Source organism: Microcaecilia unicolor, chromosome 3 (assembly GCF_901765095.1).
Source record: "Microcaecilia unicolor chromosome 3, aMicUni1.1, whole genome shotgun sequence".
In the NCBI taxonomy this organism is placed as follows: domain Eukaryota; kingdom Metazoa; phylum Chordata; class Amphibia; order Gymnophiona; family Siphonopidae; genus Microcaecilia; species Microcaecilia unicolor.
Window position 1 is genome coordinate 217,992,717 of NC_044033.1, and position 53,936 is coordinate 218,046,652.

The 53,936-nt window shown below is 42.4% G+C and overlaps 1 protein-coding gene across 1 annotated transcript; it reads right to left on the reverse strand.

The window, feature by feature from the left end:
- Positions 1-20,756: 20,756 nt before the first annotated feature.
- Positions 20,757-53,241, reverse strand: LOC115464365 (vomeronasal type-2 receptor 26-like). The gene is made up of 6 exons (XM_030194752.1): positions 53,030-53,241; positions 48,111-48,402; positions 45,488-46,270; positions 33,244-33,471; positions 26,185-26,311; positions 20,757-21,655 (listed from the first exon to the last, which is right to left on the reverse strand). The coding sequence occupies exons 1-6, from the start codon at positions 53,239-53,241 to the stop codon at positions 20,757-20,759; spliced, it is 2,541 nt and encodes an 846-aa protein (XP_030050612.1).
- Between the last annotated feature and the right edge of the window lie 695 nt (positions 53,242-53,936).

The window sequence follows — 53,936 nt, forward strand, 5'->3', positions numbered from 1 at the left end:
CAAGGTAAAGTTTGCCTTTTTGCGGATGACACCAAGATTTCCAACAGAGTGGACACCCCGGAGGGTGTGGAAAACATGAAAAAAGATCTGAAGAAGCTAGAAGAATGGTCTAACGTTTGGCAATTAAAATTCAATGCGAAGAAATGCAAAGTGATACACTTAGGGAGTAGAAATCCAAGGGAGACGTATGTGTTAGGCGGGGAGAGTCTGATAGGCACGGACGGGGAGAGGGATCTTGGGGTGATAGTATCTGAGGACCTGAAGGCGACGAAACAGTGCGACAAGGTGGTGGCCGTAGCTAGAAGATTGCTAGGCTGTATAGAGAGAGGAGTGACCAGCAGAAGAAAGGAGGTTTTAATGCCCCTGTATAAGACGTTGGTGAGGCCCCACCTGGAGTATTGTGTTCAGTTTTGGAGGCCGTATCTTGCGAAGGATGTTAAAAAAATGGAAGCGGTGCAAAGAAAAGCTACGAGGATGGTATGGGATTTACGTTCCAAGATGTATGAAGAGAGGCTTGCTGACCTGAACATGTACACCCTGGAGGAAAGGAGGAACAGGGGTGATATGATACAGACGTTCAAATATTTGAAAGGTATTAATCCGCAAACGAATCTTTTCCGGAGATGGGAAGGCGGTAGAACGAGAGGACATGAAATGAGATTGAAGGGGGGCAGACTCAGGAAAGATGTCAGGAAGTATTTTTTCACGGAGAGGGTGGTGGACGCTTGGAATGCCCTCCCGCGGGAGGTGGTGGAGATGAAAACGGTAACGGAGTTCAAACATGCGTGGGATATGCATAGAGGAATCCTGTGCAGAAGGAATGGATCCTCAGAAGCTTAGCTGAAATTGGGTGGCGGAGCAGTTGGGGGGAAGAGGGGGTGGTGGTTGGGAGGCGAGGATAGGGGAGGGCAGACTTATACGGTCTGTACCAGAGCCGCTGATGGGAGGCGGGACTGGTGGTTGGGAGGCGGGAAATACTGCTGGGCAGACTTATATGGTCTGTGCCCTGAAAAGGACAGGTACAAATTCAAGGTAAGGTATACACATATGAGTTTGTCTTGGGCAGACTAGATGGACCATGCAGGTCTTTTTCTGCCGTCATCTACTGTGTTACTATGTTACTATGTATTTCCTCCAATTCCAAAATATTCTAGAATGTTTAATAGAATACCATGGTTAACCTTGTCAAACGTGCTGGACATGTCGAATTGTAAAAGAAGAACATTATTACCAGTTGCAATAATTTGTTTGAATTTGGTCATGAGTGTTGTAAGAACTGTTTCGGTGCTGTGATTATTATGGAATCCAGATTGGGATGGGTGTAATACTGAGAAATTGCTCAAGTAGTTGGTAAGTTGTTTAGGTACCAGACTTTCCATTAACTTGACTACCAGAGGGATGGATGCCACTGGTCGGTAATTAGTTATATCATTTAGTTTTTTCTTCTGGTCTTTGGGAATTGGTGTGAGTAGGATATTGCCTTTATCCGTAGGAAAGGATCCATGTTGAAGCATATGATATAGGTAGGAGGTGAGATCTGCTATGAAACGCTGGGGGCAGATTTTATTAAATAGTTGGGGCATGCATCCAGTTTGCAGTGGGATTTGGTGAGTTTGTTGATCACTTGAGCGACAGTATCTTCCGTTAGTGAATAAGAATGTGTCCATATTCAGTCTGCTGGATATTCATTGATTGTTGGGTCAAAGCAGTCAATGAATTTTACATAGTCGGAGGAGTTAGTTGGTAAGGTGGATCTTAGTTTGACGATTTTCTCATTAAAGTAAGTAGCTAGATCATCTGCTGATGGGGTATCCATATTAGTTAAGGTGACTGATGTGGTGTCTAAAAGATTATGTACAAATTGTGTAAATCTGCCAACTCCAGATTTCGTGCCTTCTGTCTCGCTGCACCCTACGCCTGGAATAAACTTCCTGAGCCCCTACGTCTTGCCCCATCCTTGGCCACCTTTAAATCTAGACTGAAAGCCCACCTCTTTAACATTGCTTTTGACTTGTAACCACTCGCCTCCACCTACCCTCCTCTCTTCCTCCTGTTCACATTATTTAATTTGATTTGCTTACTTTATTTATTTTTTGTCTATTAGATTGTAAGCTCTTTGAGCAGGGACTGTCTTTCTTCTATGTTTGTGCAGCGCTGCGTATGCCTTGTAGCGCTATAGAAATGCTAAATAGTAGTAGTAGTAGTAGTGTAAATCTTTATAGTTTTGTCCTATTTTGGAATTATAATATGGCCTTTTAGATTGTCTGATGGTATATTTATATTTTCTTAACATTAGTTTCCATGCAGTGAATGTTTGTTCATCTTTCTTTTTATTCCATGCGTGTTCAAGTCTCCTTGTCTGGGTTTTTAGCTTTTTCAGGTCGTCGTTAAACCAAGGGAGTGAGTTATTTCTTCGCGATGTTCTTGTTTGTATTGGTTCTATTGTATCAAGTATGCTCTTGCATCTCATGTCCCAGTTTAAAAGGTATTGATTGGAATCTAGTTTTTCTTCCTCCATTGCATGGATATCTTTAGTTTAAAATGATCTGACCAAGGTACTTGTGTCCAAATTATATCTGTTATTGTAAGGATTTGATCAGGGGAGAATTTGTATGTGATGAGGTCAAGCGCATGACCTTTGATATGGGTTGTTTGAGTATTTCTCCAATTGAAATCCCAGAGTTGGAAAAATTCTTTGCATTTTTGTGTGTTCTTTGCATTGTAGTCTTCTAGGTGCAAGTTTATGTCTCCTAGTATGAGCAGATTAGAATTAGATAAGCAAGCATTTGAGATGAAATCCATAAAATGTTGTTGACATTCTTGCTAGTTTCCTGGAGGTCTATAAAACAGAATAATGTTTAGATGGTCGAGTAATGTAAGATGGTTGATATTAAGTGAGGCAATTTCGAGATGAGTCATGGATTCTGCTATAGTTGTTACTATGAAGTGGGGTTTATATATTAGTGCAATGCCTCCTCCTCTCTTTCCAATTCTAGGCCAGTGGGTTATTTTTATTTATTTATTTATGACATTTATATCCCACAATATTCCCGCCCATGAGCAGGCTCAACGTGATGTACAATAATTAATAAGCAAACAACAGTACAAAGTACAGTGGACAAGGTCACAGGAGAGCGAGAGAAACCTGGAGGGCAAAGATCTTTTAATATTGGGTCATTTTGGAAATGAATCCAGGTTTCATTAATAATTAAAAAATCCAGGTTATCATCAATGATCCAATCTGATAATATTGTTGACTTGTTAACAGCTGATCTAGTGTTTGTGTATCCAATTTGGATTTTTTGAAACAGATCAGATAAGTTAGGGATTATGTTGATTTTTAGTTGTCTATTGACTTGTTGTAGAGGTTTACTATGATCATTATTTCCTTTGTTTTGATGTTGTTCAGGTGAGGTGATGATTCCATTGTTTTGGTTGTTATTATTATTATGGCGGTGAGTATTGTATTTGGATGGTCGGTAAGGCATGGAAATTGTAGGAATACTGTTAGTTTCTGGTAGGGGGGTGGAAAGCATGTGGTGAATTAGGGTGAGTGAGTAGATGATGAAGAATAGATTTGTAATATTCATCTTGATATTATTTCTTGTGAATATTGGGTCCATTATAATTCAAACAGTAATATTGCACAAAAATGGGCGATTGAGAAAAAAAAAATTTCAAAGAGTAGAGGTTAATATTTGTTGAACTTTAATGTTAATGAAGACAAATTAGTAGCGAAGAATGATTTAACGAGGAGGATTATTTCATAATTGATCTTCAGGATATTGACTCACTCACATTCACTTAATACTGCAGTACCATTAAATACAGTGGGGGAAATAAGTATTTGATCCCTTGCTGATTTTGTAAGTTTGCCCACTGACAAAGACATGAGCAGCCCATAATTGAAGGGTAGGTTATTGGTAACAGTGAGAGATAGCACATCACAAATTAAATCCGGAAAATCACATTGTGGAAAGTATATGAATTTATTTGCATTCTGCAGAGGGAAATAAGTATTTAATCCCTCTGGCAAACAAGACCTAATACTTGGTGGCAAAACCCTTGTTGGCAAGCACAGCGGTCAGACGTCTTCTGTAGTTGATGATGAGGTTTGCACACATGTCAGGAGGAATTTTGGTCCACTCCTCTTTGCAGATCATCTCTAAATCATTAAGAGTTCTGGGCTGTCGCTTGGCAACTCGCATCTTCAGCTCCCTCCATAAGTTTTCAATGGGATTAAGGTCTGGTGACTGGCTAGGCCACTCCATGACCCTAATGTGCTTCTTCCTGAGCCACTCCTTTGTTGCCTTGGCTGTATGTTTTGGGTCATTGTCGTGCTGGAAGACCCAGCCACGACCCATTTTTAAGGCCCTGGCGGAGGGAAGGAGGTTGTCACTCAGAATTGTACGGTACATGGCCCCATCCATTCTCCCATTGATGCGGTGAAGTAGTCCTGTGCCCTTAGCAGAGAAACACCCCCAAAACATAACATTTCCACCTCCATGCTTGACAGTGGGGACGGTGTTCTTTGGGTCATAGGCAGCATTTCTCTTCCTCCAAACACGGCGAGTTGAGTTCATGCCAAAGAGCTCAATTTTTGTCTCATCTGACCACAGCACCTTCTCCCAATCACTCTCGGCATCATCCAGGTGTTCACTGGCAAACTTCAGACGGGCCGTCACATGTGCCTTCCAGAGCAGGGGGACCTTGCGGGCACTGCAGGATTGCAATCCGTTATGTCGTAATGTGTTACCAATGGTTTTCGTGGTGACAGTGGTCCCAGCTGCCTTGAGATCATTGACAAGTTCCCCCCTTGTAGTTGTAGGCTGATTTCTAACCTTCCTCATGATCAAGGATACCCCACGAGGTGAGATTTTGCGTGGAGCCCCAGATCTTTGTCGATTGACAGTCATTTTGTACTTCTTCCATTTTCTTACTATGGCACCAACAGTTGTCTCCTTCTCGCCCAGCGTCTTACTGATGGTTTTGTAGCCCATTCCAGCCTTGTGCAGGTGTATGATCTTGTCCCTGACATCCTTAGACAGCTCCTTGCTCTTGGCCATTTTGTAGAGGTTAGAGTCTGACTGATTCACTGAGTCTGTGGACAGGTGTCTTTCATACAGGTGACCATTGCCGACAGCTGTCTGTCATGCAGGTAACGAGTTGATTTGGAGCATCTACCTGGTCTGTAGGGGCCAGATCTCTTACTGGTTGGTGGGGGATCAAATACTTATTTCCCTCTGCAGAATGCAAATAAATTCATATACTTTCCACAATGTGATTTTCCGGATTTAATTTGTGATGTGCTATCTCTCACTGTTACCAATAACCTACCCTTCAATTATGGGCTGCTCATGTCTTTGTCAGTGGGCAAACTTACAAAATCAGCAAGGGATCAAATACTTATTTCCCCCACTGTAGGTGCAATGGGGTGTTGTATTCGACACAGTCGTAGAAATAGTTGTTCAGATTAGACAGTATCTAATAATACCGATAGTTTTCTTGTAGAGGGTCTATAATAGTGACACTACTAAGCCTTTAACAGTAATTATAAAAGCAGTATATTGACTGCCTAAAATTTCATCAACTAAATGTAGTTGTCTGCAGTTAAAACAACAATTTTTTTTAGATGTACACAATCAGCAGTGTTATGAAATCCAATAAATTGACTGCCTAGAAAGTACTTCAGCTAAACACAGTTGTCTGCAGTTAAAGCAAATGACAATTTTTAGATATATATAATCAGCAGTCTTTAAGTTTAACTGTGAGATGATTGCCTAGAAGTTACATCAGCTAAGTGTAGATGTCTGTAATTAAAGCAAATAATAATTTTGGATGTACACAATCGGCAGTATTTAAGTTTGGCTTTAAGATGAAAACAGTGCTGTATAGTACCAAATTAGTACTTCTGATGGTAATACTGCTGGTAATACGATTGAAATAAAGTGTAATTAAGCTGTGTTATTATCTAAGATGGCTGCTACGAGGCTGTAATGATGTAGTTAAGAACAGTGACATGTAGAAAGCATAACATCATTATAGTGGAATATAACAGGAATCCATGATAATGATAATGGCAATAGAAAACAAAATAGATGTTTAGATGTAGTTTACGTTGGTGCTAAATTTTACAGTATAAAATGACAAGGAGTTTATATTGGTTAAGGAACGCGTGAATGTGTTATCTGGCACGAGTCGTTCAGGCTACGGATTGCACGCTCTAGGTATCGTTACCGTAGCTGGTCCGAGCCTGCTCCGCTTAACAAACCTTTGCTGCTCCGCAGCCTCGCTCTTCAGTGCTCCCTCAGCTGTTCTTACTCATTTCGGTGCTCCCGGCTCCTTTCTCAGTTCGCCGCACGCTGCAAGAGTCGCCGCCGGTCGAGCCACACTGTTCAGCTGTTTTAAATCTTTACTACTCCGCAGCCTTGCTCTTCGGTGCTCCCTCAGCTGTTCTTCTTCGGTTCGGTATTCCTGTCTCCCTTCCCAGTTCACCGCACACCCCAAAAGTTGCCGTCGGTCGACCACACTGTTCAGTTGTATTACCTCACACCTCGATCGCGTGCACGGCACCTGCCTCTCATCCAGCCATCAAGCTTTCCTCTCGGTGCTAAGTGGAGGCTGCCGACAATCTGGATGCAAGTGGGATTCAGGACTGGTAGGCCAGTATTGTAATCCTGGGGTCAAAGTCAAGCAGTCAGCGTTGTGCTTCGAGGACGGGAGAAGCTACGGTCAGATCATAGCGACTCACATGACCCGTCCAAAAGAGGATGTCCTTGTGATGGTTTCACTCCGCCGTTCTGCCTGGCGAGTTCGTCGTCCTGGGCAACAACAGTTGTAAGTGGGTTTCAGGATTGGCAGGACTGTATTGTAATCCTGGGGTCAAAGTCAGCGGTCAGCATTGTGCTTCGAGGACGGGGGAAGCTACAGTCAGACCATAGCAGCCCACACGGCCCGTCCAAGGAGGATGCCCTAGTGGTGGTTCCATTCCGCCGTTCTGCTTGGACATAATCTTTGATGTCATTGGTATCTGAGTAGGTGCTTGTTTAGCAAACATAATGAGTGGTAAGGTGGCTGCCTTGACCGTTGTTGCTAAAATGTGTTCTTCCAGAGTAGGTATAGATACTTGCAACCATTAATAGGTGTGAGGAAAGCTCTAGATTCAGACAGTATCTACCAAGGATGTGCATATGGGACCAATTGTGATAAGGCTTGAGGTCTCCCTGTTCATGCCATCCCCTTCAATTCCCTCATTATCTACATGGCCACCAATCTCCTCCCCCAATAGAAGGTTGACTATCAGGCTTATTTTCGAAAGAGAAGGGCGCCCATCTTCCAACACAAATCGGGAGATGGGCGTCCTTCTCTCAGGGTCACCCAAATCGGCATAATCGAAAGCCGATTTTGGGCGCCCACAACTGCTTTCCATCACAGGGATGACCAAAGTTCTTGGGGATGTGTTGGAGGCGTAGTGAAGGCGGGACTGGGACATGCTTGACAGATGGGTGTCCTCGGCCGATAATGGAAAAAAGAAAGGCGTCCCTGACGAACACTTGGCCGACTTTACTTGGTCCATATTTTTTCACAACCAAGCCTCAAAAAGATGCCTGAACTGACCAGATGACCAACGGATGGAATCGGGGATGACCTCCCCTTACTCCCCCAGTAGTCACCAACCATCTCCCACCCTCAAAAAAACTAAAATTTATTTTTGCCAGCCTCTATTCCAGCCTCAAAGTCATACCCAGCTCCCTGACAGCAGTATGCAGGTCCGTGGAGCAGTTTAAGTGGGGGCACTGCACTTCAGCCAGGCGGACCCAGGCCCATCCCCCCCTACCTGTTACACTTGTGGTGGTAAATGGGAGCCCTTCAAAACCCACCTGAAATCCACTGTAACCACATGTAGGTGCCCCCCTTCACCCCTTAGGGCTATGTTAGTGTTGTACAGTAGTGGGGAGTGGGTTTTGGGGGGGGGGGCTCAGCACCCAAGCTAAGGGAGCTATGCACCTGGGAGCAATTTCTGAAGTCCACTTCAGTGCCCCCTAGGTGCCCGGTTGGTGTCCTGGCATGTGAGGGGTACCAGTGCACTACGAATGTTGGCTCCTCCCACAACCAAATGGCTTGGATTTGGTCGTTTCTGAGATGGGCGTCCTCGGTTTCCATGATCGCCGAAAACCGGGAACGGCCATCTCTAAGGACAACCATCTCTAAGGTCGACCTAAATGCTGAGATTTGGGCATCCCCGACCGTATTATCGAAACGAAAGATGGATGCCCATCTTATTTCGATAATACGGGTTTCCCTGCCCCTTCACAGAGACATCCTGGGAGGACGCCCTCAGGAAAACTTGGGCGCCCCGTTCGATTATGCCCCTCAATATCAACTTTATTGGTATGGATTATCGCAGATTGACATTTCACTAATTTTGTCTTATGTAGCCAGTCTTAGAGGTATGCTTTGGTCTGTTAACTGTGGTAAGGTGCACTAGATTGGTATTATATGTGATGCTGAGTCACATATTATATGTGATGCTCTAATTGCCTCCTTCTCATGTTTGATCTATTCTTACTGTACACCGCCTTGAGTGAATTCATTCAAAAAGGCGGTAAATAAATCCTAATAAATAAATAAATAAAATAATGCAGATCCAACAATGTATTTATGAGAGACAGAATTAAAAATGATAAAGTCCAAGAGAACTGGGACTGCCATGATCTGAACACCTGCAATGAGGTGGACCATCCAGGGTCACCCTGACTGCTGTACAAAGAGAGCTTTTGGTCTGAAGAATACACCTTGTTCCTTGGCAGGTGAGCAACAGTGCTGCTGTACATGAGTGTGCACTCTGCCTGCTAAATGTCATTGGATAATTGATACATTGGCTGAATGTTGTGCAGGCTGTTGTAGGAAGGGTTGATGGTTTTCCTTGGCATTGCAACTTACATGTCCCCACAACTCACCAGGTGATGACATTACAGATGTGCATATAGGCATAATTGCAGTAGAGTTTCAGACCTCCCTGAAGGTTGTTATAGTGTATTCTTTTACTGATGCTTTTCAGGGTTTGTATGGCTATGAGAAACCTGTTTTGTGGCAGAACCAGTGTAACATATAGTAACATAGTAGATGACGGCAGAAAAAGACCTTCATGGTCCATACAGTCTGCCCAACAAGATAAACTCATATGTACTACTTTTTGTGTATACCTTACCTTGATTTGTACCTGTCCTTTTCAGGGCTCAGACCATGTAAGTCTGCCCAGCACTATCCCCGCCTCCCAACCACCAGCCCCGCCTCCCACCACCGGCTCTGCCACCCAATCTCGGCTAAGCTCATTAGGATCCATTCCTTCTGAACAGGATTCCTTTATGTTTATCCCACGCGTGCTTGAATTCTATTACCGTTTTAATTTCCACCACCTCCTGCAGGAGGGCATTCCAAACATCCACTACTCTCCCCGTGAAAAAATACTTCCTGACATTTTTCTTCAGTCTGCCCCCCTTCACTCTCATTTCATGTCTTCTCATTCTACCTCCTTCGCATCTCCGGAAAAAGTTCGTTTGCAGATTAATACTTTTCAAATATTTGAACGTCTGTATCATATCACCCCTGTTTCTCCTTTCTTCCAGAGTATACATGTTCAGGTCATCAAGCCTCTCCTCATACGTCTTGTAACGCAAATCCCTTACCATTCTCGTAGCTTTTCTTTGCACCGCTTCAATTCTTTTTACATCCTTCGCAAGGTATGGCCTCCAAAACTGAACACAATACTCTAGGTGGGGCCTCACCAATGACTTATACAGGGGCATCAACACCCCCTTTCTTCTGCTGACTTAGTATTGATTGTATTGACAAAAGTTCACTGATGTTGTCTTCTATAGCCAGTCTGAGATGTATGCAATGTGCCTTGGTCTTCTCTTTGTGGCAAGATGCACTAGATAGCTATTAGCTGTGATGCTTGGAGGGGCATAATCGAACAGCACCGGCGAAATAGATCGCCGGCGATCTATTTTGGCGGCGACGCAACAGCTGGCTGTAACCGTATTATCGAAAAAGATGGCCAGCCATCTTTTCTTTCGATAATACGGTTTGGCCCGGCCAAATGCCAGAGTTCGCCGGGTTTGAGATTGTCGGTTTTGTTTTTCAGCGATAATGGAAAAAAATGCCGGCCATCTCAAACCTGGCGAAATCCAAGGCATTTGGTCATGGGAGGAGCCAGCATTTGTAGTACACTGGTCCCCCTGACATGCCAAGACACCAACCGGGCACCATAGGGAGCACTTCCAAAACTTTTTTAAAAATACACAAATAGCTCCCAGGTGCATAGCTCCCTTACCTTGGGTGCTGAGCCCCCCCAAATCCCCCCAAACCTACTCCACACAACTCTAAACCATTACCATAGCCCTTATAGGTGAAGGGGGGCACCTACATGTGGGTACAGTGGGTTTTGGGGGGTTGGAGGGCTCAATAGCACCACAAGTGTAACAGGTAGGGGGGGGGGATGGACCTGGGTCTGCCTGCCTGAAGTGCACTTCACCCATTAAAAACTGCTCCAGGGACTTGCATACTGCTGTCAGGGAGCTGGGTATGACATTTGAGGCTGGCATACAGGTTGGCAAAAAAGGTTTTTATTTTTATTTTTTTAGTGTGGGAGCGGGTTGGTGACCACTGGGGGAGTACAGGGAGGTAATCCCCCATTCCCTCCGGTGGTCATCTGGTGAGTTGGGGCACCTTTTGAGGCTTGGTCATGAAAATAAAAGGACTAAGTAAACTCAGCAAAATACTGATTAACACCGTTTTTTTTTTTTATTCCATTATCCGCGAAAGCCGGCCATCTGGTAGCCACGCCCATGCCCGCCTATGTTCCGCCTTCACTACACCGCCGACATGCCCCCTTGAACATTTTTGCTGACTCGGCGATGGTGTCAAAAAAGCAGCTTTCGATTATACCGATTTTGCCACTTTTGAGAGATCGCCGGCCATCTCCCGATTTATGTCGGAAGTGTAGATAATACCTGAAGCTGTAAATAGCTGACATGATGGAAAGCTCATCATGAGAGCAAACAGCTAGAGGGCAGCATGACCTATGGGTCACGGGAAAAATGTGAGAACAAAGAAGTAAAGTTGTGCAGGTTAGTGGGTGGAACAGGAGAAGCTCGGAAGGAATGTAGATGACCATTGCAGCACTAAACATTGATTGTAAGCTGAGTGAAAATATTGCTGACATGATGATATGCCAACCATGATGTATATAAGTGATCCTGTAAAGGCAGAAAGCTAAGCAAATGTGGATTTACCATTGCAGCTTGTGAGTATGTTGATTTTGCTTCCTGTATAATGTTCTTATACAGCCTCTGTCCAAGGGAGGACAGTTGAAAAAAATAAACGTTTTTTTTATTCTTTCTTGCTGAATATTGTGAATGTGATTTGTATAACCTAAGAGAATAAGGAGGTTTTAAACAATTGGCGACTGCGGCAGGACAGCGCATCCTGGCCGCGTGTCATTTTGGTTAATGATAGAAAGGTATGTGTCTTTCTTTCTTATAAACTTCAGAAGTGGCCAATCTGAGGCGAGTAAGTACAAGAGAGTGAACACTGGAAACGAGACTGTAAGTATATAATCTGAAGCAAAACTTTTCTGTTGTTATAATACTGGCGCTTGTGCTTTACCTGCTTCTTGCTATAGTTTCGTTTATTGTTTACTTTGCTCTACTCTTTTGGTTGGGCTTTACCATCATGAAGCGTTTCTATTCTAAAACCCCTAAACTCCCAACTACACCCGTACAAGCCCCTTCACCTACCGAACCAACACCTTACGTTCTGTACATAGATAGTCGCAAAAACTGTTCCCCCCTTGTCCATGTTAGGGAAACTTTCCCTTTTGATTCAAAGCTTATTGCAGAAACCTGTGCAAAATGGGCCAAATATGCGGTTAAAGATCCTTTCCTTGCCTGGCCTGTTACTGGCTCTTTTAAGAAGTCAGATCTCATGTCTTTATTAAACTTTTTACAGCAGTTACTGTTGCAGGAATTACAATCTGTTATGAATATCACACACCGCAAGGTGGCTGTGTATCGTCCCACTTCCAATGGTCTGGCTGAGCGTTATAATGGCATTTTAAAAACAAAATTGAGGGTGCTGTTACATGCTCTGCATGCCTCGGCCCCGGATCATAAGTATAATTGGTATGATATTTTGTCATTAGCCCTTATGTCACTGCGAAGCAGCCCGCTGAAGCGTTTAAAAATTTCCCCCTTCCAGTTGCAAACTGGTAGGCAGATGAGACCACCTGTTGTGTCACCACAGGTTACTCCTCATACATATTGGCGTCAATTGCAACCGCTAATGTCCTTGGCTGAAGGCACCGTCTTGACTTCTACAAAGCAAGGCACTGTTGCTCCAAATGACAAGTCTCCTTCTGTTTCTTTTCAGATTGGACAACTGGTACTCCGGAAGAACTTCACTCACAAAACGTGGAAGGATCCGGTTTACATTGGACCGTTCACTATTAAGGAATTAACCGCTGCTGCAGCCCGACTCATGGACCACACAACATGGGTACATTTGGCAGACCTCCGCCCCTGTCCATCACCATCCTCCTCCTGAGCACAGTCCTAGTTTTCTTATTGCCCGGACACACCTCTGCTAACACCTACATTGAGCGCATTCAAATGGCAGCTAAGACATTGAACTTGACTGACTGTATTATATGTACTCCTGTGATGTCATCTTTTTCTTCTGTTCCCGCTACAATCTTTGGACATACTATGATACATTTGAGTGGTCATCACATCTGATTTTCCAATAATACATGTCGCAGAGATGATGGACAAGTTCTCTGGCGAAATGAAACTTTTGATCTATATCATTTTAATGCTACCTCATCAACAGCCAGAGGTCCGTGAATACTCCCTCAGCAGTGCCCTCTGCAAGCACTGATGATGAAGCATTACAACTAGCTTTAGATTATATTAATTCCACATATCCTCTCACAAAGAAACGTTTAGATGCATTATCAGCTACTGCATGGATACCTTTTGCAGCACCTGCTGTCTCTGCGGAATTAGGTATGTCAATAAGACGCTTACAATCATTATTACATGTTGTGACTCACGAATTGAATATTGCTGTATCCACAATGCAGGACCAAATAGATGAAATTGCACGATATGCTATGCACACAAGAATGGCGGGCAATTTTATGTTAGCTCAATCAGGAGGAGTGTGTAGTATTGTTAATGATAGTTCATGTTGTGCTGTTATAAGAAATCAATCTGTGATAGTTAAAAATGCAATGACACGCATTCTTTCCTTGGCAAAACTTAACGCTGAAGATTATAAAGGGTTTATTGATAGCTCATGGTGGGACACTATTAGTTCTTGGTTTTCATCATTAGCCCCCTGGGTACGAGGAATTCTCACATTTTTCTTTACAGTCATGGTCCTGCTGCTTTTGCTGTTATGCTGCACCCCATGTCTGCTGGCTTTATGCCGAAAGTGGTGTCAGCAAACTGTAAACTTGACTGTCCCGGTTCATGTGTCCGAACGTCCAAAACATCATGACTATGAACCCTTGAGGAGACATGTCAATAAACAATATGAAAGTTTAACTCCCTTGCGCCGAGTACAGATTACAGCCGTACAAGAAGTTTCTGAGGTTTGATAGAAAATGTTGATCACCGCCAAGACGGCCTGACAAGCTTGCTTAAAGTACAGCTTGCAGTCTAACAGTAGTGACAACTATATCCTTAAGAACTTCAATTGTGAACCTTGTGTCAAGGTTCAAGGGAGGATTTGTAGATAATACCTGAAGCTGTAAATAGCTGACATGATGGAAAGCTCATCATGAGAGCAAACAGCTAGAGGGCAGCATGACCTATGGGTCACGGGAAAAATGTGAGAACAAAGAAGTAAAGTTGTGCAGGTGAGTGGGTGGAACAGGAGAAGCTCGGAAGGAATGTAGATGACCATTGCAGCACTAAACATTGATTGTAAGCTGAGTGAAAATATTGCTGACATGATGATATGCCAACCATGATGTATATAAGTGATCCTGTAAAGGCAGAAAGCTAAGCAAATGTGGATTTACCATTGCAGCTTGTGAGTATGTTGATTTTGCTTCCTGTATAATGTTCTTATACAGCCTCTGTCCAAGGGAGGACAGTGAAAAAAATAAAAGTTTTTTTTATTCTTTCTTGCTGAATATTGTGAATGTGATTTGTATAACCTAAGAGAATAAGGAGGTTTTAAACAGAAGATGCCCGGCGATCACTTTCGAAAATAAGCCTGTTGGTCATTAATGCCAACTCAAAGACTCATTTGCGAGAGGGAGGATTCAATCTTCATCCCTCCTGACCCTTCACAACTACCTCATTCGATCACTATACAACTTTGTATTTGTTCTCAACCGACTTGGCAAACACCTTGACAGTACTTTGTAAGCCACATTGAGCCTGCAAATAGGTGGGAAAATGTGGGGTACAAATGTAACAAATAAATAAAAGACAAGGTCTAAGAGAACAGGGGCTGCCCCATTTGAGAACATCATGAAAGCAAGTGGATAGTCCTGAGACACATTGTTGCTGGGCAAAAAGAGCTTTTGGCAGGTGAGCAAAATTGGTGCCATTTAGGAATTTGAATCCTGCTCTATATCATTAGATAAGTAATACATTGGCTGGATATTGTTCATTTATAGTTATACATTTTATATTGATGGTTGAAAATATGATCACCCCTCCCTTACAAAGTTCATTAGATGCATGAAATTATTGTTCTAGTGTGTTTTTGTGACATGTTTTTGTCTACCATACCGAAGATTATTTTAAGTGCAATTAAAATAATGAAATAACAAAAAATGAGCAATAGACAAAAATTGAGGTGGTGATGAAATCTGTATCACATAGCAATAAATTCAAGTGGATCCCACTCTATCTTCTGCATCTCTACTCCAAGTCATTTCATTGGTGGTGTGATGCAAGGATTGGCTCTTGGTTTGGCTCTCTTTATCATTTTTTGTGAGTGATATTGAGGAAGTGTTAAATATAGTAACATAGTAAATGACAACAGGTAAAGACCTGAATGGTCTAGCTAACCTTCCCAACAGTCACTCTTATCAATTAATTCATTCTGGGACATAAACCATAGAAGTCACTTGGCACTGTCCTTACGTTCCAACTACTGGAAGTTCCATCGAAGGACACTCCAGCCTATCCGAATCCATCCTGACATTTGCAGCACACAGACCCTAAAAGTCTGCTTAGCAAATGTCTGGTAAGGTTTACCTCTTTGTGAATGATACCAAAATATACAATAGGATAGATATCCTGGTGGGATAGATAATGTGGGGGTTAGACTCCTGCCTACAAACCGAGCTTGGCTGACAACCTTTTATAATCCACATTTTGGACAAGACTTCAATTCAGCATAAAATTTAGTCTGTATTGGCCAAAGTCTGCACATCAGCACAGAAACTGCTTGTGGTCCACATAGCTAATTCTAGGATTGCTGAAGCCATAACATCATCTGCATTCAACTCAATGGCTGGCTAATTGAAAGTAACTGGCTAGACCCATGTCAGTCTGGCTTCAGGCTTGAGTACGGAGCAAAGAGAGTTATTGTGTCTCTTCTTGATGATCTGCATGAAAACTGTGACTGGGGATCTGCCTTGATACCAGAGTTGCTGGATTTCTCAGCAGCCTTCGAAACTCGGGATCATAATATCATGCTTTTAAGACTGGCAGAAACAAGAATCAGTGGTAAAGTACTCATGTGGTTCAAATCCTATTTGTCAGACAGACAACAATCAATTCTGTTCAGCAACAGCACATCATTAACTTGGGCTCTAAACTGTGGGGTGCCACAGGGATCCATATTGTCTCCCATTTTATTTAATATTTACTTCAAGTCTCTGACTGATCTGCTTCAGTCAATAGACACAAAATTCTACATCTGTGCAGATGATGTGCAACTACTCATACCCATTGAACCAGATCTACCCACAGCTGTGAGTAAACTGTCTGCCTGCCTAACTGCAACTCAGGAATGGGCAAACAATGAGCTCTGTCTGAACTCAAGCAAAAAAGAGATTCTTTGGGTATCTGTCACAAGAGAACAAGTACCTGACTTCAAAATACCTTTTTGGAAATATGAACTACCCCTAAAATCACAGGTCAGGAATCTCAAAATACTGCTAGACTCATCACTCACTTTGATCCCGCAAATTCAAGCAACCTTGAAAAATTGTCTCTATTCTATTACCTATGGCAGCTACAAAATCTCTCTCCATATGTTGAAAAGACAAATCTGACCAAAGTGGTCCATGCCATGATAACATCACGACTAGACTACTGTAATGTCCTATACACTGGTCAAACCAAAAAGAGTTTGCATCAGCTCCAACTAATTCAGGATTCTGCAGCACGACTGCTAGAAGGCTGCAAGAAACATGACCACATCACATCTTTCCTGCAAAAACTACACTGGCTAACAGTACTTTTCAGGGCTAAATTTAAAATTCTGTTTGGTTTTCAAGGCCCTCAGACACCTTTGAAACCTCTAATAGAGAGTTGTACATGACAGAAATTTCACCCTTCTCCATCTGTCCACACTAATCCATCTCCGCGCATCCCCACTGGAATCACCTCCATTCCCTCCCGTTCCTACAAGTAATCGCCTCCATCCTCACCCATCCCCGTACTAAAATAATATGACGTGATAAAATAACCCAACTTAACAGTAGCCCATGTTGAGGACTTCTCCTCTCAGTGCATATGAAGATTTCAATGCTGTCTACCATACTCCTTAATTTATTAGTTCTATTATAATTGCTGAGCTAACTTAGAAAAACAAGGAAATGATAGGAGGCAAGCTGGCCTGGCACTACACTTCCACGAAACTCTACTGGACTGTATCCCCATGGGATCTCCACATACATGGAAGGAATGCCTGTGAGATTCACATGGACCTGGAGAGGATCTCTGCGGGAGTCCCATAATCCTGGAGAGGATCCGTGTGGGATTCCTGCTATCCCCATTCCTATGCAGCTATTTAACTTGTAAGATTCTCTTAATGATAATCTTTATCTGTCCCCTCATTAAAAGAAATTGTACAATGTGATACCCACCAGTGAGCCTTCTCAGGAGTAGCTCCCACGCTCTGGAATTTACTCTGAGTGGCTACATGTAACTTGAGACTACCTCTACTTCAGAAATCAGGTAAAACTCTGGCTCTTCTTCCAAGCCTTTAATAAGTAGGAGGACTGGCTATACGTTTATTCTGCACCTGGACTAACTTGCTACACTCACTGTAACTTAAATCAGTTCCTTATATCTTGTTTAACTGTACAAAGAACTTGCCTCGAGTTTAGCCACCCATCTATTTATCCCAACTGACTCTGAACCACCCATCTTGCCCATATCCATATATCTGCACTTGGCTCCTCAGCTATATGATAAGCTGTATAGTAGAAAAACATTAGTATCATAGCAATGTTATTTGACAGTTCTAATTGTGAGTTTATTAGATATTTCATTAGTATTATGCTGACATTGTATTATATCTCTGTTATTTGAATTTCATTGCTGTTAAATGTGTATATTTTTGATACTTTTTCATGGTAGTCCTGTTATTAGGTTTCAGTTTACTGTTTTCATGTTCATCTCATTCATTGTATTTATATTTATACATGGTAATTTTACTATTGTTATGTTGTTAACAAAATTGTAAGTTTTATGTTAAGCTGTACCTGCTGTAACCACCTTGGGTGAATCTCTTCATAAAGGCAGTTAATAAATCTCAATAAATGAATATTAAGTGGAATATAAGTTGCTAAATAAATAAAGATTTTGCATAGATAGGTTAAACACCTAAGAACTCTGCCTATTAAACAACTGGATCTAGATGTTACAGCTGAAACTTTTACAACTTTTTTTCAGGGTAAAATTTCAAAGATTATAGAAAAAATTCCAGTAATCCATCAGCATCAGAGCTGCAGTATTTTTTAAACAAAGAACAGAAGTTGAGGGTGTCCCTGGTGATCGTTATTGGGATACTTCTCATCCAGTTACTATTATTAAAATGGAAGAATATAAAAAAAGATTTGCCAAGGACAAATTACTGCTGGGTTAGTGCATGAGCCCTTACTTCCACCTCAGTGGGTGGTATTAAGTAGGGTTACCATTTTGTGTCCTCTGAAAAAGAGGACACATGTCACGCCCCCTGCCTGCCCCAACCATGCCCACTGCCACACCCCTTACAGATCCTCATTCCACCACCTTTCCCCCGTCATATAGTCCCCTCCCCCGCACCCCCATCACATACTCCCCACCCCCATCACATGCTCCCCTCCCATTCCTTACCATCTTCCCTGGTGGTCTAGTGATGTCTTCGGGGCAGGAAAGAGCCCCCTCTTTCCTGCCTGGAGCGCTGCCTGCCCTTGCCTACATCCTTCTCGGTCTCAGCTGGGGATTCAAAATGGCCGCCGAGAGTTGAAGCAGCCTCACGAGACTTCAACTCTCGGCGGCCATATTGAATCCCCAGCCAAGACCGAGAAGGAGGATGGGCAAGGACGTCACTAGACCACCAGGGAAGATGGTAAGGAAGGGGAGGGGAGAGCCACGGCGCCGATGGATCGCGCAACCGTACGGAAGCCCTCCCGCACTCACGTTTGTCCAGAAATCCAGACAAACGTGCATGTGGGCAAAACCCGCCAGACGCCTTGGACATGCCCTCAAAAAGAGGACATGTCCGGGGAAATCCCCACCTAGCCAATATGGTAAGTGAACTTTTACCACATGACCATGTCTTTTTTCAGCCTTTTTACCCTCTATAGTAAAAAGGCCCTCAGCGAATGTCAAAAATGGCCGGAACTGATACCATAGGGCCCCTTTTACAGCAGCTTGGTAAAAGGATCCTCTTAAGGTTAACAGATAAAACAAATATCTTGTGGATGGAGAATAGCAAACTGCCTATGCCCCTACTGAATCCAATATTATCCTGTTCTGAGGTATTTTAAATCAGAAAAAAAAAGTTCTAGGAATGTCTCTTCATTCTGGGTTAACTATGGGGTCTCACTTCAGTAGTACAGAGCAGAAATGGTTTTTTAAATTGAAGATGTGGCGAAGGCTGAAACGATACTTAGAAGTGAATCATTTTCAACAACAGTTCACTAATTCTTGCTATTCTAGATTACTTCAATTGTAATTGTTATTGGTCCTCCTCAAAAGCAACTAGAAAGGTTGCAGGCAGTTCAGAATGCAGTGACCAAGTTGATTTTAGGGTGGATGGGTGGGAACAAAGTATGACCATGGGATGCCTTGTCTGATTCAACTTCACTAGTTGCCATAACTAGCCAAAACTGAAATTAAAGTTTTAATTTTTATTTTTAAAATTCTTCATGTTTTAAGTCAGAGCTAACTGAAAGATTTTATGGCAATATATACCCCTCACAGAAATGTATGCTCAGTTCATGATTTGAAACTAATTAGACCATCAAGAAATGTCTGTCGATTGGTAGGTACAGAACAATGGACATTATTGGGTCTGTGCCCTGAAGAGGACAGGTACAAATCAAGGTAGGGTATACAGAAAAAGTAGCACATATGAGTTTATTTTGTAGGGAAGACTGGATGGACCGTGCAGGTCTTTTTCTGCTGTCATCTACTATGTAATAGACTTAACTGAACCAACTGAAGGAAATTTTAAGGCAATTTGACCTCATACTAGTTGTCTATTTAAAAGGGAGAAGAACCCAATAAATGGGATGCAGTACCTCATAAAAGGACTGAAAGACCGTAGAGTACAATTTAAAATAAGACCTCACTACCACAGATAATGAATGATGTTTAAGAAAATATGGAGATATTGGTTCATCACAACATAGTGAAAAAAATTAATCTAATCGCTAAATTTTGAACTATCTGAAGTTTTTTCAGAACCATACTGTACATCCTATATATACAATGTTGCAATAATCTAACTTGGAAAGAAACAAAGATTCTACTACAAGTCTAAAACAGAATAACTCAAAATTTATTTGTATTGCTCATAATTTTGTCAACAAAAAGAGCTCTTTACAACTTTATTTCATGATCTATAACTAAATACAGACAATATACATGTCATTGTATAAGTTAAACATATAAAGGTCTGCTCCTACTGCCATGATCCATCGTGGCTGCTCGGAGGGGAACACTTGGTTTCTACATGGCTTGGACTAGAGGGAGAGGGAGGGTGGGAGGGGGATCATGGCAATAAAAGCACATTAAAATTTGAATTGGGTGCTGGCCAATATTCAGTGCTGGCACCTTCATCTCTTAGTGGCCTAATATATGACAGCTTTTGAGCTGGCCTAAATTAGGCCACTGAGTAATGAGGGGGATAGCATTGAATATTAAAGGCACCCACATAACACTGGGCTGCCCCCTAATTCCTCCTCCCATACTGTCCTTGACCTGTGAATTGTTTTAAATACAGTACAAGGAAATCATCAGCGGTACTTTCTGGTTTAGTGCCACTGAATATCGGGTAATATGTGGTCCAAGGGGATTTAAGAGGGCAGGAGATTCTTCAACCCATTTAAATTGCTTTGAATATCGGGCTCTTTGAGTAGTAGGGATCTAGGAGTGAATGCAAGACTAAGGGATAGAAAAACATAAGCATTAATTATCATATGAATTAAAGATCTAAATCAAAGACAGTTCCAGAAATTTGAATGAACACAGCTTTATCTTCTATAGAATTTCAAAAAAACATTCATTTCAGTTGTTTTTTGTAAGATATTTCCTGCTATTCATATCGGGCCTCAATAGGATAATGCAACATTTGGGCATAAAGATACATCCCAACAGTCCAGCACTGGAAGCTTGTATGGCAAATATCTCCACTGCTACCATGTATTTTCCTCTTGTGCTCAAATATGTTGGGATAAAAGTCAACCAAACACTGCAGAACACCAACATGCTGAAAATAATGTACTTGGCCTCATTGAAACTGTCGGGTAGATTTCTTGATAAGAACGCAGTGATGAAGCTGATACCAGCCAGAAATCCCAGGAAACCCAGAACACAGTAAAATGCAAAAATTGATCCTTCATTACATTCAATTACTATTGCCCCAGTTTCTGATTGCATGTTATGATATGGGAATGGGGGAGCACTAAACAACCAGATGAGACAGAGAGTAAATTGAAAAAGAGAGCAGGAAAGTATTATAGTATATGAGATCCTGGAACCCATCCATTTCCGGAGCTTGCTTCCAGGCTTGGTTGCATGAAAGGCCATAACCACAGTGATGGTTTTTGCCAGTATGGAAGAGAGTGAGATAGAAAAAATCATCCCAAAGGTAGTCTGACGGAGAATGCAGGTCACGGGTTCAGGACGGCCAATGAAAATCAAAGAGCATAGAAAGCAGATCATAAGGGAGATGAGGAGGATATAGCTGATGTCTCGGTTATTGGCTCTCACAATAGGTGTGTCTCTGTAATGAATGAGGATTCCCAGAATGATTGCACTGATAAGAGAGAAGAAAATGCTGCTGGTAGTCAAAGCCATCCCCAGAGCTTCTTCATCGGACAGGAAAATTATCAATTTAGGGATACAGGTATCTCTCTTGTGATTGGACCAACGGTCTTCTCGACATTTCATACAGTTGTCCATATCTGAGGAAGATGAATATTGTCTCAATATCTCATAAACATCATTGGTTTTGGGATAGTGCATGAACATTAAATTAATTCTCTATACTTCAGGCTACAGCAGATAATGTTGTTCTATAATATCCTGATGTTTAGAATGGTGAAGCAGTTTTGATGTACATCAACCAGTTACAAATCGGAATCAGTATGTACAGTAGACAGACACTTTGCTAAGAATAATTTCAATTCATCTCACTAAATAAAAAATACATAGCTGCTATTGTTTCCTCTATATCTTACTCCATTTTTCTTTTGTTTTTCATCTATTTTCTAGAAAGTGAGCAACATTAACACTGTAAGATTGATATCCAAAATGATTTAACCAGCCGTAAAAGGCTTCTGGATGGTTAATTCATTTGTGCAGGGCTATCTGCTGATATTCAGTGGCACTGGCTGGTTAGTGGGTCCAAAAGGGGGGCACGGCTATAGGAGGGTCATGGGACGATCAGGGGTCTTCCATTAATTTATATGCATTATTATGCATTAAAGGGGGTCCATACCTAATTAAGGCACAGGGATTTATAGCAAGTTTTTATTGGTGTAAATGGTCACACCTAAATGTAGTTGCGTATCTTTCCACAAAGCGCTATTCTCTAAATGGCACCTAACTAAGCACTGGACCCAATTCTATATGTGATACATTATATCTAGGCACGTCTTAAATTCAAATGCGGTTTGTAGAATATGCTTAGGCTGGGAGGATGTGTATAGATTTATGTGTGGCTTTTACGCTAGTGCAAAGCTGGTGTAAATGCCTGCGCTTAAATCTACATGCATAGGCCTGAATAATATAACAACACACGTAGATTTAATTGATGGAACAGACACACCCAAAGCTCCTTCTATGACCACACCCCCCATGTTGGCTGCACCTATTAGAATTTATGCATGCCTTTTTATAGAATACGCCTAGAAAGAAGCACGTGTAAATTCCAAAGAAGTACAGCATGATTTGGTGGTACAACCCCGATCTTCTCTGTAGTTCAGACAACTTATGGAAGCCTAGGATTGATTTAGCACCCCTGACCTTTTCTATTTCGAAAAATTTAGCTGCAGTTTCCAAGTGACAATTACTGCCAGGCTGGATTACTGTAATTCTTTGTACTAAGGATTACCATTGAGAATTCCTATGTCAGTTGCGGCTGTTGCAGAATTCAACCAAAAACTGTTGGTGGGCAAGAAGGCTGAGGATTTGAATTGGCTTTAGAAAAAAAATGCAGGAAACAGTTTAAACTTTCAGTGTTTGGCTGGAAGGGTTTGAGGAGGGTCTTTTACTGAACTGAGGCAGTGTTTTTAGCACACGCTAATGATTAACATGCGCTAAATGCTAGAGACACACATATATTCCTGTGGGCATCTCTAGCATCTAGCGTGCGATAAAAACGCTACTGCAGCTTAGTAAAAGACCATCTGAATGATAGTGGTCAATAGGATGCTATCTGCAGTCCTCACAGCAGAATCATCTCGCTGAACCATTCTTCACGGTGATTCAGCTGGAGTATAAAGGGCCTTCAATTGTGTGGTTGCTGTGCAATCAAAAAACATTCCCCTGGAGCTTTTCCAGGAACAAAATCATTCGATTTGCCAGAAGACATTTTGATCCTATCATGCATTTATCTGAGCCTTGTAGCGCTATAGAAATGCTAAATAGTAGTAGTTAAGTTACTGAGGTTTTTGGCGGATAAGGCCTTTTTTCGTAAATTCTAGGAGTTTTGGGGCTTATTAAGTATATTTGGGCTAAATGTGAAGGGATGTTCGTAGTGGAGTGATTTAAATTGATGACTGATTATATTTATGGCTGTAAACTGCATTGACCTTTCTATGGAACAGAGGTATATCTAGTTTTATTTATTTAATTTTATTTAATTTATTACATTTGAATCCCATATTTTCCCGCATAGCAGTAGGCTCAATGTGGCTTACAGGTTCTAGAGAGGAGAGTACCAACTCCAGGAATATATACAGAGTGGAAAATAGAGTAACAGTAGGTGCAAGGAAGCTGATAAGGTTCCAGAAAAGAGAATACAACTCTGGGATGAATATATAGTAGCTTATAGAGAAAAGTAATCTCAAGGAGGCTGATAAGTCTCCGGGGATGGGACTACAGCTTCTAGTGAGCAATACAGAGTAGGATAAGGGTAGAAGTACACTTAATTATAACTGGAGTGGTAAAATTTGTAAAGTATAAAGTAATATGATTATAAATACATAAATTAAAAATAAATAAAATTGAGCATTGCTAATGATTTTAAACTCACCCATTACTTCCCTCACCCGTAACTGCCTTATCTGTCTGTATTATTTAGAGTGTAAGCTCTTTTGAGCAGGGACTGTCTCTTTGTATCAGGTGTTCAGCGCTGCGTGTGTCTGGTAGCGCTATACAAATGCTAATAATAAACTGCACCGTTCAATATTACTGTTTGAGTTCTCTGGCATTAGAAGCTTCTTTGACTAAACAATATACAACTCAAAATACAGTTACTGCCTCTTGCTATTGTTGACAGGGTTTCAGATTTGTTAGCATTTGGCTGCTATTAATCCTATGATGCAGACACTCATTTTCATTCCCATCGGGAGAGACAAGGAGGGATGGATGGTTGATAAGAGGGTAACATAGCAGAAGAATTTCATGGTTTATAATGGGATTTTAAAAAAAACAGATCTTTGATAAATCCAGACATTTTTCTGAAAATATTTCAATCTAATGTGTAACACACAGGCATAATCAAATGAGAACAGCATCTAAATTTCTGGTTCGATTATGGCTTTGATGTTCTCAGTCTCAATACATCCATCTGTAAATACCATTTTTGAAACAAAAAAAAAAAGGTCCCAGGAAAAAAACATAGAAAAACAAGCCATAGGGAGGTCTGTCTGGTAGCATTCCCACTGAACTGACCACAGACATCCCAGCAGTGCAGAGAGGCAGCCTAGTGGTCAGTGCAGTGAACTTCACATAAAGGGATCCAGGTACAATTCCCACATAAGCCTTTTCATATTGTATAGTGAACCTTCCAGGAACAGAGAAAACCTACTGTACTTAAAGGTCCACCATTTCCTCACCGCTGCAGTGAAAATAGTGCTGCTTCTCACCCTGTCCGCAATGTCTCTCTGTAATAGGAAGTTCCCTTCCCCCCCCTCCCCCCCCCCCCCCCCCCCCAGTTCTTCCTGTTGCAAAGAGATGCTTTGGGCTGGGTGAGAAGCAGCACTGTTTTCAGTGCAGCCTGCAATGTTGAGAAGCAGGCAGAAGGAGCCACAGAGGAGAGGGGGACCGCTGGAGTGCCATGCTGGGAGAGGTAATAAGAGGTGCCAAAAACAGAATGTACCACAGCGAGGGGGGGGCATAGAAGAAAGAGGAAGCAGATAAAAGACAGAGAGAAATATGCAGACCACGGTGGGGGCAGGGGACATAGGAGAAAGAGGAAGCAGAAAATGAAAGCAACACAGAGAAAGATTCAGACAGGGTAGGGAGGAGGCATGGAAGAAAGAGGAAGCAGAAAAAAGAAAAGACAGACAGAAAGATGCGGACCACAGCAGGTGGCATGGGAGAAAGAGGATGCAGAATAAAGATGAACCGGAGGGGGGGGGGGGGGGAAAGAGGAAAGAGAGAGATGTGGGGGGCAGGGAAGGATGCTGGAAATAGGGGAGGGAAGCAAAGGGAAGGGAAACAATGGTGATCATGAATGGAGGGAAGGGAGCAGATGGTACCCATTGAGGTGAGGGGAGGGTAAGGGAAGGGATGATTTGGTGCCCATGGAGGGGAGGGGAAGGAGATGATGCCTATGGAGTGGAGGGGAAGGGAAGGGAAAGGATGAGATGGTGTCCAGAGTGGGAGAGGGGAGGAAGGAAGATGGTGCCCATTCATATCATGCAATAAATTGTGCAAATAAAAATTTTATTTGCACTCAATTTTACATTTGAAACTTTTAATTGATGTACAGCCGTTATATATATATTAAAAGCTCTAATTACTGACACATTAATTCTGGACTTAGTTCATGGGAAGGGAGGACATGTTACCCATAGAATGGAGAGGAGAGGAGGGCAGGGAATGGAAGATGATAAATCACCAGATAATAAAGGTACTAAAAAAATATCTATTATTTTGACAGGGCTGCTGGAGTGGAGGAGTGGCCTCGTGGTTAGGGTGGTTGACCTTGGTCCTGGGAAACTGAGGAAGTGAGTTTGATTCCCACTTCAGGCACAGGCAGCTCCACTGGGCAAGTCACTTAACCCTCCATTGCCCCATGTAAGCTGCATTGAGCCTGCCATGAGTGGGAAAGCTAACAAAACAATTAGTGCTGCCACTCAGAGCTGCCAGGGGACAGGAAAATACATAGTGTACATGAATGTAGCTCACCTACAGCTACTACTGAGAAAGATGACAGCTAAATCCAAAGAGCAAAAATCATATTCAAGGCTGCCATTCTTTTGGAAATGAGCACCATAGCAAATAACCCACAGTCACTGACATACCACATGATATCACTCACCACTTTGGTTTGAGATTTCTCCCTGTGGACATGGAATACAGTCAAAGCAGCAGATGGGCTTTCCTTTCCTGGTTAATTTCATGAAGCCAGGAGGGCAACTCTCACTGCATTTGGCTTGTGGAGGTGTCTGAATATTGAAAGAAAAATCTGGGTAATTTGACATAACCTTCACCAATGATTGTTAAAATGCAGGTTGCTATATCTATCCACCTATGGAACAATTCATTCTTTCAAGCATCTGGAATCTGAAATTTAGCTTGAAATGGCAATGTCATGTGTACTGATCTTTCTTATTTTACAGGTTACTGTGAGAGAACAGTGTGTAAAATGCCTGTAAAATGTACTGGGTGCTTCCTGAAGTGTATTTCTCTAGTTTGTCCAGCAGGTGGTGCATGTTTATGTTTCAAAGCTGCTGCAGATCCACGGCTGTTCTCTATGTTTAAGCCTTTTGGAAAGGCAGTCTGCAGTATACTTTTAAAACTTCCTGACTGGGCTCTGACTGGCCCAGAAGCTTTTTTCATTTGGATTGTAGTGGTTTTTTTCCCCACTCAACTCGGAAGAAGAGAGAGAGAAGGCTCTTTGCTGAATCCCTGAAAAACTGCTATATTGGATAACTGGTGAGCAGCTATATATCCTGATCTCCCCAAGTACTTTCTAAAAACTTTTTTTTATAGAATAAACGCAATTGTTTGTTCACCCTGCTTGCCTGGACTGATAATGAATCCTGTTGATTTGTGTGTTGGTTCTGTGAGTGCTTTCTGGGAACTGTGGGACCACTAAGAGTGAGGCTTCAGGAACCTATAAATTACTGGAGATAATATGAGAGTGGGAGATTCGCCCAAATGTGGTTGTGACCCAGTCGGTGGAAGGAGGGTGCTAGTGTAGAGCCTAAGTGACAGCTGCAGGTGGACCTGAGCTTAATGAGAGAGCAGGACAAGAAATGCATATTATCCCCTTCAACTCCTAAGCAGTTTGTAGATCAAAGGAAAAACACAATTTGGAGTGGCTGTATACAAATGTTAGAAACCGAAAAAATTAGATGGGAGAGTTAGAATATATAGCACTAAATGCTGAGGTAGATATAATAGGCATCTCAGAGACTTGGTGGAAAGAGGACAATCAATGGGATACTGTGTTAACAGGGTACAAATTGTATCGCAATGATAGAGAGGATCAAATTGGAGGGGGGTTGCACTATATGTTAAAGAGGGAATTGAGTCAAATAAAATAAAATAAACATTCCATTTGACACAGATAGCAGCGTGGAATCATTATGGATAGAAAATCCATGTGTGAAGGGAAAGAGTATTCTAGGGCTTTAGTACCGTCCGCCGAGACAGAACAAACAGATGAATGAAGAACTGTTTACAGAGATTAGAAAAGTTGGCAAATTGGGCAATGCTATAATAATGGGTGATTTCAGTTACCCTAATATTGAGTAGATAAATGTTACGTCAGGGAGTGCCAGGGATATAATATTTCTAGATGTAATAAATGACTACTTTTTGGAGCAGCTGGTCCAGGAACCAATGAGAGGGTGAGCCATTTTGCATCTAGTCCTTGGTGGCGTGCAGGGCATAGTGTGAGAGGTGGTGTTGTTGAGTCCTCTGGGAAACAGTGATCATAACATGATCAAGTTTGAGCTACTATCTGGGATGAACCCGCAAAGGAAACCTACTGTAGCTGCATTTAATTTTCAAAAGGGTGACTATAATAAAATGAGGAAAATGGTTAATAACAAACTAAAAGGATTGGCTGCAAAGGTTAGGATTCTAAATCAGGCAATGACATTATTCAAAAATACTATCTTGGAAGCCCAGTCCAGATGTATTCCACGTATTTGCAAAGGTGGAAAGAAGACAATACATCAGCCTGCATGGTTAAAAGGTGAAGTAAAAGAGTACATTACAGCCAAAATATTTTCCTTGAAAGAATGGGAAAAGGACTCAAATGAAGAAAATAAGAAGCAACATAAGCACTGGCAAGTCAAAAGGAAAGCATTAATAAAGAAGGCTAAAAGAGAATATGAAGAGAAACTTGCCACAGAGGCTAAAACTCACAGTAACAACTTTTTCAGGTACATCAGAAGGAGAAAGTCTATGAGGGAATCCGTGTGACCATTAGATAACGAAGGAGCAAAAGGGGCGCTCAGGGAAGACAAGGCCATAGCAGAGAAAATGAATGAATTCTTTGCTTCTGTCTTTATGGAAGAAGATGTAAGAGATCTGCCTGTACCAGAAATGGTTCTCAAGGGTAATGATGTAGAGAAACTGAATGAAATCTCAGTGAACCTTGAAGATGTACTTAGCCAAACTGACAAATTAAAGAGTAGTAAATCATCTGGACCAGATGTCATACATCCAAGCGTAATCAAAGAACTCAAGCATGAAATTGCTGATTTGCTGTTAGTAATATGTAACCTTTCGTTAAATCATCCATAGTCCCTGAAGATTGGAGGTTGGCCAACGTAGCACCAATTTTTGAAAAGGGTTCTAGGGGTGATCCGGGAAAATATAGACCGGTAAACCTGACGTTGGTGCTGGGCAATATAGTGAAAACCAATATAAAGAATAAAATTATAGAACATGTAGACAAACATGGTTTAATGGGACAGAGTCAGCAAGAGTTCAGCCAAGGGAAGTCTTGCCTCACCAATTTGCTTCACTTCTTTGAAGGCATGAATAAACTTGTGGATTAAGGTGAGCCAGTTGATGTAGTGTATCTAGATTTTCACAAAGCTATTGATAAAGTTCCTCATGAGAGACGTTTGAGAAAATTAAAGAGTCATGGGATAGGAGGCAAGATTCTACTACTACTACTACTTAACATTTCTAAAGCGCTACTAGGGTTACGCAGCGCTGTACAGTTTAACATAGAAGGACGGTCCCTGCTCAAGGAGCTAACAATCTAAAGGACAAATGTACAGTCAGACAAATAGGGGCAGTCAAATTGGGGCAGTCTAGATTTCCTGAATAGGTATAAAGGTTAGGTGTTGAAAGCAACATTGAAGAGGTGGGCTTTGAGTAAAGATTCGAAGATGGGTAAGGAGGGGGCTTGGCGTAAGGGCTCAGGAAGATTCTGGTGTGGATTAGCAATTGGTTGTTGGATAGAAAACAGAGGATAGGGTTAAATGGTCATTTATTTCAGTGGAGGAGAGTGGAGTGCAGCAGGGATCTGTACTGGGACCGGTACTATTTAACATATTAATAAATGATATGGAAATCGGAACAACGAGTAAGGTGATCAAATTTGCAGATGATAAAAAACTATTCAAGGTTGTTAAAACTTGTGCGGACTGTGAATTATTGCAGGAAAACCTTAGGAAACTGGAAGACTGGGCATCCAAATGGCAGATGAAATTTAATGTGGAGAAATGCAAGGTGATGCACATTGGAAAGAATAGTTTGAATTACAGTTACCTGATGTTAGGGTCCACCTTAGGGGTCAGTGCTTAAGAAAAAGATCCGAGTGTCATTGTAGATAGTACACTGAAATCTTCTGCTCGGTGTGCTGCGACGGCCAAAAAAGCAAACAGGATGTTAGAAATTATTAGGAAAGGGATGATGAATAAGACCAAAAATACTATAATACCTTTGTATTCCTCCATAGTGCGTCTGCACCTTCAGTATTGCATTCAGTTCTGGTCGCCGTATCTCAAAAAAGATGTGGAGGGGCATAATCGAACGCGAACACCTATCTCCATGGGCGTCTATGTCCGAAAACGGGTACATGAAGAGGCGGGACAGACCGTATTTTCGAAAAAAATGGACATTTTTGAGCTGGGCGTCTGGTTTTTTTTGGCGATCATGGAAACTAAAAACGCCCAGCTCAAAAACGTCCTAATCCGAGCCATTTGGTCGTGGGAGGGGCCACGATTTCTAGTACACTCACCCCCCCTGACATGCCAGGACACCAACTGGGCACCCTAGAGGTCAGTGCGGTGGAATTCAGACAACGCTCCCACATGCATAGCTCCCTTCCCACGGGTGCTGAGCACCCAACCCCCTCCCCCAAAACCCACTACCCACAAATGTACAACACTACCACAGCTCTTAGGGGTGAGTGGGTACAGTGGGTTTTGGAGGCCTCCCATTTACCAGCACAAGTGTTACAGGTAGGGGGGGTGGGCCTGGGTCCACCTGGCTGAAGTGCACTGCAGTGCCCACTAAAAGTGCTCCAGGGACCTGCATACACACAGGCCTCTAGGACTTGTTGCTGCTATATAACATTGGCACACCAGTTGACACCTGAAGACTAATCTCTCCGAAAACGCTTACTCACAGTTAAGTGCAGATCACAGGTTGTGCCCCACTGGCAACGAGTCTCCTGGTACTGAGATGAGCAGTAGGTCAGAGCTGGCAGAATGCTGTACAATGCCCTCTTTCAGCCACATTCAAGATAAGAACTAAGTTCTGTAACGTGGCTAACACGTGAAAGGGATCTAAAACTAGCTTACAAAAATGGCCACTACCTCATGGACTACCGGAAACAAAACAGGGCACACTCTGACCCAGTAAGCAGGAGGAAAAGCACCATGGAAGTAGAGCCTACCAACTACCAACATTGTGAGCATTTGCCACAAGCTAGTGGAATCACGGAGCCCAATACCCTACACCCACCACAATGCATTGCTGATGTGACTCTGCAGTGCGCATAACAGAAAAGGTGTCACACTCACCCGAGAGCCACATCAGAACCAGGGAAAGGCTGTCAGAGGATAGAACACATTCTGCTGTCATGGAGGTGGGTTCGGCATTTGAGGCTGGCATAGAGGCTGGAAAAAAAGTTTTTACAGTGGGTTTTTTTGGTGGGAGGGGGTTAGTGACCACTGGGGGAGTCCGGGGAGGTCATCCCCAATTCCCTCCAGTGGTCATCTGGGCAGTTGGGGCACCTTTTTGGGACTTGTTCGTGAAAAAAAAGGGTCCACAAAAAGTGACCCAAAATCGCGGTAGAAACGCCTTTTTTTTCAGCTAAAGATGCCCATCTCTCCTCGGCCGATAACCACGACCCAGTGCTGCCTTCACCACACCTCTGACACGCCCCGTCAACTTTACCCATTTCCGCGACGGATTGCATTTGGAAACGCCCAAAATCGGCTTTCGATTATACCGACTTGGGCGCCCACGGGAGAAAAACGCCCATCTCCCCATTTGGGTCGCAATATAGGCGTTTTTCTCATTCGATTATAAGCAGGATAGCGAAATTAGAAAAGGTTCAAAGAAGAGTGACTAAAATGATAAAGGGGATGGAACTCCTCTTGAGTTAGGCTAGGGCTCTACAGGTTGGAAAAGAGACGGCTGAGGGGGATTTGATTGAGGTCTATAAAATCCTGAGTGGTATAGAATGAGAAGTAAATTAATTTTTTTTACTTGTTCCAAAAGTACAACGACTAGGAGACACTCAAGGAAGTTACATGGAAATACTTTTAAAACAAATAGGAGGAAATATTTTTTCACTCAACGAATAGCTAAGCTCTGGAACTCTTTGCCAGAGGAGGTGGTAACAGTGGTTAGCTTAACTGGGTTTGAAAAAGGTTTGGACAAATTCCCGGAGAAAAAGTCCATAGTCTGCTATTGAGACAGACATGGGAAAGCAACTGCTAGCCCTGGGATTTGTAGTATGGAGTGTTGCCACGATTTGGGTTTCTGCCAGGTACTTGTGACCTGGCTTGGCCACTGTTTGGAAAACAGAATACTGGGCTAGACGGACCATTGGTCTGATCCAGTATGGCTACTCTTATGTTCTTATGTAAGTGACAGTGTTGTAACCCCAGGTGGGTGGCTAGGCATTTTGTGACAGTTACATTTAAAATTTAAGCCCCTCCTTACTAAGATGTTCACATCCACTCATGCTGCACCCTTCTTCCTTTAAATAATTCAGAACAGTCCCAAGTTAGTTCTGAATTGGCAAGTTTACTTGAAATTTCTGTACTTATAACAGTAACAAGAATTACCAACAGAAACTACCTATTTGCATGATATTCTCCTCCTCCTCCTCCTCCTCCTCCTCCTCTTCCCCTTCAACTGTCTGTAGGGATGGGCAGCTCAAAACATATTGTATGTGTGTGTTTTTTTTTTTTTTTAATAGTGTACCTTCTTTCCAAAGAATGGGCACAAACTGCAAAGATGGCTTTTTTAGTATTTCAGAAAGAACATACACTCCTGAAGATGTTGTACATGTGCAGTGGTTGACACATGCACAATGTTTCATTCATGTCCATGCTATTGGAAAAAAATGTGCAATCTTTATAAGAGGTCAACTAGCCACTGCAGCTGCCACAGCACAATGGGCTACTCTCTCACGACTACCAGGGAACTTGTGTGTGAGGAGGTGGAGGATGGGAGGGATGGGGGCCATTAGACCACCAGGGCAATTTTTTAATGTTAGTGGAAGGAGGGTTAGGTCAGGTTGGAGTCATTGTTAAGCTGGGGAGGGGGATTGTTTAGATATGGTTTTGACCGGTACATGAAGCAGTCCAGAGAATGGTAGTCTGGTTATACAGAAAGAAGGGGTGCTGTTAGACAATGATCTTCTCAACCAACTCTTCTATGCTGTCCCAGACCTGGTGAAAAGTTTCCCTTTGCCAGGGAATACCAAATGACCGCATTAGCATATTTTTAAATGTTAATACCTGTAATGAAACCTATTGCTTGTATATTAAAAATGAGTTAAAGCCACGCCAGTACTTTGTGAATCTACTCCCTTTAGTCCAGACCATCCTTCTATACCACTTTAACCATTCAGAACCTTACCCCTTAGATCCATAAAAGACCGCCATATCTGATGCAGTTTTCATAGACTTTTGTCTATCTAGCTAAATCTTTACTTAGACAAATAAACTGGTTGAAAACTGATCTTCTCCTCTCTAATCTAGTCTCCACTACAACTTTTCTAATATCCTCATCCAGAATTGTTCTTTATCAATTCAAAAACTAATTGGAAGGTCTAATGCTCTATTACTTTTGCACCAGGTAAAATTGTGATAATACAGTTAACAACATGTATGATACAACATGGTCCAGTGTCTTCCTTCATTCTCTAATATTTCTTAAATCTGACCTGGGTGAATTTACTGTCCCATACAATCGCCTTCTCATTGATGATGAAATCCTGCCCTTGGGAAGCATAAGGATTATAACTTCCAACAATTTCACGATGCTGCTCTCCATTGGGTAGATAGGCCACGTTTATAATATTGTAGTCAGTGTTCAGTTCTCTATTCTCATTAAAAAATATCTCTTCATCCAGATTGTTTTTAAAGTGGATGTTCTTCAGATAATGATGAAGCTAAAAATTAGAATTTCAATAGTGAACATTTGTCAAGTTAACTTCCAACTTCAACATATTTCTGCTCAACTTTATTATTATTATTATATAATTCTATACACAGTCTACCAGATTTTAGAGATTGGATGTAGATTTCTAGGTATTGGTTCAAAGAAGTGCAACGAAAATGATAAAGGGGATGGAACCCTCTCTTATGAGGAAAGGCTACAAAGGTTAGGACTCTTCAGTTTGGAAAAGAGACAGCTGAGGGAAGATATGATTGAGTGGTATTGAACTAGTAGAAGTGAATTGATTTTTTTGCTCTTTCAAAAAGTACAAAGACTATGGGACACTCAATGAAGTTACATGGAAATACTTTTAAAAACAGGAGGAAATATTTTTTCACTTGGCGAATAGTTAAGCTGAGGTACTCATTACTAGAGAATGTGGTCACAGTGGTTAGATATCTGGGTTTTAAAAATGTTTGCAAATGTTCATAGTTTGCTACTGAGACAGACATGGGGAAGCCACTGCTTGCCCCAGGAATGGTAACATGGAATGTTTTTGCCTTGTACTTGTGAACTGAATTGACCACTGTTGGAAACAGGATAATGGACTAGATGGGCCATTGGTCTGACCCTGTATGGCTATTCTTATGTTCTTAGATCATCATAGGATATTGTTTGTGCCAAGTAGTGCTGCTTTTTGAAGTTGATATTACTGTGACATCTAAACGTAAAATTGAGACCCACTTTGAACAGAAACCAGTTCTTGGAAAATAGTGGGATACAAGAATGCATAAATAAATATATTAATAAATAACACAAGGGAGGACAACCACAGTCCTCGAGGTCCACAAACCAGTCCGACTGGGTTGTGGTCCTCGAGGAACGTGGTTGCCCACCCCTAGCCAGACTCAGAAACCTGAAAGGAAGGAAGAAGACTTCGGCTGGCGGGGGATGGGGCCCCCGCCAGCCCAGGTAGGCGACGACAAGCGAGCGGGCAGGTGAGCGGGCGGGGGGTTGACGGTAGGGGGGTCCAGGGCCAAATCTACGGGGGCCCTGGCCCCCATGTCCCATAGCAGCGAAGCCCCTGCTTCTGTCACTCAGTGATTCTTACCTTCTTTTTCTTATCTTAAACCCACTGTTAATTCATGTTTTATATGTGCTAGGAACTTGTCCATTTGTATCCTAAAATCCCTTAGCACATAATATACCAGACTGAACAGTGTTTGAAAAAGAGTTCAGGCAGGTATGAATCATTCACCTATCAATACCAGGTAACCGTATGATTGTTATTATGAAAATATTTAAAAAAAAAAGAGAGAGAGAGAGGACTATAGAAGAATTATATATTTAAAGTCTGATTAGCCAGCTTATAATCGAACGAGAAAAACGCCCAAGTTCCGACCTAAATCGGGAGATGGGCGTTTTTCTCACAAAAACAAATAAAGCGGTATAATCGAAAGCCGAACCTTGGACGCTTTCAACTGCACTCCGTCGCGGATGCGGACAAAGTTGACGGGGGCGTGTCGGAGGCGTGGTGAAGGCGGAACTGGGGCGTGGTTATCACCCGAACAGAGATGGGCGCCTTTCGCCGATAATGGATGCGTTTGTAGCTAGAATTTAGGGCACTTTTCCTGGACCCTGTTTTTTCACGAATAAGGCCCCAAAAAGTGCTCTAAATGACCAGATGACCCCCAGAGGGAGTCGGGGATGACCTCCCCTGACTCCCCCAGTGGTCACTAACCCCCTCCCACCACAAAAAAATAATGTTTCACAACTTTTTACTTTCACCCTCAAATGTCATACCCTCCTCCCAAGCAGCAGTATGCAGGTCCCTGGAGCAGTTGGTAGGGGGTGCAGTGGACGTCAGGCAGGTGGACCCAGGCCCATCCCCCCCCCCTACCTGTTACAATTGTGCTGCTTAATGCTTAGTCGTCCAACCCCCCCAAACCCACTGTACCCACATGTAGGTGCCCCCCTTCACCTCTTAGGGCTATAGTAATGGTGTAGACTTGTGGGCAGTGGGTTTTGAGGGGGATTTGGGGGGCTCAACACCCAAGGGAAGGGTGCTATGCACCTGGGAGCTCTTTTACCTTTTTTTTTGTTTTTGTAAAAGTGCCCCCTAGGGTGCCCGGTTGGTGTCCTGGCATGTGAGGGGGACCAGTGCACTATGAATCCTGGCCCCTCCCACGAACAAATGCCTTGGATTTATTCGTTTTTGAGCTGGGCGATTTCATTTTCCATTATCGCTGAAAAGCAAAAACGCCCAGCTCACACCTTGGCGAATAAAACATGGGCGTGTATTTTTTTTTGAAAATACGGTTCACTCCGCCCCTTCACGGACCCGTTCTCGGAGATTAACGCCCATGGAGATAGGCGTTTCTGTTCGATTATGCCCCTCTAGGTTTCTTAGTCTGAAAAAATGGAGAGAATGAAAGAAAAAGAAAAACAGAGAAATAAGAAATAAAGGGAAAGAAAAAGAGGGATAAAAGCTAGTGATATTGAGGGTGATTGTCAAAGCAATTTACCAGGATAAACAGTCATTTACTTGGGTGAAATAGGTGAGCTATTAATCACCATTTTCTGCCTTGCTAAAAGTTCACAGAGACCATTTTGCTAGAAAATTGCTGGATTTGGAATGCTTGTGACTTATGGTAACAAAAGTGCCTTGTATGTAGATCCAGAAGAACTACAAAAATGTATAGATGTAATGTGCTACATCTGTATTGCAATGCTTTGTCTGCAGCAGTTTCTCCAAGTGGATTAGCTAAATGGATTAGTTTTGTACATACCATGACAGGGATGAACCTCACTGCTAAGCCAGGGCATGTGGAGTATCATTTCAGTCGCTCAAATTTACTACTAATGCTTGCCGTAGTAACTGCTTTGTGCCAAAGAGAGCTTCTTGCTGGAGTTCATAAGACGAGGCATGTATAGGCATCTTATCTGGTGCATTTAGAAGATCTTTTTGATCAAGCCGGAGGCACCCAAAACAATGGAAAATATGTCTGTATCTTTCTGCTACGTTTTCTTAATTTCAGACTGATTATCTTGGTACTTGAGGATTTCCCCTCTCTCTACATCATTCACCAAGTGTAGGTGAAGCCTAGGTCCAGTCCGGGTTCCAGTCCAGCGGGTTTCTCTCCTGTATGTTCCAGTCCGGTGGGGCCACTCCAGTGTGTCCAGTCCAGCGGGCCCCACTCCAGTGCGCACCCGTCCGGTGCGTTCCAGTTCTGAGTATTCCTGTGTAGAACTCCAGTCCGGGGTTCCAGTCCAGTCTTGTCTCCTCTCTACCTTGTAGGTGATCTTGCCTGCCACTGCCGCTCCACGGTAGTGGCCCAAGGACTCACGAAACCAGTGCTCCCGGGGAAGAAGCCTGACAGTGTGCCAAGGGCCTCGGGCACGCGACACATTTCTACCTCCCATTTTCCCAAGAAAGCTTAGGTTCAATGCGGTTTATATAACAAATTGAAAAGAAGCAATACAAAATTAATATTACTACAAGAATACAACTACTAGCGAAAAAATTAATTTAAGAATACATTTTTCTTATTAGCTAAACACAGATCTAAAGAAGCGGGCTTTAAGTAAACTTCTAAATGACATATAATCAACTGAATGTCTGATATACTTGAGTACTGATTTCTAGAGTTTGGTACTTTGGTAAGAAAAATTAGCATCATGGATAATTTTGTAGGTTAAGGTTTACCAACTTGGGAAATGTAATACGTGATATTCTCTAGATGATGAGGTGTCATTTCATGGTGGTAAATTAACGAGATCTGTCATATAAGATGGCTAGAAACCATAAAGAATCTGATGAACAAGAACACGGAGCTTAAATGAAATTCTTTCATTGAGGGGTAACCAAAGATGATCTTTAAGAATAGGAGATGCTTTAACGTAATGCGGCAATCTATATTGATACTGGACTGCCACATTACTGTTGCCTTTTTCCCCTACAGACATTTCTCTTCAATGCTGTTACTCAGTGATTCAAATCTGATTTTTCTTAGCTTAAAATTACTAATTCATGTTTAATATGTGCAAGGTGCTTGTCCATTTGTATTCTAAAATCTCTTAACACATAATTTCTGCTGTTAGCTGTAAGCCACATTGAACCGAAACTTATTTTGAATAATTGTGGGATATAAGAATGAATGAATGAATATATCAGACTGAACAGTGGTTGAAAAGAAGAACAAGCAGATATGAATCACTGACCTATCAATACTAGGTGACAGCATGATTATTATTATAAAAATGTAAAAAAAAATAAAGAGAGGGCTACAGAAGAATAAGATATTTAAATTTTGATTTCCAATGCATGCTTATTCAGATTTCATAGTCTGAAAAAAAAAAAACAGAGAGAATGAAAGAAAAAGAAAAACAGAGAATGAAAGAAAAAGAAAGAAAGAAAGAAAGAAAGAGAGGGACCAAGCTAGAAATATTGAGGGTTATTGTCAAGGCAAACGTACCAGGATAAATAGGAATTTACTTTGGTATAATAGCTGTACAAAAAATTATAAGTACATAAGTAATGCCATACTGGGAAAAGACCAAAGGTACATCGAGCCCAGCATCCTGTCCACGACAGCAGTCAATCCAGGTCAAGGGCACTTGGCAAGCTAACCAAACGTACAAACATTTTATACAAGTTATTCCCGAAATTGCATGGTTCACGAAATTTCTGGAACTCTCCTTTGAACCTGAACTGGAAATAGAGGGGTCCTTTTACTAAGGTACGCTGAAAATTGGGCTGCGCTAGTGTAGGTATGTGTTTTGGGCATGCACAGATCCATTTTTCAGCACGCCTGTAAAAAGGTCTTTTTTTATTTTTGCCAAAAATGGATGCTTGCAAAATCAAAATTGGCATGCGTCCATTTTGGTTCTGAGACCTTACCGTCACCCATTCACTTATCGGTAAGGTCTCACACATTATCCAGGTTGCATTGAAGACCCAAAGTGAAAAAAGTTCTGCAATACCAGCACACTTGAAGGATTTTAACAATAGCTAAAAATTTAAAAAGTAAAAAAATCTGTTGCTGTTTCAAAGGTAAGAAGATATTGATTGTACCTGATCTTGCTAAGACAATGACTCTGAAGCAGAAATCGTTTTTTAAATATGAGAGCTAATCTAAAGGATCTGGGTGCAAATTTTGGGTTGCTTTATCCAACGAAAATGCTTGTGACTTATGATAACAAAACTACCTCATATGTAGATGTGTATAAACTACAAAAATAAATAGACAAACCTAAGATGTAATGTGCTAGATGACATCTATATTGCAATGATTTCTCTGCAGCAATTTCTCCAAGTGGGTTAGTTTAGTATAATTGGCTTCTGTATCATTACTACCATTGATTTCTCAATTGTTCTACTTTATATTCGGTTTCATTGATACAATCAATAGGATATTATAATAACCATCTATGAATTTTATAACTGAATACAATCAAGCTTCTCACGTTTCCATCTTATAACTACTGCCTACTATGCTGGATTGCACTGCAATAGACTCAGCATTCTGATACTCTCTATGTTAGCACTAGACTTAAATCTGTGCTTTAGGAAAAACAAATCTATTCTAATTATGTTCTAATACTTCTCTTTATAATGTGGTTTAAATTAATGTAGCTTGCTATTTGTATTATATAGACAACTTTATAATTATGTAGGGCCCCTTTTACTAAGCCACATGGAGCTTAATAAACAGGGGGAGTACTGTTTTCTATATAAATTTAACGCATAAATAATGGGGAGTACAGAGAATGCAATAGCCAGGGAGCTAAATAAGAAAAACAAAAACAAAACCAACTGCAAGCAGGTTTCGCAGTCAAACTTAACAGACCATAATCTCTTCTGGCCTTATTTATTTATTTATTTATTTATTTATTTATTTATTTGTTACATTTGTATCCCACATTTTCCCACCTATTTGTAGGTTCAATGTGGCTTACATAGTACCGGAGAGGCATTTGCAGGCTCCGGTGTGAACAAATACAGGGTGATGCAGAGGCAGTGGGTATTGGAGCTACTCCCTCAGAAGCAAATTTCTTAACATTGAGAAACGATCTAAGTCTTCTGAGGGATGAAAAAATTATTGTACATTATCATATTTCACCAAACATTTTCAAGGAAATCGAAATTGAAACTCTGCGCTATAGGCACGTAAGGGTCTATGCATGTGCAGCGCATGTCAAATTGACATTACCACCTGGCTAGCCCATACACCTGGCGTTAATTCCGCATTTGGTGCATGCCAAAAACCCATTGTAGAAAATAATTTTCTATTTTCTATTGTTGGGGAGTTCCCGGCTGGAATCAGCAGTTGGCACATGCTGGGTGGTTAGCACATGGGTAATGGATGAGCCCTTACTGTTAAGTCAATGGGTGGCATTAAGGGCTCAGCCAGTGTAAATAGACACATGCTGGTTTTAATTTTGCCGCACATCCATTTCCCGACCCAAACCCTCCCTTTTTTCCAGACACGGTGGAGAAATGGTCCCTGCACATTCAATACATCTACCCCTATTACCACAGGCCTTTGTAAAAGGGACTCTAAGAGCGAAAGTAGCCTGGCACATTGTCACAAACATCTTTTGTGTAATCCGTTGGGTTGGTCGTTAGCCCTTGAGCCCTGGCCGAGGCCAGCAGAGCGCCGACCCAGGCCAAGGGGAGACCGACCCACCATTGCACACCCCAGCTACGCAAAACCCCTAACCTACCTTCCCCCGCAGCACCTCAGGAAGAAAGGGAAATAGGCATACAGGGGGGCCTCGCGGCCGAACTGGAACCCAGGTGCTCAGATCCACTCGTGCGGGCCTCACAGCCGAACTGGAACCCAGACACACACTTTGAGGGGTAAAAGAGACCCAGGAGTCCTTTGGAGATGTCTTTTCCAAGCAGCAAGCAGAGATTCTGCCTCCCCATCACTCTTATGATTGTGCCATAGAGCTGCTACCAGGCGCCGAACCCCCTCGGGGTCGAGTATACCCCCTGTCTCGTCTCGAGATGGAAGCCATGTCTTAATATATCCGAGAGAACCTAGCTCCATCTAAATCACCAGCGGGTGCTGGATTTTTCTTTGTGGAAAAGAAAGACGGGGGGTTGTGCCCCTGCATTGATTACAGAGGACTTAACGCTATCACCTGGAAGGACAAATACCCCCTACCCTTGATTTCTGAGATGTTCGACCGCCTCCAGGGGGCCCAGATTTTCTCCAAGCTCAATCTCAGGGGGGCCTACAACCTCGTGTGAATCAAGGAGGGGGATGAGTGGAAAGCGGCGTTCAACACTCGCGATGGGCATTACGAATACCTGGTTATGCCGTTCGGCCTAGCCAATGCCCCAGCCGTTTTCCAGGCCTTAATGAATGATATCTTCAGAGATCTCTTGTATAAGTTTGTGATGGTTTACCTGGATGACATCTTAATTTTTTAGAGAACCGAGGAAGAGCACCTGGAACGTGTGAAGGTGGTACTGCAACGGTTGAGGGAGAACCACCTCTATGTGAAGCTGGAGAAATGTGAGATCCATCGCTCCGAACTGCTCTTCCTGGGGTACATCATTTCGGACCACAGGCTGCGTATGGATCCCAATAAGTTGACTGCCATCCTGCACTAGCAGCAGCCCACTGGGCGCAAGGCTATCCAGCGCTTCTTAGGTTTCGCAAACTATTACAGGCAGTTCATTTGAAACTACTCATCTCTGACTGCTCCCCTTACTGCCTTGACCAAGAAGAATGCTCACACCCACAACTGGTCTCCTGAGGTGTGTAAGGCCTTTGAAAACCTTAAGCAGGCTTTCGTCGGAGCACCAATGTTACACCATCCCAATCCGGCAAGTAAATTTTTTGTGGAAGTGGACGTATCATCGGTTGGTGTAGGAGCAGTGCTGTCGTAGGCCCACTCCAGTGGGAAACTTCTCCCGTGTGCCTTCTTTTCTAAGAAGTATACCCCCGCCGAGAGGAATTATGCCATCGGGGACCAGGAGCTGTTGGCTATTAAATTGGCTCTGGAAGAATGGCGTAATCTGCTAGAAGGAGCACAGGACTCCCCGGACCAGTCCCAAAGCCACTGAAACAGTGATGGACTAGGGTAACGCCTCAGTGGAAATTTGATGAACCCGCACCAGGTCCGCATTAATAAAGTTGCCTCCCGCACCCGAGTCAACTAATGCCTCAAAACAAGGGGTATCCTTAATTGCCAGCAAAACGGGCACCAAAACTTGCGTCCAAGGGGAGATGGACTTCGGCCCTGACCCTGTCTCCCTAGCAGGTATCAGGGCTGCTGGTTTCCCGGTATTCACAGACCATAAAAATTTGACCTACTTACGGGAAGCGAGAAGGCTGAATCCTTGCCAGGCCCGGTAGGCATTATTCTTCTCCCGCTTTGACTTCACCCTGACCTACCATCCGGCGGAGAAGAACACACAAGGCAGACACCCTCTCCAGGTCCATAGAGGCTGACCTGGAGGAGGAACCCCTACAGTATGTAATTAAACCTGACGTCATTGTGCCCGCTATGACACTAGCAGTACCTGCAGGGATGACTTTTGTGCCACCCCGGCTGAGAGAAAGATGCTCCAATGGGGGCACGCCTCTCAAATGGTGGGACATTCCGGGATCCTGGGGACCAAGCGGTTTATCTCCCAGCAGTATTGGTGGCCCTCACTTGATCGGGATGTGCAGGAGTTTGTGGCCACGTGTCCAGAGTGTGCCCAGCATAAAGCCGACCGTTGGAGACCCCAGGGGTTGCTGATGCCTTTACCGGTACCTGAGAGACCGTGGACCCATATTGCCATGGACTTTGTTACGGATCTTCCTGATTCAGACGGGCACACAGTGGTTTGGGTAGTGGTGGACCGGTTCACTAAAATGGCCCACTTCGTACCTATGCCTAACCTGCCTTCGGCGGTGAAGCTGGCACAATATTTCTTCCACTCTATTTTCCGTTTTCATGGCCTGCTGGAATCCATTAACTCGGATCATGGAGTACAATTTGTCTCTAAGTTCTGGCGAGCCCTGAATCGAGCCCTGGATGTGAAGTTGAACTTTTCATCGGGATATCACCCACAGTCTAACGGCCAAACAGAACGCATTAATCAATGCCTGAAGCAGTTCCTGAGGATGTATGTCAGTGAGCACCACAATGACTGGAGTCAGCTGCTTCCTTGGGCCGAGTTCGCTCATAACCAGGGCTTTTCTTGAGGGGGTATTTGGAGGTACTGAGTACCGGCACCTTTTCCATTGTCTGCTAAAATTGACCCATGGACCCCAAGTTTTAATGAAAGAGCTCAGGCTCTACACACCAATTCTGCCTTGCCATAGATTCTGTGACTGGTTGCAGGGGGCCTGGTTATTGTAGGGTGGGTCCCTCAGCGATCACCCCACCCCTGAAGGTTGGCCTAGCATTTGAGTACCGGCACCTTTTTTTGCTAGAATAAATGCACTGCTCATAACTACCGGGTGAGCTCGGCCACTGGCGCTTCGCCCTTTTATATCGTGTATGGAAGACATCATCGGATACCGTCCTCTTTGAAAACCAACTCGGATGTCCCAGCAGCGGCCGAAGCGGTGACTTCTCTCCAAGCGATTTGGTCGTCCGTTTAGAAGGCTACATCACATAACATAACATTGGCTTGATCCAGAGGAAGTGTCACAGAGGCTGGTGCGACCTTGTCCAAACATGCTTTCCGGCAGCCCAGGCCCCACGCCGCCAATGCACCCCTGGCCCAATCAATGCAGGGGTTGTGCAGACGAAGCCAGGGTAATCCCAGGATGATGGACTCAGTGGCCGATGGTAGGACGTAGAAGGAGATAACTTCCTTGTGTAAGACTCCTACCTGTATCGTTATAGGCACAGTCCTGGAGCGTAGGACTCCCTGGACCAGTCCCAAAGCCGCTGAAACAGTGATGGACTGGGGTAACGCCTCAGTGGAAATTTGATGAACCCACACCAGGTCCGCACTAATAAAGTTGCCTCCCGCACCCGAGCCAACTAATGCCTCAAAACAAGGGGTATCCTTAATCGCCAGCAAAACGGGCACCAAAACTTGGGTCCAAGGGGAGATGGACTTCGGCCCTGACCCTGTCTCCCTAGCAGGTATCAGGGCTGCTGGTTTCCCGATTTCTTTCTCTCCGGGCAACCCCGGACAAAGTGCCCCTTCACTCCACAATGCAGGCACAATCCTTTAGAGCGTCTCCGCTGTCTCTCTTGGGCCGTTCTGTCCACTTGCATAGGTTCGGACCCATCTTGCCCACCCGGCGACTGGAAGGCCAGGTTCTTGGGCGAACTCTTCGAGCTAGCCCCTCCAACCTGCTGACTGACGCGAAGTTCACAGGCTAGTTCCCTGAAACGGATGTCCACCTGGGTACAGAGGCGGATGAGGTCGTTCAGATCTGAGGGCAGCTCCTGACCTGTGAGTTCGTCCTTAATGTTGGCCGATACCCCATGCCAGAATACCGCAGTAAGGCTTGGATTATCCCAACCTAGCTCTGCGGCAAGTGTCCAAAATTGGATGGCGTACTCACCCAGAGAGAGTCGACCCTGATGTAGGTTCAACAGCTGAGTAGCCGCCGAGGAGGGCTTCCGGGGTTCCTCGAAGATGAGCCGAAATTGCTTCAGAAACTCTGCCAAGTTATCCAGGAGGGGATCCCTCTTCTCCCATAATGGAGATGCCCAGGCCAGAGCGGGTCCCACCAGTAGGGAGATAATATATGCCACCTTCGCCCGATCAGAAGGAAAATCCCGGGCCTGCAACTCAAAAATAATTTGGCACTGATTGAGGAAGCCCCGGCAGGTCTTACTATCTCCCTCATACCAAGGAGGCTGAGCCACCCGAGTGCCTCGGCCGCATGCGAGGGAACCCGGCAGGGTACGAGCCAATGGGCCCTCCGCAGCCCCAGTGACGGTCAGCGAGTCCACACGCTGACTCAGTGTGTTCATGACTCCTGATACCTGTTGTAGCTGAGCATGCAGTTTCTGGAACAGCTGCATAGGAGATGGATCGGTCGAGCTCATGGCTTTGGCGTTCTGTAATCCATTGAGTTGGTCATGAGGCCTTGAGCCCTGGTCGAGGCCAGCAGAGCACTGACCCAGGCCAAGGGGAGACTGACCCACCACTGCACACCCCAGCTACGCAAAACCCCTAAACTACCTTCCCCCGCAGCACCTCAGGAAGAAAGGGAAATAGGCATACAGGTGGGCCTCGCAGCCAAACTGGAACCCAGGCACTCAGAGACACTCGTACGGGCCTCACGGCTGAACTGGAACCCAGACAAACACAGAGAGAGGTGAAAGAGACCCAGGAGTCCCCCCGGCAGAATCATAACATTTTGTCTCACTTGGGTCGCCCTAGAGAGGTCATGAAAAATCCAAACTTATTATCCCTTAAACAGACTCGGGCTTTCCCTATTCTTCAGTATCCCTCCCCCTCCCCCCCCCCCCCATTATCCAACATGTCTCTCTCCTGCCCCCTTCCCGTGCCCGGGTCGGCTAATCATTTCCCTATATGAAGTGGAAATGCCAGTGCCTAAATTTAGGCATGGAGCCCCTTATTCTATAATTAAACACATAACCCAAATCCACACCCATGCTCTACCCTGAACGTCCCATTAACCTCCCATTTTCTGACCCCTTTTCCAGGACGTGCATAAAATTTAGGCAGAGATCATGCACCTAAATTCATGAGCGTACATCTTGATTGATTCCAATTAGCATCAATAATTGCATGTTAAAAAGCCAATTGTTGGTGCAAATTGGCTGAGATGTGCACTCCTTTTATAGAATTAGGGATATATGTGTAGAAAAGGTGAAAAGCATTCCATTAGCCATGCTTTGTATACTTTCCCCACTTTATCTATTCTTCTTATAAAGAACCATATCATGAAAAACATTCTGTGATTGTGGAGTTTCATTGCCTTTCTGAGATCATACAGTCTCCTTTTCATCAAAGTCTTTCCTTTCATATTTTATTTTGTCTCACTTTTTCTTCCTTCTGAACAACACAACATAACAAATTATGTTACCTTCCATGGCAAGTAATCAGATAATTTCCACATTTCTGTAGTCCTTGAGGTGGTGTTTCTAGAGCCAGACATGAGCATGTCATGCAGTGCGTGTGCCAGGGCGTACACAGCGTTATATACACTAATGCTCTTCCCAATGTAGTTGGTGTTACAGTGTCTGACAAATGACAATTTTACATCAGAATTGCAGGTTCTTTTTATGTCTTTCGGACACTGGCTGTCACATAGGCCTGTCCACCACATCTTAGTGTGATGATCACTTGGAAGCAGGGTAAAGTTCACCTCCTGGATAAATTTTGTAAAGCTTGGTATCTTCTTCTTTACAATTGCAAATGATAAGATGGTGTTCATTATATTAAGTTTTTCTTTAGCTTTCAAGGGAAAATTCAGTTCAGTTTTGGTGATCCATACCTTCTCAGGGTTCAACACAAGAAGGGGTAGGTAGAATATATTTTCTTCTTTAGTACAGAGAATGATCACTTTAATTGATGGCATGTCCATTACTATTTTATGTATTTTCGCTATTGTCATTAAACTGCTCCGACTGAAGGTTTCTATGAATGCAGTGCAGCCACCATTTTGCTCAATCCCTTCTCTCAGGATCTGAACCATCCTCAGGCTGTTTTCATCATCAGATGCAATGATACCAACCCAGGTCCAATCAAAATGCTTCAATAAGCTGACAATCCCAGCACAAAGGTGCAGTTCACTGGGGACAGTTCGGTAGAAAAAAGGAAACTTAAATGTGTCACTCATTAAAAGACTCTGTGAGATGAAACTGATCTGTAAATAAAAATAAATTAATAATAATATTTATTTATTTATTAGGATTTCTTTTCCGCCTTTTTGAAAGAATTCATTCAAGGCAGTGTACAGTAAGAATAAATCAGACATAATAGACAATTATAGCAGTAAAATATTCAAATAACAAAGTATGGCGTGGTATACTACTTACAATGTCAACACAATACGAAGTAGAATATTAAAATTGACATCGTAGAATATAAGTAAAGATGGAACATATAAATAGGAAAGAGAATAATTAATGCAACATCATCTTTACCACGTTGAGATCACATTTTAAATAATTTCTTTAAGTTTTTAAGCTCCTATATTTAGGTGATTTTTTCAGCAGAAACATTAGGATTCTATATTTCACTAAAACTAGGTTAAAATGTTAGGAACCTAAGGAGTCCTTTCACAAAGCGGCAGTAAGCCCACCATGGGCTTACCCCATGCAAGTCTGGAGCTACTACCGACCCAAAAGGAGCAGCGGAGATAGCTCCAGCCCCAGCGCATGCCATTTCCCACGCTGGGGAAAATAGGGCAGTATTTTTTAGCAGTGCTAACCCAGAAGTAATAGGGCAGTGCCACATGGTACTTCAGTGGGTGGCAGGAAATGATTCCCCTCGAATGGCCACACAGTAAGAGCAGTCTTAACACATGGCCATGGCTATCTTCAGCCTTTTTTACCTGGGGCCTGCCTCTAGTGCTGGGCCTTTTTTACCGCACATGGTAAAAGGACCTGCAAATTAGGGAGAACCTGTGAGACTGCTTTATCCACTGTCATCTGACATCAGTCATTGAGGTGGATGCCTGTTCTAGCTTGCACCAGTGTGGGGTCCTGCATCCTGGGTACATCTGGTTTGAGAATCTGAGAGATCGCTTTATGCAGTATCTGTGCATAGTTCTCACTTTTATCAGCCCCAAATTCTTAGTGCTATTTTTTGAATTCTCTCCTTATTGATTAGCGCAGGAATAGCATAAGAACATAAGAGTAGCCATACTGGGTCAGATCAATGGTCCATCTAGCCCAGTATCCTGTTTTCAAAACAGTGGCCAAGCCAGTTGCATGTGAGTTCCTAAATCCTAATTTTTTAAACACTGCACACTAATGACATCAACGCATGGTCATTAATGCAAAAATCAGAAAAAGGCCATTTTTATGACTGTGGTAAAAGTGCATAAGTACATAAATATTGCCATACTTGGACAGATCAAAGATCCATCAAGCCCAGCATCCTGTTTCCACCAGTGGCCAATCCAGGTCACAAATGCCTGGCAAGATCCCAAAAAAGTAAAAAAAGTTTTATTTTGCTTATGCCAGAAATAGTGGATTTTCCCCAAGTCCATTTAATAATGGTCTATAGACTTATCTTTTAGGAAGCTGTCCATACCTTTTTTAAACACCGCAAAGCTGACCGCCTTTACCACATTCTCTGGCAATGAATTCAAGAGTTTAATTACACGTTGAGTGAAGAAAGATTTTCTCCTATTCGTTTTAATTTTACTACATTGTAGCTTCATCGCATGCCTCCTAGTCCTAGTATTTTTGGAAGGTGTAAACAGTCGCTTCACATCTACCCATTCAACTCCACTCATTATTTTATAGACTTCTATCATATCTCCCCTCAGCCACCTTTTCTCCAAACTGAAGAGCCCTAGCCGCTAGTAAAGGGCCCCTTGGTAAGCCAAACGTAGGCACTGAAAAAAAGACCTAAATGCAATTAATCTCACTGCCCCCTCCCAATGGTCTTTTTAATTCAAAATGATGCATCACAGGTTCACCATCCTTCACTCTTTCCTAATGGATTATACAGTAAAAACAGAACAGGCCCTTTACCTGTGGATAGTGGTACATCCTGAACATATTGGACATCTGTCTTGATTCCTCTGATTGAAGGCCTTCAATGATAGCGGCCAATGTGCCAGATGTTTTGCAGTGATAATTAGGAACCCAGATGTCCATACCAGTAATTATACTCATGGCAGCCCCAAACGCAAAGAATGAATTGAGGTAAGATTCATAAAGATGAAACCCTAGGGTGATGTTGGGTAAGAGCTCTGAGCTATTGTTAATCTCCTGCACTGCAGACACAAATGCCAGGTAGTCAAAATAGTTTTCTTCATAATAACTGTATGGACAATGAAGATCAGACAATCAATCACTCACTGAAAGATGGAAAAAAAGCTGTGAAACTATTTTCAAAGCCAGTGGTCAGTATGTGTTTTTAAAAGCCAGCTGCAGAGTTTGATATTAAGCACTGCTATATGGATAGGCAGTGACACTGAACATATAGATTAATCTCAGGCTGCCAGCCATTATCCTTATAGTCTTAGGCCTAAACTTAAATGCACAGACTATCTGTATACAGGATGAATATCACCACTATGGGAGCACTTCTATAAAACAGAACCTGAACATAGTTGGAGGGCTACTGGTAGTCGCCTGCCCTCCTTTATAGAAAACTAGCATGAGTATTTACTTTTATGTGCAACTCACACCTAAATTCTGGAGATATGCACTGTAGTTTATAAGTTATCCCCTAATTCTGTAAAAAATGCTAAATATCATAGATGCTTCCAATTTGCACATGCATTTTACCTGAATAATGATCCAATTAATGTTGAGAATTTAAATCCTAACAAGCAATTAGTAGTGCTAATTGGTTTTAATTAAAATGTTCATGCATAAATTTAGGCACAGGATCCACGCCTAAATTTAACATGTCATTCTAAAATGGAGGCATGGAAATGGGAAGGTCATAGTTGGTTCTGGGGTGTTCCAAAAATGTACATGTGAAATTTATATAATAAGGGGTACGCATGCGCAATTTAGGTGTGATGATTGGCACCACATTTCAGTTGGTGTAAATGGCCACACCTAAAATTAGACGCGATTCCCGGGTATAAGCACAAATTCTATTAACCACACCTAACCTTAGACGCAGCTTATAGAATACCCATCATATATTGAATCTATCCCTATGTATAAATGTGAGCCCTGCATGTGACCCACCCAGACTCCACTCATGTGCTACCTTTAAACAATGCACTATTAAAGATATTCATATAGTTATAGAACAGTGAATTACCAGAATATTGGCATTTATGTATGAACATACGAGTCAATATGCCAATACGCTAATCACTTACATGCATATTTGTTACCTAAATCTTGGCGCTTTGTTTATAGAATTGTCCATAAGTACATAAGTAATGTCACACTGGGAAAAGACCAAAGGTCCATCGAGCCCAGCATCCTGTCCACGACAGCGGCCAATCCAGGCCAAGAGCACCTGGCAAGCTTCCCAAATGTGCAAACATTCTGTATATGTTATTCCTGGAATTGTGGATTTTTCCCAAGTCCAGCATAGGGATAAGAATTATTACTGCCCTGGCTCAGTCCGTCTCTCTCCCCCAGGTTATATAGATGTCATGAGGCCGATCAGTCAAAAATTCAACACCCACTATCTGTATGCTGCTTTGAAATTATACGGAGAGAGAATTTATGTAGTTGCCTGCTGTTGGAAATCACATAAATCCTTCTGAAAATTGACCTACAAGTCATTAATTGAAGTCTTTACAGAAATATGTAGATCCTTCCATCTGATAACAAGTAACAAGTTGTGAATCGCTTGTTTGCTCTTTCCGAAAATACTAGGACTACAGAGCACACAATGAAACTACAAAGTAGTAAATTTAAAATTAATCGGAGAAAGTGTTTCTCCACTCAGTGTGTAATTAAACTTTGGAATTCGTTGCCAGAGAATGTAGTAAAAGCAGTTAGCTTAGTGGGGTTTTTAAAAAGTTTGGATGACTTCCTAAAGTAAAAGTCCATATATCATTATTAAAATGGACTTGAGGAAAATCCACTGCTTATTTCTAGGATAAGAAGCATAAAATGCATTCTACCTTTTTGGGATCTTGCCAGGTACTTGTGACCTGGATTGGCCACTGATAGAAACAGGATGCTGGGATTGATGGACCTTCAGTCTGTCCCAATATGGCAATACTTATGTACTTATGAAATGTTACTCTCTATATAGTTCAAAATAGATGTCTTTTACTTTCTCTCTCTTCAGCAAGTAAATACCCCACTCAATGGCTACATGGATACTAATGGAGGAAGTTATCAATGTGGGCTACCATTAGGATGGGTAATTCTACTGCTAACTCCTGTTGTTTGAGCAATTGTCCCATTTTATACAACAGAAACAAATAACCTGGCTTAACAGTAAAATAACCTGTCTTAATGGTTGCCCCTATTGATACCTTTTACTTAAATTCCACAAAGTAAAAGCAAAAAAGAAAAGTGTTACATGTCTAGTGGTATCAAAATGCATGAATGAAGGTAGAGGTATGAAAAGCCACAAGGAATATGATGAATATAAAAGATGTGAAGAAGAGTATGGGATGATGAATTCAGCCAAATAGGGAGGGATACAGGTATAGGCAGCTCTATGGGCCAGAGTCAAGAGTTTGAAAAATGACTGGAATCCAGAGATAGCCACAGAGGAGTGGTGAGATGTGATCATACCTATCTGTATGAACAAGAAGTTAGATTATGGTACTTTGTACTGATTGAAGGAGTAACTGTGGGAAGCTGACATACTCACTGTTATAGTAATCCAGATGAGATATGATGTGAGCATGCAGAAACATAATCTGAGATTCCTGGTCAAGATTCCTGATTTATCTAAACTGCTGAAATGCTCATGAGCAGATATAAATAGCATGAGAGATCTGAGCTTCAAAAGAGAGGATTAAGAAATATGTTGAAAAGAAGGGGTGACCCCAAGGGACACCACAGGTGAGAGAAGAGTGGACAGAGTTGAATGGGCACAGACCGAGAAGAACAATCACTAAGAAAAGAGTTGAACCACTTTAATATCCTGCCAGGGAGCTAATAATTCACAAGATGGCAGAGAAGAAGCTTGTGATCCATGAGATCAAAAGCCAATGATAAATCTAAAGAGATGAGGCATATAATTTGACCCTTATCAAGGACAGAGTAAATTTCATTCAAGAACCAGTCAGAATTGACTCCATGATATGGTCTGCACAAAAGACAAATAGGCATGGATGGAAAATATTTGTGGCTTCAGCATGGCATAGGAGTTGGTAGAAAACTTCTCAATCAGTTTAGAAGGCCTATAATTTGCTGGAATTGAAAGGTCAAGTGAAGGTTTCTTCAAAAGGGGATTAACCAGGACACTGATGGAACCAAATGAATTTTCATGATTCAAAAGCAAATGAAAGAGGAAATGAAACTGACAATTTTCTGTGTACAGATCTGTACAAGGTACCTAAGAAACAAGGTTAGATGCCACTGAATATCAGCGGATTCCCCATTACAAGAGATGTAAAGGGCCAAAAGCCATTTTATGACCATTTAAATCACTTTGTTTACCGACCTCTTAGATTTTTATGGGGTTGACAAAATTTGCTTATTGACATTTGCTAGGTCACTAGTTTTGCACATTTCATACCTTGAGCTAAGTAAGAATTCAAATGAACAGTTTTTCCTCGGTCTACCTGGATAGTGTGAAGTTGACATTCAGCAGGGTGGTCTCTGAATAAAGATAAGCAAATGACTGATCCACTTGCCTTGATGAGGAGTAGCCTAGTGGTTAATTCAGGTCTGAGAACCTGGGAAACTGGGTTTAATTCCCACTGCAGCTCCTTGTAAATCTGGGCAAGTCACTTAACCCTCTGTTGTCCCAGGTACAAAGTGAAGACTTGTATATAATAGTAAACCATTTTGATAGTAACCACAGAAAAGCAGTATTTCAAGTCCCATCACCTCTCCCTTTCCACTTGTATCAATCACACTATCCATATGTAGTCCTAAATTTAAATGTTTTTTATCTGTATACATTAGGACAGCTATTTATTATCCTACTACAATAGCTATGTACATTTGTTCTAAAGGGGATGAATATCGCTACTGTCCAGTTGAATTTAAGCTAAGGCATGGGAAGAATTCTCTTATCTCCTTTTGTACATGTATCTTGATATCTGACCTAATTTACCAGTTTGCTATCCCAAAATTAAAAAACAAAATGACTAATCTGGTTAAATCAGACATTAGCTGCTTAAATCATTTTGACTATCTACTTCTGTGTGTTTTAGGAAAAGGCAATTCATTTTCTGACAGACCCTGATTTATAATTGGATCATGATTAAATTTCTAACATCCCATTGAATACTTATAGACAAATGTAAAATCCCAAGAAAGACTCCCTTATCTAAAGATCCTTCATTAAGCTACAAATCAAATTTGCAATTGAAGTCAGAGTCCATCCTAAACATAGGACTCATGAGATGAAAACGGTAATGGAATTCAAACGTGCGTGGGATAAACACAAAGGAATCCTGTTTAGAACGAATGGATCCATGGAATCTTAGTGGAGATTAGGTGGTGACGCGCTGGTAATTGGGAAGCAAAACCAGTGCTGGGAAGACTTCTAAGGTCTATGCCCTGATCATGACTGAATAGATAAGGATGGGCTGGGGGGTAAATTTTAAGGGGTTTTGACGTTAACTTCAGAACTTAGTACAAGTAGTTCTGCTGGGTAGACTTCTACGGTCTATGTCCTAAGATAGCAAGGACAAATCTAACTCGAATATAAAATATCACATACCATGTAAAATGAGTTTATCTTGTTGGGCAGACTGGATGGACCGTACAGGTCTTTATCTGCCATCATTTACTATGTTACTATGTTGCCATGCAAACTAAGCCACTCTGCTACTTACACAAACGTATATATCCATGTGGGAAAAGCTGTATAGGACAGTGGTTCTGAGTTTATTAAATTGCTTATTGTAACAATTCCCCCAATCATGACATCTCCATCCTTGTGGTATCCTGGTTTTACGTGTCCATATTTCATTGGTGTACACTGGCCCTCAGTGGTCTTCCATTGGATGTAGCAAGGTATCAAAATCAAGACCAGAGTTGCTGCCATCTTTGAGGTCGTAAAGCACCTTTTCTTATGAAACAAACTCCTGCTTGCCCTTCTCTGCAGTTGTGGTATGAGGGAGGAAGTTTCAGAGGTCTTGGATATTGAAATAAAGTGCATATGAGGTTGAGGAAAGACAGCAAAGTCTTATACTGATGTTACACAGATCTCTGTATTATTAGCTGTGATTCAGAAGGTGGTGAAGGCACTGTTAAATCTTTATAGAGTCCAGCTCCTGAAAGATTCAGCCTCAAGGGATGTCTTCTCCAGCTATGTGTGTTTGGCATTAAATATAGGTTGTGTTTTGTGTTTTTTTTTCTTTCTTAATATAATCAATATAAATTGCACATTCATTAGAAAATAATTATTAATTATATAGAAAGTCTTAGAAGAAATAATTATAATCAATCCTAGTCGTTTTTTTGGCATTTTTCTTCCTTTACATATTCCTTCATATTGTTTTTATAAAGTAGTGTGGTTGTCATGTAAACTTCATGATAGATAAAACAATATACTTGACAACTACAAAGAGAGATTCAAACAGAAATAGAAATCACAACTTTCCTGCAAACCAAACCAAAACAACCTTGTGCCAGTCTGGTCTTGGGCCAGCATGGGCTTGCTATTGACCAGATAAGTGTTAAGGCAGGTTCAGATCTGATCACAGGGGGTCTCTATTCTTTGAATGGCTCATTTCGTGA

Bases quoted from the DNA above. Each gene is read 5' to 3' on its own strand.
- LOC115464365 (XM_030194752.1), bottom strand. From the start codon at position 53,241: ATGGCAGCAACTCTGGTCTTGATTTTGATACCTTGCTACATCCAATGG. The intron at 48,403-53,029 runs GTAAGTAGCAGA...TTGTCCATACAG, and splicing joins ACATGGATATATACGTTTGT to TTATTATGAAGAAAACTATT. The intron at 33,472-45,487 runs GTAACATAATTT...TCTAATTTTTAG, and splicing joins CTGATTACTTGCCATGGAAG to CTTCATCATTATCTGAAGAA.